The 72,089-nt window shown below is 44.0% G+C and overlaps 1 protein-coding gene and 1 long non-coding RNA gene across 2 annotated transcripts; one reads left to right on the plus strand and one right to left on the minus strand.

Annotated features, from left to right (window-relative positions):
• The first annotated feature begins 10,812 nt into the window (after positions 1 to 10,812).
• On the plus strand, positions 10,813 to 45,215 carry LOC142664259 (uncharacterized). Its single transcript, XR_012851244.1, has 4 exons — positions 10,813 to 10,887; positions 40,411 to 40,549; positions 44,176 to 44,218; positions 44,982 to 45,215. It is a non-coding gene; the product is annotated as an uncharacterized LOC142664259 (long non-coding RNA).
• On the minus strand, positions 41,921 to 46,477 carry GJD2 (gap junction protein delta 2). The gene is made up of 2 exons (XM_075843282.1): positions 46,283 to 46,477; positions 41,921 to 42,848 (listed from the first exon to the last, which is right to left on the minus strand). Exons 1-2 carry the CDS (start codon positions 46,351 to 46,353, stop codon positions 42,005 to 42,007), a joined length of 915 nt encoding a protein of 304 aa, XP_075699397.1. The 5' UTR covers positions 46,354 to 46,477; the 3' UTR covers positions 41,921 to 42,004.
• Between the last annotated feature and the right edge of the window lie 25,612 nt (positions 46,478 to 72,089).

Here is a 72,089-nt window from a genome sequence, read left to right on the forward strand (position 1 = left end):
CTACCTGAGTTTATTCAGGATTTCGCTGATGTTTTTCCTAAAAAAGCTTCCGAAGAGTTACCTCCTCGGAGAGTACGATTGCGCAATCGATTTGGTACCAGGAGCTAAGCTCCCTAAAGGTAGGATATTTAATCTCTCTTGTCCCGAACGTGAAGCCATGAGAGAATATATCCAGGAAAGCCTGGCCAAGGATTACATTCGTCCCTCTACTTCTCCGGTAGGTGCTGGCTTCTTCTTCGTAGGGAAGAAGAGTGGTGGTCTTAGGCCGTGCATCGATTTACCAAAACTTGAATAAGGTCACTGTAAGGAACCAATATCCCCTTCCTCTGATTCCTGATCTCTTCAATCAGGTTCAAGGGGCCCAGTGGTTCTCTAAGTTTGATCTTCGGGTGCTTACAACCTTATCCGAATCAGAGAAGGGGTTGAGTGGAAGACTGCATTTCACAGGCCCGAAGGTCATTTAGAATACCTCGTCATGCCCTTTGGGTTGTGTAATGCTCCCACGGTCTTCCAGAATTTCATAAATGAGATTTTAAGAGACTACCTGGGGGTAATTGGTAATTTCTTGTAGTGTACCTTTATGATATACTTGTATTTTCCAAGGACTGGTCCTCCCACATTGAGCATGTCAGGAAGGTGCTCCAGGCCCTTCGGGAAAACAAACTCTTTGCTAAAACTGAAAAATGTGTGTTTGGGGTGCAGGAGATATCATTTTTGGGTCAAATCCTCACTCCTAACAAATTCCGCATGGACCCTGCCAAGGTTCAGGCTGTGGCTGAATTGGTCCGACCTGCCTCCCTGAAGGCTTTACAGTGCTTCCTGGGGTTTGCTAATTATTCTAGTAGATTTATTGCTAACGTCTCGGTCATCGCGAAGCCTCTTACGGACCTTACTCGCAAAGGTGCCGATCTCCTCCACTGGCCTCCGGAGGCGGTCCAGGCTTTTTGAGGTCCTTAAGAGGTGCTTTATCTCTGTCCCAGTGCTGATTCAGCCTAACCAGATGGAGCCATTCATCGTGGAGGTTGATGCCTCCGGGGACGGAGTGGGTGCTGTCTTGTCCCAGGGTACTAGGTCTTTCACCCATCTCCGTCCCCGTGCCTACTTCTCCAGGAAGTTCTCCCCCACTGAGTGTAACTACGACGTTGGCAACCGTGAACTCTTAGCCATTAAATGGGCATTTGAAGAGTGGCGCCACTTCCTGGAGGGTGCTAGGCACTAGGTACCAGTCCTTACCGACCACAAGAATTTGGTTTTTCTAGAATCTGCCCGGAGGTTAAACCCGAGACAAGCTCGATGGGCATTGTTTTTTACTAGATTCAACTTTGTGGTCACCTATAGGGCTGGGTCTAAAAATATTAAAGCTGATGCGCTGTCGCGTAGCTTCATGGCCAGCCCTCCTCCGGAGGAGGATCCTGCTTGTGTTTTGCCCCCAGGTATAATCATATCCTCTACTGATTCTGACGTAGACTCCGAAATTGCGGCTGATAAAAGGTTCAGCTCCCGAGAATCTTCCTGAGAACAAGCTGTTTGTCCCCTGCAATTCCGGCTAAGGGTACTCAGGGAGAATCATGACTCTGAACTATCTGGCCATCCAGGCATCCTGGGTACCAAGCACCTCATTTCTAGAACCTATTGGTGTTGCTTAAAGATGTTAGGGCCTACGTCGCTGCTTGTGAAATTTGTGCTAGGTCCAAGACTCCCAGGTCCCGACCAGCGGGCTTACTATGTTCTTTGCCCATTCCCCAGAGACCTCGGACCCATATCTCCATGGATTTTAACACCAATCTGCCTCCATCCCAAGGCAAGACGGTGGTGTGGGTTGTAGTAGACCGCTTCAGTAGGATGTGCTACTTTGTGCCCCTCAAGAAACTACCCAATGCCAAGACGTTAGCTACCTTGTTTGTCAAACACATCCTGCGTCTCCAAGGGGTTCCTGTCAATATTGTTTCTGACAGAGGGGTACAGTTTGTTTCATTGTTTTGGAGGGCTTTCTGTAAGAAGTTGGGGATTGATCTGTCCTTCTCCTCGACCTTCCATCCTGAAACTAATGGCCAAACCGAGAGGACTAATTAGTCTCTAGAACAATATTTAAGATGTTTTATCTCTGACTGCCAAGATGATTGGGTTTCCTTCATTCCCCTCGCCGAATTTTCCCTCAATAATCAGGTCAGTAACTCGTCAGGGGTCTCCCCCTTTTTCTGTAATTTTGGATTTAATCCACGGTTCTCCTCCGTTTCACCTGGTGGTTCCAACAATCCCGAGGTAGATGTTGTTCATCGGGAACTGTGCACAGTCTGGGCCCAGGTTCAGAAGAACCTTGAGGCGTCCCAGAGCATACCAAAGACTCAGGCAGATGAAAGACGTTCTGCTAACCCCTTGTTTGTGGTCGGGGATCTGGTGTGGCTGTCTTCCAAAAATTTGCGCCTTAAAGTTCCGTCCCAAAAATTTGCTCCCCGGTATATAGAGCCGTACAAGGTCATTGAGGTCATTAACCCTGTCTCCTTCCGGCTGGAGTTACCCCCGTCTTTTCAAATACACAACGTGTTCCATGCCTCCTTCCTGAAACGCTGCTCCCCGTCCTTTGCTGCCTCGAGGAAACCTCCGGTCCCTGTTCTTACCCCTGAAGGGGTAGAATTCGAGGTGGCCAAGATTGTGGACAGCAGGATGGTCCAAGGCTCCCTCCAGTACCTGGTCCATTGGAGAGGATACGGGCCTGAGGAGAGGACTTGGGTACCCGCCCGGGATGTTCATGCCGGGTTATTGCTCAGGAAGTTCCATCTTCGGTTCCCCAACAAGCCAGGTCCACCTAGGAAGGGTCCAGTGGCCCTCATAAAAGGGGGGGTACTGTGAAGGATTTGCCTGACACAGCTTCTGTGTCGACGCCCGTGGTTAATCAGCCTGCATCTGTGCCTAGGTCTGCTAGAGTGACTCGATCTGCTACCACTCAGGCTGGTAGGCTGAGGAGTGGGAGAGCCTATCGCAGCCTGGCCAGACGGTTCTAGCTCCCGCCTTTGGTCCACTTTGATTGATTACAATGATTACAATGATCCAAAGAGCCCTAAGACACAATACCATCCATGAGTTTAATTGAAAAACTAATAATTAAATGCTTATGACACTTAAATCCAATGTTCATAATAATTTGGAACGCGGTATAGATTATACATATGTTTTTACTTAATACAATGTTAAAATAAAAGTTAAATTAAATTAATTCCTACACTATATTTTCTTATAATAGGAGTTCATAATGGGATCTGACATTGACTATTATGGGGATGAGCTATATACACAAATGATCAACTGGGTCTATGGTCATACGTAAAATTATTTAATTTTGTATGTATTAGACATTGCTAGCACCTTACTAGATACCTATTAGGTTAGTTATAACTATACAATGTTATTCACCAGTCGAGTAATGATAGTGCAGTTTAGATATGAGGTACGAGAAAACAGCGGTGCCCTTTTTCAAGATGGCGATTCACATTATTAGTGAGAATCACGCAAGCGCGAATGGACATTATACGTCGTAACGCACATTAACGTTAAACTGGATATGACGTAGTCTATAGACATGCGCAGTGGACAGTGTGAGACGCCAACAGCCGATCTAGTGAGGTTAGGAAGTTTTTAACGTTTTTTAAATCACCTGTTGTTATATTATACACATGCTGACACGGATATGTTGCCAACCCTATTGATTGGCCTTATAAATATAACATGATGATTACACTATTTACATGTACTATTTGATATATATATATACACAGTGAAGGAAATAAGTATTTGATCCCTTGCTGATTTTGTAAGTTTGCCCACTGTCAAAGACATGAACAGTCTAGAATTTTTAGGCTAGGTTAATTTTACCAGTGAGAGATAGATTATATAAAAAAAAAAAAGAAAATCACATTGTCAAAATTATATATATTTATTTGCATTGTGCACAGAGAAATAAGTATTTGATCCCTTTGGCAAACAAGACTTAATACTTGGTGGCAAAACCCTTGTTGGCAAGCAGACGTTTTTTGTAGTTGATGATGAGGTTTGCACACGTTAGATGGAATTTTGGCCCACTCCTCTTTGCAGATCATCTGTAAATCATTAAGATTTTGAGGCTGTCGCTTGGCAACTCGGATCTTCAGCTCCCTCCATAAATTTTCGATGAGATTAAGGTCTGGAGACTGGCTAGGCCACTCCATGACCTTAATGTGCTTCTTTTTGAGCCACTCCTTTGTTGCCTTGGCTGTATATTTCGGGTCATTGTCGTGCTGGAAGACCCAGCCACGAGCCATTTTTAATGTCCTGGTGGAGGGAAGGAGGTTGTCACTCAGGATTTGACGGTACATGGCTCCATCCATTCTCCCATTGATGCGGTGAAGTAGTCCTGTGCCCTTAGCAGAGAAACACCCCCAAAACATAATGTTTCCACCTCTATGCTTGACAGTGGGGACGGTGTTCTTTGGGTCATAGGCAGCATTTCTCTTCCTCCAAACCCGGCGAGTTGAGTTAATGCCAAAGAGCTCAAGTTTAGTCTCATCTGACCACAGCACCTTCTCCCAATCACTCTCAGAATCATCCAGATGTTCATTTGCAAACTTCAGACGGGCCTGTACATGTGCCTTCTTGAGCAGGGGGACCTTGCGGGCACTGCAGGATTTTAATCCATTACGGCGTAATGTGTTACCAATGGTTTTCTTGGTGACTGTGGACCCAGCTGCCTTGAGATCATTAACAAGTTCCCACCCGTGTAGTTTTCGGCTGAGCTCTGACCTTCCTCAGGATCAAGGATACCCCACGAGGTGAGATTTTGCATGGAGCCCCAGATCGATGTCGATTGACAGTCATTTTGTATGTCTTCCATTTTCTTACTATTGCACCAACAGTTGTCTCCTTCTCACCCAGCGTCTTACTTATGGTTTTGTAGCCCATTCCAGCCTTGTGCAGGTCTATGATCTTGTCCCTGACATCCTTAGAAAGCTCTTTGGTCTTGCCCATGTTGTAGAGGTTAGAGTCAGACTGATTAATTGAGTCTGTGGACAGGAGTCTTTTATACAGGTGACCATGTAAGACAGCTGTCTTTAATGCAGGCACCAAGTTGATTTGGAGCGTGTAACTGGTCTGCAGGAGGCTGAACTCTTAATGGTTGGTAGGGGATCAAATACTTATTTCTCTGTGCACAATGCAAATAAATATATATAATTTTGACTATGTGATTTTCTTTTTTTTTTTTATATATAATCTATCTCTCACTGGTAAAATTAACCTAGCCTAAAAATTCTAGACTGTTCATGACTTTGACAGTGGGCAAACTTACAAAATCAGCAAGGGATCAAATACTTATTTCCTTCACTGTATATATCCCCATGTGTATATGAGTATATCCATAGGGGATCCCATTGACACAAATTTCTGTGAGTTAGTTTTACAGTTTTATCACTATTTTATGAAATGTCTGTAATTGGATTCATAATTGGGATCTGCATATATATGTGCTTTTGGTGTCACACTGTTATGCTTGAGAAAGGCTCACACTGAGCTGAAACGTCGCACGTTAAAAAAAAAGCACGTGGAATAAAAGGATAATTTTTTTTTCACATATTTGGTAGTGCTGCCTCACTTTCTTCTGCCTACATTGAAGGGTCATTTGGACTGTGACCCAAGAGGCGTGCACCCAACCTAGTCTTTGGTCCTGTGCTGCTGATCTATATATATTTGCTGTTCTAGAGATAGGTGTGGGTCCCAGAGGTGGGACATTCATGTATCTGACATTTATGGCATATACTGTGGATATGCCATAACTGTCCATGATGGGCAAACCCCTTTAATACTTACGCCCCAGGCATTATCATAGAGATGCATTCCTCTCTTCTTTGTCCAGTCCAGCCTCCTAAGATGACGTTTGATCCCATGTGACTGCTGCAGTCAATAATAGGCTGCAGAGGTCACGTGTGCTCCAGAGTCTTCCCAAGAGGCCCAGCTGAATGGAGAACAGAGGGACGTATCACTACGACGCATCAAGCTCCTTTTTCTTTTTTAAGCACTTTTTCCGCAGTGGAGAATCCACTCAAAAAACTGCACCACAATTTGGTGTAATTCCCTGCAGCTTCAAGGTCAGATCTGCTGCGTGCTTTTACACATGGAAATCCAGCCTAATACTGCTATCTGCTTGAGTCTTGAACTAAACATTTAAATTAATAAAGATGTATGAGAAATTTTTGGGTGGTTTTCAGAAATGTTCATATTACTCTATGGAGGAAAAAGTAGCTAGTAATTTTTAAAACCGCTCAGAAATCCTAGAAGCAACTTCAAAAGACTCAATGCATTCTTATTGATTTATGAAGTATTAAAAAAGTCTGAGGGTATGTTCACACGGCTTATTTTCAGCCGTTTTTCAGGCCATAAATGCCCCGAATATCGGCTGAAAAAACGGAAGCTGAATAACTCCAAACATCTGCCCTTTGATTTCAATGGCAAAAACTGTGTTTTGTTAAGACGGAGCGTTTTTTTACGCGGCTGTTTGTAAAAACGGCGCGTAAAAAAAGTCCCGTAAAAATAAGTGCCTATCACTTCTTGAACCGTTTTTGGAGCCGTTTTTCATTGGGTCAATAGAAAAACCATACCTCCAAACCGTCCCGATTCCGGCGGGACAGTCCCGGTTTCTCACCGCTGTCCCGCCCGGTCTTCAAAATGTCTTGCTGTGCGCTGCATCAAAACAGCTGATCGCTGCTAACTGCAGCAGCGATCAGAAGAAGGCAGGAGTCTTGCGGCGGTGTTCTCACTGTAGATAGCATCGACACCAGTGAGAACGCTGCTGCAAGACTCCTGCCTTCTGACGGTGAGTGAAAGCAGAGTGCATGTGAGGAGGAGGAGGAGGGTCTTTTTTTGCTCCCTGTAGGAGTTGGAATCCCCAATCCCCGGCCGAGGATTGGGGATTCCGCTACAGGAGAAGTGAGTGACTACACTGTCCATATATGGACACAGCGACGTCACTCACTTCTGAAGCGGAATCCCCGACCCTATAACCGGGGATGCCGCTACAGGAGAAGCGAGTGACTACACTGTCCATATATGGACACAGCGACGTCACTCACTTCTGAAGCGGAATCCCCGAACCCTATGGCCGGGGATTCTGCTACAGGAGAAGTGAGTGACTACACTGTCCATATATGGACACAGCGACGTCACTCACTTCTGAAGCAGAATCCCCGACCCTATGGCCGGGGATTCCGCTACAGGAGAAGTGAGTGACTACACTATCCATATATGGACACAGTGACGTCACTCACTTCTGAAGCGGAATCCCCGACCCTAGTATGGCCGGGGATTCCGCTACAGGAGAAGTGAGTGACTACACTGTCCATATAGGGACACAGCGACGTCACTCACTTCTGAAGCGGAATACCCGAACCCTATGGCCGGGAATTCCTCTCCAGGAGAAGTCAGTGACTACACGGTCTATATATGGACATTGAAGTCAGTGTCTTCTCCTGGAAGGGGGGGGGGGGTGGGTGGGTGCAACTTACAGGGGACTGTGTGGCATTACCTACAGGGGACTTGGTGGCATTACCTACAGGGGGCTGGGTGGCATTACCTGCCGGGGGCTGGCTGGCATTACCTGAAGAGGGCTGGGTGGCATTACCTTCAGGGGACTGGGTGGCATTACCTGTCGGGTGCTGGCTGGCATTACCTGAAGAGGGCTGGGTGGCATTACCATCAGGGGGCTTGGTGGCATTACCTATAGGGGACTGGGTGGCATTACCTACAGGGGACTGGGTGGCATTACCTACAGGGGACTGGGTGGCATTACCTGCAGAGGGCTGGGTGGCATTACCTGCAGAGGGCTGGGTGGCATTACATACAGGCGCTGGGTGGCATTACATACAGGGGGCTGGGTGGCATTACATACAGGGGGCTGGGTGGCATTACCTTCAGGGGGCTGGGAGGCATTGCCTTCAGGGGGCTGGGAGGCATTACCTTCAGGGGGCTGGGTGGCATTACCTTCAGGGGGCTGGGTGGCATTACCTACCAGGGGGGCTAGGTGGCATTACCTACCAGGGGGGCTGGGTGGCATTATCTACAGAGGGAAGTGTGTGGCAACAAATTTAAATGAAATTCATCCGATTTTAAAATGGACAGGGAAAAAAAACGGATGCAAAACGGGTAAAAATTGGCAGTTAAAAACGGCAACACGGCCCGGAACGGAATTGGGACGGATGCAAAACGTCAGTTTTTATCGACGACACTCGGACCCTGTCGTGTGAATAAGGCCTAAGGGGCTATGTGTTGCGCTACCTACAGGGGGGCTCGTCTGGAGCTATCTACAGGGGGCTGTGTGTGGAGCTATCTACAGGGGGGCTGTGTCTGGAGCTATCTACAGGGGGGCTGTGTGTGGAGCCATCTACAGGGGGGCTGTGTGTGGAGCCATCTACAGGGGGGCTGTGTGTGGAGCCATCTACAGGGGGGCTGTGTGTGGAGCCATCTACAGGGGGCTGTGTGTGGAGCTATCTACAGGGGGCTGTGTGTGGAGCTATCTACAGGGGGCTGTGTGTGACACTATGTACAGGGAGGCTGTATCTGGAGCTATCTACAGGGGAGCTGTGTGTGGCACTATGTACAGGGAGGCTGTATCTAGAGCTATCTACAGGGGGCTGTATCTGGAGCTATCTACAGGGAGGCTGTGTCTGGCGCTATGTACAGGGGGGCTGTGTGTAGAGCAATCTACAGGGGGCTGTGTGTGGAGCTATGTACAGGGGGGCTGTATCTGACGCTATCTACAGGGGGCTGTGTGTGGCACTATCTACAGGGGGGCTGTGTGTGGAGCTATATACAGGAGGCTGTATCTGGCACTACCTACAGGGGGGCTGTGTCTGGTGCTATCTACAGGGGGGCTGTGTGTGGAGCTATCTACAGGGGGGCTGTGTGTGGTACTATGTACAGGGGGCCTGTATCTGGAGCTATCTACAGGGGGCCTGTATCTGGAGCTATCTACCGGGGGGCTGTATCTGGAGCTATTTACAGGGGGCTGTATCTGGAACTATTTACAGGGGGGCTGTGTGTGGCACTATGTACAGGGGGGCTGTATCTGGAGCTATCTACAGGAGGGCTGTATCTGGAGCTATCTACAGGGGGGCTGTATCTGGAGCTATCTACAGGGGGGCTGTATCTGGAACTATCTACAGGGGCCTGTGTCTGGCGCTATGTACATGGCGGCTGTGTGTGGAGCAATCTAAAGGGGGCTGTGTGGCGCTATCTACAGGGGGGCTGTGTGTGGCACTATCTACAGGGGGGCTGTGTGTGGCACTATCAACAGGGGGGCTGTGTGTGGCACTATCTACAGGGGGGCTGTGTGTGGCACTATCAACAGGGGGGCTGTGTGTGGAGCTATGTACAGGGGGCTGTGTGTGTAGCAATCTACAGGGGGGCTGTGTGTGTGGAGCTATGTACAGGGGAGCTGTGTCTGGCGCTATGTACAGGGGGGCTGTGTGTGGAGCGATCTATAGGGGGCTCTGGTGGATGATTTTTCCATTGACCGGTAGCAGAGTTACACAACTGGAAAAAAAAATCCCCATCATGAAACTCTGCTACCTGTCAATTGAAAAGTCATCAACCACAGGGTCTCCCTCTTGACTTTCATTGTTCTCAGCCTTTGGGTCTGTCCTGCAGCTGCTGCCGCCGTGATGAGAAAATGTTATACCCAAGATAGGAAAAGTAACACAAAGACGACATAACCGGATGCATAATATCTGTGATATCCAGACAGTCCAGAGATCCGCAGTGAGAAGGTGCGCACGTTATTTGCAGAAGGATCTGGCCGTGATTTGATGTGTTGATGCCGGATATTGGGCGTGGCTAGTGGCGTGGCTTAAAATGTCACTCTTTTCCAAATTCAAAAGTTGGGAGGTATGGAAAAACAGCTCCAAAAAACGTTTGTGGTTTTAAAAATGGCTGAAAATCAGGAGCTGTTTTTTCCTGAAAACAGCTCCGTATTTTACAGACGTTTTTGTTTAGCGTGTGAACATACCCTGAATTAAATGTAGCCCTTTAACCCGAGGCCACATTCACAAGTAGCATGTTTGCAGATTTCCTGTGCGGATTCTGCACTCGGAAAGGTACAGTACAATGGAAATTAATGGACTGGTTTCACACACAGCGCTTTCATGCGTTTTCGGCTGCATTTTTGGTGGGCTTTTTTGTGCATTTTTTCACCCAAAACACCACGACCAAATATTATTTTAAAGTCCATCGTGAAATATGAGAATGCCTACAGACACAGTATTTTGGTCTTTGGGGTCAGTGGCGTTTTTATCAAAATGCAGCATTCTCCAGGTATGGTGTTTTTTTAATGCAAATTTGCAATGCATCGTATTTATTTTGCATGAAAAAAAGTGTGAGAAGGAGGTCTTAGGGTCTATGCACACAGTGCGTTGGTGGTTTATTGACACAGTTATCAGAAAATTGCCACAAAAATGTATTTACTGTAATTCTTAAAAACACAAAAATGCTGAGCCAAAACAGCATATGGCAATACACACATGGCATATATTCACGCATAACATTTTCACAGGGTTTACAAATGCAGAATTGTATCACTTTTTTCTGCATATTTGGGGAAAAATGACAGGAAAATATATTTCTGTCATTTAAAAAACAAACAAACACAAGTAAAGGTTTATAAATGAGCATTGCGGCTGAGAACCAGTGCAGGATAACCATGTTACTACCATGGTTGTCCTTCAATAATACAGCAGCCCCTGGAGTACTACTCTGAGAAACCCAGGGATAGTTCATTTTGTCCTGCCTCTTGAGCCTCCCCTTCCTGAGCTCTTGGTAGTTGAATGGAGGAGGAGACTGCACCTGTGGATCCCAGGATGAGGAGATTATCAGGTAATACTGCCTCATACTAATGGCAGGAGGCAGTACAAAGTGCAACAAATAGTATCAGAACTACAAGTCCCAGCAGATCTTTACACTATCCCACAGCTACTGAGCCTAGGGGGCCAAGCTTTTGTTTTATGACAAGGGATGGGTCTGTATATGCCTATGTTAGGTGGCCGCCTGGCCCCACTATGCTGCTCTACATATTCCACAATATCTGTGATATAAGATGCTGTATATATATATATATATATATGAACAGTGACGTCAGGGGCTACTACTGGAGCGGAATCCCCTGCCATAGCGTCGGCAACGGGGATTCCGGTCCAGGATTAGCCACTGATATATATGGACAGTGACGTCAAGGGCTTCCCCTTTAAAGTAGCACTGTGCCCGGGGAGTCCTCGGCGAGCGGAGGAGCTCCCTTTGCTCCTCCGCTCTGAACTAATGCTGAAGCAGGAAGCTGACTGATCCTTGCTTTAACATTGGGTTCAACTGTATCTGCGTTCTGAGGACATAGCCCCAGCCGCCAGGGACAGCGGGACACAGCCCGGAATCCGGGACAGTTGGGAGGGTGCCGGTTGTAATGCAGCACTATCTACAGTAGGCTGTGTGGCAATTGCTCACCTACCACCAACGGACTGCGCTCCTTCATGACGTCATGAAGGAGCGCCAGCACATTCCTCCTTCAGACTTCTCCCTCCTCCCCCGAGGGAGCTACTGTGTCCTGCGGACTGCGTGTTTGAGACCCCTCACTTAGTCTATAGATGTATATATAATGTAGTTGTACTTATATAATAAAGCCGGCGCTCCATGCCAACACAAGATCGCCAGTGAGTCGCAGTAAAATTATGCCATTACCATGACTTGTACGTAAATGAAAGCAGGTTCCTGGAATACTGAGGAATTTATAGTGAATCATGCGCTGATATCTGGGATACTTTTGTTCCACGGTTTTATGTCTTACGTGGGTAATATTTAGAGTTAAACTATTCATTGTATATGATTTGCACTTAGGATACAGTGTAGATTTTTGCTTATGTTGCTATTATGTAACATGTTCAATGTTAACACCGTGGATACATACAATGTCCATGTTTTTAATCTTTGGGTCAAATTTGTTTTTATAATAAAGAGCTTTTGTACATTTGAACTCAATAGGGGAGATATGTCATGAATTGATGATTCCTAGTTATTTCTATATTATAGGCTGGCATATCGTAAACTGGATTCCTGGTTGTAAACAGTTAGGCTGGGTTCACACACCCTATTTACGGACATAATTCGGGCATTTTAACCTCGAATTACGTCCGAAAATACGGCTCCAATGCGCTGGCAAACATCTGCCCATTCATTTGAATGGGCTTTACGATGTTCTGTGCCGACCGTCATTTTTTTTTAAAAGAACGCCTGCGTCAAGGAAGTGCCTGTCACTTCTTGGGACGTAATTGGAGCCATTTTCCATTGACTCCATAGAAAAACAGCTCCAATTACGTCCGTAAAGGACGCTACGAAAAATGCCTGCACTTGCCTTTACGTCTGAAATTCCGGAGCTGTTTTCTCCTGAAAACAGCTCCGTAATTTCAGGCGTATCGGACGTGTACGTGTGAACATACCCTTATATGGACTTACCCCCTGTGTAGAATCTAGTTATGTATGCATTCTAGGCCTGGCACTGGTACCATATATATATACTGTACCCTAAGCCCAGCTCTGGTACTGCGTGTATACCCTAAGCGCTCTTGCACATGACCATGTGTGCCGCCCAAGTCCCGTCTATAATCCGTGGAAAGATAAGCCATGTTCTATCTTTCCATGGATTGGAGAGTATGGTCCGTTTTCACAGACCCGATTCACCCACTGAAGTGAATGGTTCTGTGAAAACAACATGGTGCCACTCGGATGCCGTGAAAGCAAGTGCAGCAATTACGCAGTATAAATTGACACTTTGCTGTAAATCTATGGCGTATTAAAGTATTAGCAATGAACTCCAATGCGGAAAATTTGCAGATATTCCTCCCAATGTGAACATACCAGAAGGGTCAATGCACACAATGCGTATTACTTGTGTAATACAGTACCGCAGCGTAATACACTACCAACATAGTCGATGAGATTCCAGGAAATCTCATGCACACGCTGCAGTATTTTTCAGGACAGAAATTGACCTGCAGTTCGTTTTTTAGAATCCGCAGCATGTCAACTTATCTTGCGCTTTCGCTTGCGAATTGTATCTGCTTATTGCTGTGGAAAATCAAAGTAAATCCCGCAGCATGAACATGCGTTGAAAAATGCATCAAAACTTAAAAACCGTACCGAAAAACGCATAAAAAAACGCACGATCCGGTGCAGTTTTAGCTGCGAATTTCCTGCGGTATTGGTGGGTATTTTCCGCATCAAAATACGCTACGTGTGCATGTAGCCTAAAGGGTCATGCACACGGCAGAGCATGGAGCCTACAGTATATGGCTCCTATAGTACAGAGCTGAACATAGATATTCTCCCCTAAAAGCAATGCTTCAATAGGGGAACACCTCCATGCATACAGAGTCCATGACATGATTTTTTTAATGTTGGATTAATTGAGAATGTGACAGAAAACCGCTCCTTATGAAATCATAGGCGTACAGAAGAGGACCCATGCACCTCTTTGGAAACTCTATTATGGCTCCTTACAAAATGGAGTTGCAATACGAACATGTGCATGAGCCATACACCTAGCTCTGGTACTACATGTATATACTTAGTCCCTGTTCCATGCATTATTTTAAGGCAAAACCAGAATTAGATCCAGGACAGGCATATATAAAGGCCTTTCTTTATATATTCTGTTTAGGTTCCGTTCCTGGTTTTGGCTTAAAAAATACTTGCAAAATCTGCAGTTAATCTGCATTGTGTGAACAAGGCCTTATGCTGGAATCACACTTAGTTTTTGTGGTAGTTTTTTTTAGCTGAAGCCAAGAGTGGATCCAAAAAGAAAGAAAAATATGAAGGAATATGAAGACAGTTAGGTCCAGAAATATTTGGACAGTGACACAATCTTCATGATTCGGGCTCTGCTGCCACCATATTGGATTTGAAATTAAACAACTGAGATGCAATTCAAGTGTAGACTTTCAGGTTTAATTCAAGGGGTTGAATAAAAAAACGTTTAGGAATTGCAACCATTTTTCTACACAGACTCCTCGTTTCAGGGGCTCAAAAGTAATTGGACATTACCACAAATAAAAAAAGTTTTTTTAATACTTTGTAGAGAATGAATATTTTCTCTGTTGCCCCAACACATGTATGCTTGTAACCCTGTTGCTAAATTAATGCAGGAAAAGAAACAGGCGTGGCTTGCTGAGCATGTAGAGAGCCGCACGTTGGTGAGCTCCTGCAGAGAACTCCTTAAACTATCCGATACTTTGCCTGAGGTGATCTATAATTAGCGAAACATACCTGGATTGCTGTACCTCCGCTAATTTTCACTTGCTGTGGTGAATGAGGGTTGGTGAGCTGAAACATGACCAAAAGTAAGGCACGATGTACTCAGAGACCGGTGGACCAGGATCTGCAAGATGGCGACGGGGAGGAAATGCGGGCTGTGCAATATGTTGTGCCGGTGGTTACGATCGCGGACAGACTGGAGCGGTTTGCCCGTACTGCAAATGAGCCCAGGGAAAGGTGCACTGGGGAGCAGCATATTCCTGATCCTGTTGTTCTCGATGGGACTGCAGCAGTGAGTGCTACGGCCTCCAGGGCAGCTGAGAAGCCAGCTGGTGAATCAAGGAGGGAGTCGATATCTGTGCAGAAGGCAATGGAGGGAGGTGAGCCTACATTAAGAGACGTTTTTTTTTGCTATTAACTACTGCAATTCCACACTGTCTACCTTGAGGCTGAGTTCACACGACCTATTTTCAGACGTAAACGAGGCATATTATGCCTCGTTTTACGTCTGAAAATAGGGCTACAATACGTCGGCAAACATCTGCCCATTCATTTGAATGGGTTTGCCGACGTATTGTGCAGACGACCTGTAATTTACGCGTCGTCGTTTGACAGCTGTCAAACGACGACGCGTAAATTGACTGCCTCGGCAAAGAAGTGCAGGGCACTTCTTTGCAATGTAATTTGAGCCGTTCTTCATTGAACTCAATGAAGAGCAGCTCAAGATATACGAGCGTCACAGACGCCTCGTATATTACGAGGAGGAGCATTTACGGCTGAAACGACGCAGCTGTTTTCTTCTGAAAACAGGCTGTCATTTCAGCCGTAAATGCCTGCTATCGTGTGAACATACCCTGAATGTGAAGGTGGGTGCCATGAAGTAAGATATCGCTTTTATTAGGCACGATATGCAAAAAGTTAATGAGCGATTAGGTGAAGTGGAGGGACGGGTCACAGACCTGGAAGATAATATGTTTAAAACCATGAAAGATTCAAAAAATCGACACAAGAAATTGTTGCCTTATTTAAGAAAACCGACGACCTAGAAAATAGGTTACGTCGTAATAATGTCAGACTGATTGGAATACCGGAAAAATCGGAAGGTCTGAACTGCAGGGAATACCTGGAAAAATGCTATTGAGCGGGCTCACCGTGTGCCGACTCGCCCATTTCCACCTGGGCACCCACCGAGGCCTATACTGGCTAAGTTACTACACTATAAAGACCGGGATATTATTCTACGGAAAGCGAGGGAATACCCGATCTGGTTATAAATGGTGGAAAAATTTCCATATTTCCGGATTATTCAGCAGAAGTACAGCGTAAAAGAGCGAAATTTCTAGATATCAAGAAGAGGCTGAGAAATCTTCAAGTGGCGTATTCTATGCTATACCCAGCGAAGTTGCGTGTCGCAGCTTTGGGAGGAATTCATTTTTTTGAAAATCCGCAAGTGGCCATGCAATGGCTGGATGGACACGAGAGGCAACTATGTGTCAAGACGCCCTGAAATATGTTTCATATATCCTATTTTGCTGGTCATATATCCTGTATTTTGATTAATGAAATGTAAAGGAATGAATATATGATCTAATCTGTTGTTATTTACTGGTCTCTCAGGCAGCACTGATGGGCTTTATGCCCTGCAAGTTTATTGTTATATTTTTAATGCAGGATACGTGTTTAGATAAAATGGTCATACGATCTGTACCATTCTATTGTGGTTTTGTATATTTCATCAGTAGGAATCTCAACACCCACTCTCTCGGTGAGAGAGGTTTACTATGTTTATATGTGGGGTTTTCTTTTGTGGGGATTTTGGGAATAAAGTCGGCACCTAGTTGGATTGTACACCGCTGTTTACAGATGACACATGTACGGCTAAATATTGTGTTTTATTCTAAATATGGCAAATTCAGTCAGATTTATTAGTTGGAATATTAGGGGAATGGCTGATGCCACAAAATGTCAGGCCATTTTTCAACTTATTAGTGAGCACCAGCCAGCGATTGTCTGTCTGCAAGAGACACATATGATAACTGAAAGATTACAACAGCTAAAGAGGAGGTGGGTGGGATTTAGTGGTCACTCTACATACTCAGTATATTCTAGGGGAGTAAGTTTTTTAGTACATAAACAGATTCCATTTAATTGTCTGGATATGGAGGTGGACACAGAAGGTCGATATATTTGTGTACTCTGTACCATATATTCAAAAATGTTTATAATAATATCTATATACATACCTCCTCCTTTTTGTAATAGAGTCTTATTAAAGGCCATGTCTTTTGTGGCGGATAAACCAGGGATACCTTTGCTCCTACTCGGGGATTTCAATAATATTCTTGATTCCAACTGGGACAAATGTAGAGAGGGGGACAGGAATGAAGGGAAGGTTGGGACTCCATTTGGTACATTGGTACAAGAAATAGGATTGTTGGACATATGGAGATTACAACACCCTTGTGAACGGGAGTTTTCCTGCTGTTCATCCACGTATTCTTCTTTATCCCGTATAGATCTGGCCTTGGGGAATGAGGGTATGATGCCCTTAGTTAATCAGGTGGAGTATCTACCTACAACGTTATCAGATCATTCTCCCATTAGGGTCACGGTTGATATTAATAACCAGAGTCCCCAACGCCCGAGAATCTGGAAGCTGAACCCTTTCTGGCTGACTTTGGTTGATGGGCAAGGTTTCATTGCCCAAAGGCTAGAGGACTATTTTCAAATTAATTGTGGCTCTTCTTCTGTTCCCTATGTATGGGATGCAATGAAGGCGTATTTGAGAGGCCTGTTTATGCAGGCAATTAGCAGGCACAAAACAGCTACTAGGGTGGAGGATGCGAGACTACATGAAGAAATGAGTAAGGCAGAAGCGGCATTTATTTTAAATCCTACTGTGGTGCAGCAAATGAGTTTGCGAAGAGCACAAGAGGCACTTAATTTACACCTGTTCGCTGTAGCGAGCAGAAAACGGCAGTTTTTTGCACAGAATACCTTTGAAGAAGGAGAAAAGGCTGGTCATATGCTAGCAGTGGTAGCAAAGGCACAACAGGGGGTAACACATATCACTGCTTTAAAAACGGCGGAGGGCCATTTAGTTACAGAGAACTTGGAAGTTGTAAAAGTTTTGAGAGACTTTTATTCAGACCTATATACCTCCAAGGTGCATCCATCTACATCTGATATTTATACATTCTTAAATAAAGCAGAGCTCCCTAAGCTGTCAGGAAGCGCCAAGGCACTTCTGGATTCTCCACTCACGTTGGAGGAACTGGAAGAAGCGGTCAAACAGATGGCTAATGATAAGGCACCTGGGGCGGACGGGCTACCAGTTGAAATTTATAAAAAATACTCTAAGGTGCTCTTGCCCAAATTATTAGAAGTATTTCATTATTCATTGGATTGTGGTTCTTTGCCGGCTTCTATGCAAGAAGCCATTATTGTGGTCTTGCCAAAACCCGGGAAAGATCCTCAATTAGCTGATTCTTATCGACCGATTTCATTATTAACATCTGACGTTAAGATTCTGGCAAAGGCATTAGCTCTGCGGTTGAATGGTGTTATCTCTACCATTATACACCCGGATCAGACCGGTTTTATGCCTGCTACGTCGACAGCCATGAATTTGAGACGTTTATTTTTAAATCTTCAGCTGAGGGCAGACGATGTAGGTGAAAGAGCCATTTTTTCACTGGACGCTGCCAAAGCGTTTGACAGTGTGGAATGGCAATATCTTTGGTGCACCTTGGAGGCTATGGGTTTTGGACCATCTTTTATAGCATGGATTAAGGTCCTGTATTCTTGCCCTACAGCCAGAATACAGGCAAATGAAGGATTGTCTCCCCGGTTTGCTCTTGAAAGAGGGACAAGACAGGGATGCCCCTCCTGTTTGCCGTGGCAGTAGAGCCCTTGGCAGCGCGCATACGTCTGTCTGATGATATTAAGGGCTTCTTGTATGGCTCGGTGCAAGAAAAGGTAGCGCTTTATGCAGATGATATGCTTCTATACTTGGGGGATGTGGGTAGCTCTCTGGCAGAAACAATATCCCTAATTGAGAAATTTGGGGCATTGTCTGGGTTTAAAATAAATTGGGATAAATCCCATCTGCTCCCTGTGGATTCAATGTGCTCTATACCAGGGGTGCATGGGGTACCTGTAGGACGCGTTAAACATCTTAAATATTTAGGGATCAAGATCTCGACCTCCCCTTCTGAATATGTTGCTCTCAATTTGCAACCCCTTCTGGTCAAATTTAAAATGAAAATAATGGCTTGGTGTAAATTACATCTGACAGTTGTGGGTAGGGTCAATCTTATCAAGATGATCTTAATGCCACAATTATTGTATATTTTACATAACTCCCCTGTATGGATCTCATTACGCAACTTTTATTATATTAATGCACTTTTTAGGGACCTAATATGGCGGAAGGGTCGCTCAAGAATTAGATTAGAAATTCTACAGCGCGCAAAGCATGACGGCGGTCTGTCCCTACCCAACCCTTGGATATATTTTCTTGCCTCCCAATGTCAGCACTTTAAGGGGTGGGGGGAAATTATATCAAAGGGATCCAATGGATCGATTCTACAGGCACAGTTTGGACCATCTGTTTTATTCTCAGTATTGGAGGCAGGTCACTCTATGTTGGCGGGCAGGAATACGCCCACATATACACTAATGCGTAAAGTATGGGATAAAGTCCGAGCTATTAGAGATATGGGGGTTTGCACAATTTTTACACCTTTATGGGGGAATAAGGCACTTCCGGAATTCTTCTCTCTTGAAGGATTTGAAGGTTGGAAAGCAAGAGGCATCCTTTATATCTCACAGTTGCTCCAGGAGGATGTATTTAAAACTTATCAACAGATCCAAGAGGAGTTTGAATTACCTCGAAATTCCCTCTATCAATACTTACAGATAAGACATGCTTTTGATGCCCAGAAGAAGGCGGTGGATTTGGCAATACACGCAGATGGGGTGTTGTCTGTTTTACATACCGGGAGTGTTACATCGGGGGTTATTTCACATATCTATCAGTTGTTGATCAGTAAATTTTTTGATACCCCCTGATGGCTTCTAAAAAATGGGAAAGAGATATGGGTCCCATCTCTGAAGAACAATGGATAGATATTATGAAAGCAGTTCCGAATATTTCTCTTAGTGAGGCTGGGCGCCTTTCTCAATTATATATTATCCATAGAGTATATAGGACTCCTAAATTTATTTTTCATATTGGGGTAAGGAGTGACTCGAAATGCCCCAGATGCGCGGAAGAGGAGGCTGACCATATGCATATGTTGTGGTCCTGCCCACAGTTAACCACGTACTGGATGGATGTACTGAAGGTGATTCAGGAGGCCTATGGACCTGTGTTGCAAGGGACTCCTATGGAATGTATTATGGACACCCCACCCTCTACTTTGGAGCGGTTTGCTATTGTAAGGTTGCTATATATAGCTAGAAAACGAATTGTCCTACATTGGATACAAGGCGCCCCGCCGACTAGGAGCGAATTCATTGCAAAAGTGAATAAAATTATTGTATTGGAAAAGGTTGTCTATGTAAAGTGCAAAACGCTTAAAAAATTTGAATCCATATGGGGACCATGGGTAGGGATAATGGAATCTGTATTATAAAATTTATTCAGGGACTCTGTATGCCTGCCAGCCTTTACACGGTATTGGGGTTATGTATATAGATGTGGGATAAGGAGAAGGGGGGAAATAGAGGATTAAATATCTGCCATATATTATATCTGTTTTGTATTATACATGCTTGTAGACGATTAAGCTACTTGACATTTGGAAAATGATCTGTCCCATGTACCTTATATTTTGTGAATAATGTATTCGATATTTGGTACAATTTCTATTTCATATACTATCTAATTTGGAATTTTGTGACGGTGCCTGGGGGGAGGGTTTGGGATAGGGTTTGTTTAATATGTTTTGTACTATATAATTTTGAAACTTCAATAAAAAAATAAAAAAAATTATCTGATTTAAAAAAAATAATTAATGCATACTGCGGTATTTTCATAGTGACATAGGTTGAAAAAAGTCTAGTTCAACCTATTTTTTTTTTGCCTGTGGCATTGATCCAGAGGAGGCAATAACCCCTATAAGGCGGAAACAAAATTTCTTCACCTTCGGAGGAAAATTCATCCACCACTTAAATGAACAGTTCTCTAAATAACTTCCTTGATAAAACTCTTTCAATTAATTAACCATGACAATTTATTAGGTAATCCACTCAGCTGTTTTTTTTTTCTAAACTAAAAACCCCAGTTTTGATAATTCTTCAGGGTACTGCAGTCACCTATTCCATTTATCACTTTGGTTGCCCACCTTTAAGCACAAGTTCTATTATGTCCTTCTACTGAACTGGTGCCCAAAAGGGTACACAATATTCTATATGTGGTCTGGCTAGTTATTTGTAAAGAGGCACAACTACAGTACGTTCTCATCATGTGCATCTATGCCCCTTTTGATGCATTCTATGATGACGTTATTTGTCCTGGCAGCAGCTGCCTGACACTAATTGCTACAGTTCAGTTTACTGTCGACATAAAGGGGTATTTCTTAAAGGGGTATTCCCATCTTAGACATTTATGGCATATCAACAGGATATGCCATAAATGTCTGATAGATGCGGGTGCCTCTACCTATATTAAGAACAGAATTCCCCCCCGACCCCATCTCTGCCTGGTGAGTTTGCCCTTTGCGGTGACCAGGGAGTATGCAAATAGCCAAACTCGCTGCACTAGGCTGTTTCTGTAACTCCCATAGAAGTGAAAAGAAGTTATGGAAACAGCTTAGCACAGAGAGCTATGCTCTTTACGGAACTTGGGAGAGATGGTGCCAAGTGGTGGTCATACGCTCGAAGGACAGGTTCCCATGGGTCGGATAAGCTGCGTAAAAATCACACAGCGTATCTGACCTGGAACACGCAGCACCTTCCGTCTGAAAAATTGTGCCACATTGTGCAATCTAACAGAGTAAAGACATTTATACCGCACAAGCTTAACCCCTTAATGATCACCAATACGCCTTTGCACGGCGGCCCAGTGCAGGCGGGTGCTCGGCTGTCTAATGACAGCCAGGCCCCTGCTCCAATGGTAGCGATCGAAGTTTACTTCGATCGCGGCCGTTTAACCCATTAAATGCTGTAGTCAATAGCAAGCGCAGCATTTAACCTGTTTACAGAGGGAGGGTGCTCCCTCTCTCACCTATCGGCGGCCCGCAAATGCAATCGTGGGCTTCCGATGGGGTGCCATGAGTTAATCAATAAGTCCCATGTACCCCAAAACGGTACCAATCAAAACTACGTCTCGTTCCGCAAAAAACAAGCTCGCATATCACTACATTGACGGAAAAAAAAAAAAATGATGGCTCTTGGAAAGCGATGATGCAAAAACAAATAATTTTAGTTCAAATTTTGTGCAAAAGTCGTAAAACATAAAAAATCTCTACATATGTGGTAGCATCATAATTGTACCGACCCATAGCATAAAGGTAACGTGTTATTTATGCCACACAAGGAACTACGTGAATTTTCAGGGTTTTTTTTCTATTCCCCCCCCCCCCCCAAAAAGTTGTTTTTTTATAAAAGTTAATAAAAAAATTATATGTACACCAAAATAGTGCCATTAAAAAGTACAACCAGTCCCGCAAAAAAACAAGTCCTCATACAGCTATGTCGACGGAAAAATAAAAAAAGTTATAGCTCTTTGAAATCGGCTATAGAAAAACGCAAATAATAGCTTGGTCATTAGGGCCTAAAATAGGCCGGTCATCCACATACGCGACAGATTTGTAGCAGACAGGGCCAGACACAGATATTTGGGGGTCCTTCTTGTGCAACAACAGTGTATGGGCCTTTGGGTGTTTTCTATGCTGTGCTATTAACCCCTTCCCCCTGCTTGCATTCTGGGCCCTAATGACCAAGCAATATTTATACTTTTTCCATCGTCACATTCGAAGAGCTATAACTTTTTTATTTTTGCGTCAACATAGCTGTATATGGTCTTGTTTTTTGCGGGACATGTATTTTTTAATAGCACCATTTTGGGGTACATATTATGTATTGATTAACTTTTATTAACTTTTTTTGGGGGGAAATTTTGCCACTCTTTTTGCGTCCTAAATCTACGCCATTTACTGTGTGGTATAGATAACACAAACTTTATTCAACGGGTTGTTACGATTGCAACGATACCAAATTGTATAGATTTTTTTTTTTACGTTTTACTACTTTTACACAGTTTTAAAAAAAATTATTTGTTTTTGTGTCTCCATATTTGAAGAGACATAACAGCCATGCAGTTGTATGAGGGCTTGTTTTTGCGGGACGACTTGTAGGTTTTATTGGTACCATTATGGAGTAGATGCGATTTTTTTTGATCACTTTTTATCACATTTGTTTTAAGTCAGGATTCACAGAAAACAGCAATTTTTCCATTGTTTTTTTATTTTATTTTTTACAGCGTTCACAGTGAGGGTTAAATAATGTAATGGCTTTATAGTCGCGGTCGTTACGGATGCAGCGATACCGAATATGCGTAACTTTTTTTGCTTTATTTTGTTTTTTCTTAATAGTAAAGCATTTTGTAAGGGGAAAAAGTGGGTTTTTCATTTTTATTAAACTTTTTTAATAGTCCTACTAGGGGTCGTCCGATCGCTTTTATAATACACTGCAATACTTCTGTATTGCTGTGTATTACTGCCTGTCCGTTTAAAACGGACAGACGTTTGCTAGGCCATGCCTCCGGCATGACCTAGCAGGCATTCATTACAGGCAGACCTGGGGGCCTTTATTAGGCCATCAGAGACACAGACACTCGGCGATCTTATTGCCGGGTGCCGGTGGGATGAGAGGGAGTTCCCTCCCTCTCTCCAAAACCACTCAGATGCGGAGCTCGCTATTGTGCGCTGCATCTGAGGAGTTAAACGGGTGAGATCGATACTGATATTGATCTCACCCGTTCGAGCAGGGATGCTGAGAGCAGGGACATTTAACGGCTCCCTGCTCTGTTTATTTATTCTGATGCAGCGCCGTGAAAAGTCTATTGCATCAGAATAAAGCTCACTAGTGACCACCGTGAAAAGGCGTATCGGCGGTCATTAAGACGTTAAAAACCAAACAATCCACCAGTAATTGTGAGCTATAAAATTCACTATCTGTAATCTGACAGTAGAGAGCAGCTTTTAAGCTGACAATGGGCCTCTTTACATACTGGGACCCTGTGCAACTGCACAGGTTGCACATATGATATCTCCGTCCATAGCAAAATCTGTGGATTTTGCTGCAGATTTTTCTATGGGTTCACCGCAGATTTCACCTCTTCTACATTGAAAAGTGTGACCATTCAGAACAGAATGGTCATGCTGTGAATTTGAAAATCTGCAGCATGCTCTGATTTCTGTGTGGAAAATGTTCTGCAGCATGTGAATGAGATTTGTTATATTTATATTTCTGCTGCAAACTTTCCGCCCGCAAATCAAGAAGGTAGATTTGCAACAAATCTGATATGTGTGGAGGTGCCCTAAATGGGTTTTCCAGGATATGTATACAAGACTGGTTGTATGCAGTGGTGTGATAAAATAACAGAATAAATATTACTCACCTGGTAAATTCCACGCCGCTCCAGTATTACTGTTACTTGACTGTCTCCACTGGCGTAGCTATAGGGGTCGCAGCGGTCGCAATTGCGACCGGGCCCCGAAGCCAGGGGGGCCCACGGCCCCCCCGCACCACATCAATAAAAAGTTACTATAGTAACTCGGGCCGCGGGCCCCTGTTACTATAGTAACATACTTTACTTACCTTCCTGGTTCCGGATCGCAGCGGAGGCCCTGACGTCAAGCGCTGTGCGCAGCGCATGACGTCACAGCGCTATGCCGCCGCGCACAGCATCAAGACTACAGAACTCCCGCCGCGGTCGAAGAGGAAGGTAAGGTTAGCCCTGACTGGCGGGGTCTGACTCCCGGGACACGCCAATCAGCTGTTTTGAAGGGGCCGCAGCACTCGTACGAGAGCTGCTCCCCTTCATTCCTGTCACTTCATTCCAAAACAGCTGATTTGCGGGTCCCGGGCGACACATCAGCTATTGATGGCCTATCCTGTGGATAGGCCATTAATGTTTAGGGACTGCACAACCCCTAAGCCTACGATGTATCAGGCTTAGGGGGCCCATGAGACAGGATCACAGATTGTGTGATCCTGTCTGCTGGGCCCTGTATCTAAGCCAGTCACATGGTAGGCTTAGATACATGGCCCATGCGTGATCCTGTCTGCTGGGCCCTGTATCTAAGCCTACCACACTGTAGGTTTAGATACAGGGCCCCAGCACACAGTAATCTTATACTGTATAAGATTACTGTCTGCTGGACCCTGTATCTAAGCCTACCTTGTGGTAGGCTTAGATACAGGGTCCCACAGACAGTATCACACATGGGCCCTGTATCTAAGCCTTAGGGTATGTGCACGGACACTAATTACGTCCGTAATTGACGGACGTATTTCGGCCGCAAGTACCGGACCGAACACAGTGCAGGGAGCCGGGCTCCTAGCATTATAGTTATGTACGATGCTAGGAGTCCCTGGCTCGCTGCAGGACAACTGTCCCATACTGTAAACATGTTTTCAGTACGGGACAGTTGTCCGGCAGCGAGGCAGGGACTCCTAGCGTCGTACATAAGTACGACGCTAGGAGCCCGGCTCCCTGCACTGTGTTCGGTCCGGGACTTGCGGCCGAAATACGTCCGTCAATTACGGACGTAATTAGTGTGTGTGCACATACCCTAACACATGTGTTACTAATCATTTTTTGTGTGTTTTCTTACAAGTTCTCGGTCGTTAGACTACGGCAGATTCCAGGACTACTTCGATGACAGCTTTTTTTTTTATTAATAAAATGGTTAATGAGGGCTGTGTGTTTTTTTTTTTATTTCAATAAAATATTTTTTCTATGTCTTTGTGGTTTTTTTTTAAACTATATTACTACCGCCTTAGTAATGGCCGCCGGCTGATTGACAGCATCCATTGCTAAGGCGGGGCTTAGTGTTAGCGGATGCAGAGGCTAACACTAACCCCCTTTATTACCCCGGTACCCACCGCCTCCAGGGGTGCTGGTAAGAGCCAGGTACGATCCAGTACCTGACCATCTGTAGTGATGGTCGGCCACTGGGGTGGCCGCAGGCTCGTATTATCAGGAGGGGAAAGGCCAAAAACAGTGGCCCTTCCCATCCTGGTAATGCTGCCTGCTGCTGCTTTATTGTATCTGGCTGGTTATGAAAATGGGGGGGACCCCACGTCATTTAAAAAAAAATAAAAAATAATTGGAAAGAACGATGTCGGGTCCCCCCCCCAATTTTCATAACCAGCCAGATACAACACAGCAGCAGCAGGCAGCATTACAAGGGTGGGAAGGGCCACTGTTTTTGGCCTTCCCCAGCCTAATACTACCAACCTGCGGCCACCCCGGTGCCTGCCCGTCACTACAGATGGTCGGGTACTGGTTTGTACCCGGCTCTTCCCAGTACCCCTGGTGGCGGTGGGTACCGGGGTAATAATGGGGGTTAGTGTAGCCTCTGCACCGGCTAACATTAAGCCTCGCCTTAGTAATGGAGGTTGTCAATCAGCCAGTGGCCATTACTAAGGCGGTGATAATAAAGTTTAAAAAGATACAAGCACATAGAAAAAATATTTTATTGAAATAAAAAAACACAACCCTCATTAACCATTTTATTGAGAATAAAAAAAACGCCGTCATTGAAGTCCTCGTATCCGAAGTCCAACAACCGAACCTGTAAAAAAAACACAAACACAAAAATAATCAGTAACACATAAAGAAGCAAAATTATTATTCTTACCTATCCTGGGTCCAGCGCTGGAGCCGCAATGTCAGCGAGCTGGGCCCTGTATCTAATCCTATCATGTGTGATACAGTCTGCTGAGCTGTGTATCTAATCCAATCATGTATGATACTGTCTGCTGGGCCCTATATCTAATCCGATCATGTGTGATACTGTCTTCTGAGCCACTGTATCTAATCCTATCATGTGTGGTACTGTCTGCTGTGCCACTGTATCTAATCCTATCATGTGTGATACTGTCTGCTGAGCCACTGTATCTAATCCTATCATGTGTGGTACTGTCTGCTGAGCCACTGTATCTAATCCTATCATGTGTGGTACTGTCTGCTGAGCCACTGTATCTAATCCTATCATGTGTGATACTGTCTGCTGGGCCACTGTATCTAATCCTATCATGTGTGATACTGTCTGCTGAGCTGTGTATCTAATCCTATCATGTGTGATACTGCCTTCTGAGCCACTGTATCTAATCCTATCATGTGTGATACTGTCTGCTCAGCCACTGTATCTAATCCTATCCATAGTTTATAGGGTCGTAGTGCTATAGATATGCTATGCTGTCTCATATACACACTTTTTTTTGGGGCGGACACATATGTATTGGGGCTATTTCCCGGACATTTTAAGCCCTGAGGGTATGTTCACACGGCAGCGTCCGTTACGGCTGAAATTACTGTGCTGTTTTCAGGAGAAAACAGCACCGTAATTTCAGCTGTAATGGCATGTGCAGGCGTCTTTTGCTGCGTCCATTACGGAAGTAACTGAAGCTGGTTTTCCATGGAGTCCATGGAAAACGGCTCCATTTACGTCTGAAGAAGTGACAGGCACTTTTTTACGTGCCGCCTTTTGACAGCGACGCGTAAAAAAAAATGACCGTCGGCACAGAACATCGTAAGACCCATTCAAATGAATGGGCAGATGTTTGCCGACGCTTTTGAGCCGCATTTTCGGACGTAATTCAATGCTAAAACGCCCGAATTACGTCCGTAAATAGTGTGTCTGAACCCAGCCTTAGTGACGCCCCCGGCTGCTAGTGCTGCATTGTTGGGTCACTTAGGAGACCCAGCGATGCAGCTGAAAGCGGACCGTCGGCCATGAGAAGTTTGCGGGGGGCCCAGTAAGAATTTTTTCATCGGGGCCCATGAGCCTCTAGCTACGCCCCTGACTGTCTCTGAAACTGGCCAACAGTGATGACGTTACAACTACCCACATTTGACTGCTGCTACTGTCCACAGCAGTGATGGTAACAGGCAGTGGCGGATTAAGTGTACCATGGGCCCTGGGCTGTTGACACAACTTGGGTCCCCTCACACGCAATTCAACCCACCCAATCCGCTCACACAGTACCCGTCAGTGCCACTGACCTGACGGATCCAGGTTTTAGCACTAGATACAGCTGCTCTGTATACATGATACAAAGCATCTGTATCTCAAAAAGTAAAAATAATTTTTAAGAAAAAGTATTTCGAAAGTTGCACCAAATACACTGATACACTTTTTTTATAGAAGAAAAAAAAAATAACAATAATAATTGTAACACCTCTCTTTAAAGTGTAACTAAACTTTTAAAAAACTTTTGACATGTCAACGTGATATGTCGGAACTTTTAATCGGTGGGGGGTCTGAGCAGTGAGACCCCCACTGATCGCTAAAATGAAGAAGCAGAAACGCTCGGTTGAATGCTGCGCCGCTTCGTTTCTGACCGGCATTCCTTGGAGTGGTGTACGTCCGTACACCGCTTGCTCGGCTTTCCGAGAAAAGCAGATCAGAAACAAAGTGGCATAGCGGTCACCTGAGCGCTTCTGACACTTTGTTTTAGCGATCGGTGGGGGTCTCAGTGCTCGGGCCCCCACCGATCAAAACTTCTGACATGTCAGAAGTTTTTTAGAAGTTTAGTTACACTTTAAAGGGGTTTTCCCATCAGGGACATCTATGACATATCCACAGGATATGTCATAAATGTCAGATAGATGCGGGTCCCACCTCTGGGACCTGCACCTATCCCCATTCTACCTCTTTCTGCTCTCACTGCCTCCCAGCCGCTTCCTGACTTCATTGTCGGGAGTTATGAAAACAGAGTAGCTCGCTGGGCTATGATGTTTCCGTAACTCTCATAGTAGCGAATGGCAGTTACGGAAGCAGCGTAGCATGCAAGCTACGCGGTTTCCGTAACTACCATTCAGTTCTATGGGACTTATGTAATCAGCCTAGCTCAGCGAGCCACACGGTTTTCGTAACTCCCAACCATGAAGTCAGGAAGTGGTCAGGAGGCAGCGAGAGCAGAAAGAGGTTTAGGGTTCCCCGGGTCTAGAGATAGGTGTGGGTCCAAGACGTGCCTATCATGTCGCACGTCTGCTAGCCCTGCAAATACTGTCCCCGCCTCAGCCGATTTTAGCTTCTTTGCTGCCTGAGACGAAAATTGAAATGGCGCCCCCCAGCGACCCTATTCCGTCCCAGCCCGCCCCTGCTATTGCTCTCCTTGCCCCTCCTCCCCATCAGTAGTAGTGTGCAGCCATTAGCGGCGCTAGCGCACTGCAATAGTGGTTTTTAAAATTATGTGCGGTTCGGGTGGCCATGGGCCCCTTAGGAGCCCTGGGCTCCGGGCGGCCGCCCGAATCGCCCATATGATGATCTGCCACTGGTATCCGGGTGGGCACGTGATGACTGAGGACAGTGATTGCCTTTAGTGGTCACGTGCGGGTAGTCGCAGCCAGTCATTTAAATGTCCCGGAAAACCCCTATAATGGGTTCATGACAATTTTCCTGTCCTTTAGCCAGTTATTTACCAAATTACACACATGGAGAGTATGCTTAATCAGAAGCCATACTTCCAGAGGGAATATGATGTAATATGGGGCAGCTTGTACAGAACCAAGTTCATTAACCCTTTCACGACCAAGGGTCATTGATGCCCCTGTGTCCAGGCCAAATTTTCCATTTTTGATATGCACTGTAAAGGATCTGCCAGACACAGCTTCTGTGTCGACGCCCGTGGTTAGTCAGTCTGCACCTGCTCCTAAGTCTGATAGAGTGACTCCTTCTTCTACCACTCAGGCTGGGAGGCTGAGGAGTAGGAGAGCCTATCACAGCCTGGCCAGATGGAGCTAGCTCCCGCCCTCTGTCTATTTATACCTTCATTTCCTGCTTCTCCTTTGCCTGTGATTCTGCTTGTTTCGTGGCTCTGCTGCTGCTGCTGCTTGTACTATTTGTCCTCTGCTTCATATTGACCCTGGCTTTACCGACTACTCTCTTGCTCTGCGTTTGGTACCTCGTACACTCCTGGTTTGACTCGGCTCGTTCACTACTCTTGTAGCTCACGGTGTTGCCGTGGGCATCTGCCCCTTTTCCCTTAGCTTCTTTGTACCCTTGTCTGTCTGTCTGTCGTGCACATAGTGAGAGTAGGGACCGTCGCCTAGGACGGGCCGTTGCAAGTAGGCAGGGACTGAGTGGCGGGTAGATTAGGGCTCACCTGTCTGTCTCCCTACCCCGGCATTACATGCACTTCTTCAAACGATAATATCTTTGCAACCGCTTTGAATATCACTTGAATATTTACTTTGTTTTTTTTTAAAAGACTTATAAGGCTTTAATTTTCTAGATTAGTTTAATTAATTCAGTGTTTTTAATTTTTATTATGAGCAGACAAATCACTAAAAATGTGAATAAAACACTTTTTTTTGTAATTTTTTTATATATAAATATATACACATATACATACGCTGTAGAGCTCTGTAACAATTAGTCCTCTTCTCCCTCCATCACCCTGGATCGCTGTGAGGGGAGATTGAAGAAGGCTATATATACACGATCGTAAAAAAATGGCAGTCGACAACAAATCAACTGTCAGTTTTTCATGGCTGTTTTGTATCAATGTGTCTCAAAATTTGAATCCATTTCCCGGCCGTCTGACTGTTTTTAACCAGAATTTGCCATCCGTTTTTCATAGACGTTAAAAAAAAATGGATGCATTTTATTTGTTAGGGCTTTTTGTCCCAACCCCCTGAAAACACCACAGTGCCCATGTAGATAGTGCCACATTGCCCACATAAATAGTGCCAGTGCCCACTGTAAATATTGCCACAGTTCCCACAAAGTGCCCATTTAGATAGCGCCACAGTGTTCCCTGTAGATAGTGCCAATGTAATGCCACAGTACCCATGTAGATAGTGCCGCGTTAATGGGGAAACGTATTGAAATTATAAATTGCGGGAATGAGGCAATACATTTGATTTGTACTATTGTATAATGATATAGTCCTTCTTAATAACAGTCTAAGCCAGGGGTGGGCAAACTTTTTGACTCGCGGGCCACAATGGGTTCTAAAATTTGACAGAGGGGCCGGGCCAGGAGCATTTGGAGGGAGTGTTTGGGCCGGATATACTAAAGCATTAAATGTAGTGTGTGCAAACCTCATAGCACAGTAAGAACACTACAACCCAATTTATTAACTGTCTTTCAAATGTGAAAAATAGCCCTTATCAGTTAATAAATTTGTCTCAAGGAATATGCAAGATCTGGCATTTACATACTATTTCGCAGATACTGGGAGAAGGAAATGTAAATAGATTAAAATAACATACGCACTGTGATTTATAAAGAAAAAAGTTCTGTTGACTCTGTAAATTAGCTGCCAACCTCTGAGCAGTAGCCGCCCGTTCTTGTGTTGACTGCTTGCTAGCATAGTTTGCATGCTTCGTGGCAAAGTGACGGCTGATATTGTACTCTTTGAAAACCGAAGGGCTTAATGGTGACGTGAAACGAAGTGAAAATTAAAGTGAAATAAAGAGAAATACGCGCCACATTAACCCCTTAATGACCGGGCCATTTTGCACGTTAATGACCAAGGATTATTTTTTGTTTTTCCACGGTCGCATTCCAAGAGTCGTAACTCTTTTTTTATTCCGTCGACATAGCCGTATAAGGGCTTGTTTTTTCCGGGACGAGTTGTATTTTGTAATTGTACCATTTTTAGATGCTTATAATATATTGATTAACTTTTATTAACTTTATTTTAGGAGAGAATTGAAAATAAGCAGCTATTCCAGCATTAATTTTCACGTTATAAATTTACGCCGTTTACTATGCAGCGTAAATAACATGTTAACTTTATTCTATGGGTCGGCACGATTACAGGGATACCAAATGTGTAAAGGTTTTATATGTTTTTTCTACGTTTGCACAATAAAAACCCTTTTAGAAAAAAATTACTTGTTTTTGCATCGCCGCGTTCCAAGAGGCGTAATTTTTTTATTTTTCCGTCGATGTGGCCGTACGTGGGATTGATTTTTGCGGGACAATGTGTAGTTTTCATTAGTACTATTTTGGGGTACATAGGACTTATAGATGAACTTTTATTTTATTTTTTATGGGGGGAATGGGAGAAAAGAGAGAATTTTGCCGTTGTTTTTTGCGTTTTCTTTGGACGCCGTTCATCCGGCGGTTTAATTAATGTGTTCATTTTATTGGTCAAGTTGTTACGATCGCGGGGATACCATATATGTGTATGTGTGATTTGTTTTGACCGTTTTATTAAATAAAACCACTTTTTGGGGCAAAAAAGTAGTTTTATTTGACTTTGACTGTAATTTTTTTTATTTTTTTTTTCACAAACTTTATTTAACGGTTTTACTTTTTTTTTTTTAGTCCCACCAGGGGACTTCACTATGCGATATGCCGATCGCATATATAATGCTTTGGTATACTTCGTATACCAAAGCATTATTGCCTGTCAGTGTAAAACTGACAGGCAACCTGTTAGGTCATGCCTCTGGCATCGCCTAACAGGCAGATGCTGAAGACAGACCTGGGGGTCTTTGTTAGACCCCCGGCTGTCATGGAAACCCGACGGCGACCCGCGATTTGTTTGCGGGGGCGCCGATCGGGAGACAGAGGGAGCTCCCCCCTCTGTCAAACACATTAAATGCCGCTGTCACTGTTGACAGCGACATTTAATGGGTTAAACTGCCGGAATCGGCGCGTGTTTCGATTCCGGCAGTTGCAGCAGGAGCCAGGCTGTGTATAACAGCCGTGCTCCTGCCGCTGATCGCGTGGGTAAACTGTCAGTACCCGCGCGATCACAGGACGGATATATCCGTCCTCCTGCGCGAACTAGCAGCTGCTGAGGACGGATATATCCGTCCTTCGGCGTTAAGGGGTTAACAACGGTCAATGTGTTTTGAGTGCGCCATCTATTGGGAAAACGTGGGCATTGCAGGGAAAGGGGAAAAAAAAGGAGGTTTTTACTATTATTTGGACAAGTTCGGCGGGCCGGATTAAAAAGCCTAACGGGCCGTATGTGGCCCGCGGGCCGTAGTTTGCCCATGTCTGGTCTAAGCACAAATCCCAATGTTTAACATGCTTTGCTTCTGTGTTCATGTTAGAGTTCCTTTACATAGAATTGCACAACAAGGAGGATAGAAACCAAATGCCTTGAATTAAATTTCTTATGAAAACAATAATAAAATGAAACCTTTTATGCCGTGTTGCTCGATAAACAGATGGTATGGCTGATGTGACTATGTACAATGTTGACTGGTTATAGCACACCCCTGTAGATAGCACCACACCCCCTGTAAGTAGTGCCACCGACCTGTAGATATCAACATCCCCCCCTGTATTTAGCAATATCCCTGCTGCAGATAGCAACACCCCCCCCCCAGTAAATGGCACCCCCTTCCTTTTAAATAGCACCCCCTTCCTTTAAATAGCACCACTGTAGCTCCCTGTAGGAGCGGAATTCTCTGTTTGAAGATTCCGCTCCTACAGGAAGCCCCTGATGTCTCTGTCTATATATGGACAGTGACATCAGGGGTTAACTCTAATAGCGGAATCCCCTGCTAGAGCGGGGATTCCGCTCCAGGAGTAGCCCCTGACCTCACTGTCCTTATATGGATAGTGACACCTGGGGCTTCTCCAGTAGCGGAATCCCCGTCACCGCAATCTGAGACTGGGGATTCCGCTCCTAGAGAGAGCCGCTGATGTCATTGTCCATATATGGATAGTGACACCAGGGACTTCTCCAGTAGAGGAATCCCCGGCCAGAGTGTCGGCCGGGGATTCCGCTCCTAGAGAGAGCCACTAATGTCACTGTGCAAATGGACAGTGGCATCAGGGGCTTTGTCTGGAAGCAGAATCCCCGGCAAGTGTGATCTGACACAGGGGATTACGCTCCTAGAGTCAGTTCAGGTGGCACTATTTACAGTGGGGGTGCGATGCTAGATAGCAACCCTCCGCTGTAGATAGCATCACACCCCCTACTGTAAATAATAGGATTTCCGCTGCAGAAAAACCGCACCATTTCCTGCATTTTTTACTGCAGAATATGGTGCTGAATTTGCTGCGTTTTTCCACAATGCTGAGAGAGGGTGACATCTCCTCTGAAAAACGCAGCAATTCAGTCCGCTCCCCGCAGCAGGAATTGACATGCTGTGATACAAAAAATACGCACCACAGGTTAATTTCTGCATGGAAATTTTACGCAGCGTGTGGATGAGAATTGTTAAATCTCACCCACTTTGCTGCTACTGTATTCTTCTGCGTATTTTGCGTCCGCAATTCCGGACGGAAAATACGCAGCAATTCCACTACGTGTGGACAAGCCCTAAGTCTCAAATGATTGGCAAATACTGTGTGTGCTATAACTTGCGACTTTATAACATCACTAGTAGTGTAAACCTTTTAATAAATTCTCCCCATTCTTGTTGAAGGACTGAAAGTTATAGACTGGCTATACGTGCATAAACCTGTTTAATGGAGCTTTGCTGATGCATTTGGCACGTTTGTTAACTCTTTAACGACTGGTGTATAGCCTTTTTATGTCAGTCGTTTGGGGTAGTTCTTCTGAAGCGCCGCCTTTTCACGTCATGACTTCAGAATCGTGCGGGGTGCTCATGAAGCCTGGGCTGTTGCGAACAGCCTCTGGCTTCATGGCAACAATCGTAGAGCACTAGCAGTGGTCTCCGATCATATTTAACCCCTCAGATGCACCTGATGTATCTGAGTGGTTTTAGAGGGAGGGAGCTCCCTCTCTCATCCCACTGGCATCGGGTGCCATTGGTTTCTATGGCAGCCTGCAGGCCTAACATAGGCACCCAGGTCTGTCTTTAGTGGCCTAACAAGATGCCTGTCAGTTTTACACTGACAGACAATAATACACTGATTATGAAAAAAAGTTACTCGTATTTGGTATCGCCGCATCCGTAACGAACCCAACTATAAAGCTATTACATTATTTAACCCACACGGTGAACACCGTAAAAAATAAAATAGAAAACAATGCTAGAATTGCTCTTTTCTGTTCATCCTACCTTCAAAAAAAATTTGATAAAAAGTGATCAAAAAGTCGCATGTACTCCAAAATGGTACCAAAAAAAATTACAAGTCGTCCCGCAAAAAAAACAAAACAGCCCTCATGCAGCTGCATTGTTTGAAAAATGAACATTTTATGCCTCTTAAAGCATGTCGACACAAAAACAAATAATTTTGCAGAAAAAGTGTTTTTACTGTGTAAAAGTAGGAAAACTTAAAAACCTATATAAATTTGGTATCGACGCAATGGTAACGACATGCTGAATAAAGTTATGTTATTTATACCACACGGTAAACGGCGTAAAATTAAGATGCAAAAAATAATGGCAAAATTTCAGGTTTTTTTTCCAGTATCCCACTAAAAAAGTACCCCAAAATGGTGCTATTAAAAAATACAACTTGTCCCGCAAAAAAAGTCCTTATATAGCTATGTGGATGGAAAAATAAAAAAGGTTCTAGCTCTTTGAATGCGACGATGGAATAAAGAAAAAAATTGCTTGTTCATTAAGTTTTAAACTACCTTCGGTATTAAGGTTTTAAAGTAACATTCTAGGAAAAATTGATACACTAGTTTAGATTTATCAATAGTATTATAAAAAAAATTACGTGATGAAGCAAATTTATTAATAAATGGCACAATGTGGCAAAATAAATTAGGCGCAACTTGCTAAACATGTTAGAAACTTTTATTTTCCTTACACCATCCCTTAGTATATTTCCCCCACTGTGTTATACCTAGTGCAGGGCTTTAAGGGGCGGAGCATGACACATGGATTCTCTCTTCCAAGCTCTTTGAATCCATGTTACATACACAGCCTCCCTCTGTCCAGTTTATTTTTTTTGCTTTATAACTTAATTGACTGTTTAGTAAACAAGCACTTACCTACGGTATATTGTGATTGTATTCTGAAAATATATGAAATCCAGATGAGTAAAATTGCACTAACTTAAACAATCCTTTATTGTATATTCACACAGTGTAAAGATTGCAGGAAAAAACCATGAGTTAACCCTTAGGGTCAAAAACGTCTGAAAATACAGAGCTGTTTTCAAGGGAAAACAGCTCCTGATTTTCAGACGTTTTTTAAGCCACTCTCGATTTTCGCTGCGTTTTTGTGATGGTTTTTACGGCCGTTTTTGGGGGTGTTTTCAATAGTCAATGAAAAAAACGGCTCCAAAACGTCCCAAGAAGTGTCCTGCACTTCTTTTTTGTGGCTGTGGTCCATCTGAACAGAACGCAGTTTTTCCCATTGCAAGCAATGGGCAGATGTTTGTAGGCGCTCTGCTTCCGATTTTTTTTTGGCCGTTTTTCGGGCGTTTTAGGCCCGAAAAACTGCCGAAAATAGGCCATGTGAGCATACCCAAACACCATCAAGAGTCATCACTAGGCTTTGCGAGACTTAGGCAAAGATTCAGTTTGCTGCCCTAGCCCTGTATCTAAATATTCTGGCCACGGGTTTGTGGGTACCCTAGTCCCACCAGAACCCCTCCCCCCTTGCCCAGCTGTACTGCTTAATTTATTAACAGTTCCTCAAGTGTAGATAATCTGAATACAATTTGAAATAGTTTGTCTGGCTTTCTTTTTATTTCCAGTATACTTACCGTTCCTATACATATGAAGAGCTCCCATTGAGTAGAAGAAGGTCATTTGCTCCAGAGATTAACATCTCTGTTGATAAGTATCTTATGGGACATGTATTAATACCTGCCTGCAGGGACATTAGAAATACATTCTGCAGATCTCAGTCTGAGCTCAATTTTTGCTTCACACACAAATATACATGGTGCAGAGCAGAATATTATTTGCTGGCAAGTATTGTAAGCAATGTGCATGCAAAATCCGCATGTAATTAAAAAAAATGGTGTAAGTTAATTAAAATGATGCCCGCAGCTCTGCACCTTGACGAAAAACTGCAGAGCAATCTGCACAGGACAAGACACTCAGGAAAATGATGTGAACACACAAATCATTTTACAAAAAAGGCAAGTACTTTATTATCTGCTGAATATTACATTGTTGCTTTATTGTATGAAACAATTCCATAAACAATATACAAAGGTGAGTATAAAATGTCCTGTGACACTGAGACTGAATGGAGCTTGATGTGAAATCTATGGCACTTAACCCATTGCCTGCTGAAGGGTGAGCACTGCTGTCTATAACAGGGTGCCTTTTTCCTGTGTAGCAGCCAAGGGATTAAATAAAGAGGGCAGAGCTGCAGCAGAAATGCTGGTGATTTTTGTACCCTGGAGAAAAAGGTCGGGTTTTGAGTGTTATACAAATAGATGCTGTTCTAGAAAGATTCTTGCCCATTGATTCCAAGCGGCACTACCACTTGTGGGTGGAAGCTTGTGACATAGCACCATTTAACAGAGATGGACTGATGGATACTTTTCAGTGCATTGAACCAAAAGGTGGAGGGCTATGAAGTCTTGTGGAGTCTCCTAACGCTTTCACAGATCTCCATACATAGAATTATACATAGACATATTCAGTTTAATAGATTTCCTCCTGTTAGCTGTATGTATAGGAGAGCAGTGTATAGTAAGGTGAGTCACAGTTCACAGCAGCTCATTGTTATGTCTTTGGGGTTACTTGGGGTGCATTTACATAAGCATTTTTGCTACGATTTTTTGATTCACGGCAAATTACTGCAACAAAAATGTGTAGTAAATACACACTTGGGGTATGTGCACACGACCAATTTTCAGGCGTAATGGAGGCGTATTACGCCTCGAATTACGCCTGAAAAGACAGCTCCAATACGTCGGCAAACATCTGTCCATTGCTTGCAATGGGTCTTACGATGTTCTGTGCAGACGAGCTGTCATTTTACGCGTCGCTGACAAAAGACAATGCGTAAAATTACGGCCGCATCAAAGAAGTGCAGGACACTTCTTGGGACGTAATTGGAGCTGTTTTTCATTGACTCCAATGAAAACCAGCTCCAATTACATCCGTAAAAGATGCCGCGAAAAACGCATGCACTTGTGAAAACGTCTAAAATTCAGAAGCTGTTTTCTCCTGAAAGCAGCTCCGTAATTTCAGACGTATTTGGCGTTGTTGTGTGCACATACCCTTAAAGTGCTATTAATCCCATTGTTATTACTTGCTATAGGTGTGGTTTCATTTCACCTCATCTCTTGACACTGTGCACACGGCTGTATTAGCCATATATTTAGTGTCAAGGAAAGAATTGCATCCGGCTCTTGGCGCCAAATATACTGGTCGTGTATGGAGCCGTAATATGACTGTGTGAGTGAGCCCTAAGACTTGGGTTATACACAGATTTTTTGTAGCACAATAGATGAAGTCCATATAAATACAAAGAGCTGTTGCAAGTACATGTAGCATTCATGAGATTTTCATATAACAGTCACGCAACAAAATATCAGGAAAAGGAACCTGGGGTAAACAAGTTACAATGAAATTGGGGGACAGTTATTATTCAAGCTGTTATGTAACAAAAGTCTGTGTAGCTCCAGCCTAAGGGCCCATTCTACTTAGCTTGTGTCCATTTCTAGATATTAGTACAAAAAAATGGAACATATTCCAGAAGAGCAAACAAAAAAAAAACTTTCCCAAAATAATGTTTTCTTTTTTCTTACTCTGTGACCTTATCCCGTTTTTTTTTTTTTTTGTAAAAGACTAAATAAGTCTCGAGGATCAAAGACCTAACATACTTATAGTGCTACTATTATTAATTGGTCTTTTCATTCAGAGGTGCACGTATGATCCCCATAAGCCCAGTTTCTACAATATAATTATATGTCACAGTTCAAATCAATTAGAATATCTTGTAAATGAGAGTCAATTTGAAACCTGTGCTTTTTGCAAGCAGAACATTTTTATTTCTAGATATCAACCCTTCTTTTCTTGCCCTGAGATGACTACAAGAATTGATTGTCTGATACGTTGTTGTTAAAATGCTGGCCTTCTCTGAACTTGATCGGTGTGGGCACGCAATTCCTATACTAGCATCCTGATCTCAGTAGGACATTAATCTTTTTAGAACATCCAGGAAGTGTGGACTATTTGGCAATCAATAGCTAGCTGTACACAGGACTGACCTTGTAAAAAGAACCATCTGTACAATTATAGTACATGTAAAAAAAAATGAACAGATATGGATACGTGAGCACTGTGCTAGATGAACATTGGGAATAAGCAGCAACACTATCATGTTTACAACCTGAGATTATCTCCTATGTTTGTAGTTATTATCTTCCCTAGACTTGTGATCCAGTTTACTTAAGGAACAAATATATATTTCTACAGCTTGTGCTTGTATCAATGTAACTGCTGTTCAAGACACATTGGGCCTCATGTAAAAACTGGTGCTGGCAATAGAAATGGAGCAATTACACATAGCAGCCCCGATACCAGGTCGGAAAATGAGGAAATCTGGTTACCAAGGGCATTCTCATACATGAGCCCTATTGTTGATTTTCAACCACCAAAAGTATGCAGTGATTATAAGTACAAGGGCACATTGGTCTGTACCCTGAAATCAGGCACAGGGCTAACTAGAGACTATAGCTTAATGTATCCTTATAATGGTCTTTTATGCTCCAGATAGACTTACATTTCATACTACAAAGATTTGTTTTATACTGCTCCTATGCAAGATGCCAAAGCCAGATGTAACAGTTCTCATTTAACATTTTCAGTGCATCACAGAACAATGAACAATGTCCTTCCGGCACTGCAGGTGCCGTAAAGGGGTGACTTGATCTCTACTGAAGGTGCATTCAACAGTTAAGGTTTACGGTAGAAACAAACAGGCATATTTTTAGTGGCAAATGTGGAAAATCCACAGTGCATCCTTAAAAAAAGTCGCTCAGTCCATGCAGCCCCTTTTAATGCCAGAAGTACTAGGGTACTTTGAACCTACTAATATACATACAGTACATCTATATCATGGTCTTGGTATAAAGTTCATTCATAGAGCGTCATTTATGTAATACGTGGACATTGTCTATAGAGCTTCTGTAGAAAATACACATAATGTACATTTGAACAAATTTGGCAAGCTGTGGCCCTGTAGGTACAATTGGTTTTCCAGTAGAGTCATAGCTTTTCTACCTTTGCACATTTTAATTTCTGTTTCACTTAACAAATCTTTATTTTAGCTTAAATCGCAGCACCCAATAAAGCTAAGCTTTACGGTGGGAATATTAGTCTATCTCAAAAATTAATTGTTCAGTAAATGAAATCCATATCTGGATGACGATTGTTGTATATTCAGTAGATGACAAATGGCATTCTATAGTTGCACCATGAGGCACCAGACCTAGACATAGTAAATGGAGTACATAAAAACATGAACACTGTTTGGTGTTAGGTTTCAATCTAGAGGTTTTACTTGTAGCAATGTAGCCATGTAAATAAAAAAACATAGACTTTGGTATCCATTTCAAGCCTTAGATTTTTAGAAATTTGAATTCGACTTAGAATAAGTTAAGATGATTTGGGCCAAAACTTTGCCATCTACATGAGGAAATTGGCTTTTTTTCCTAGAAACTAATCAACCATCATGTATGTATATATATTTTTTTTATCTCTGGGCTGTTATAGACTCAAACAATTACAACTGATATGTCATATTAGGCAACCAGGGACTAAGTGGCCTTTGCAAACTAGATATAGGACCTGAATCTTGTAATAGTGTAACCCTTTATACACCTTGTGGTAGTGTCTGCAAAAGCTGAATTCATTCATAACACACCCCAACCAATTCAGACTCTGGGGACCAGAATCTCTATGTTTGCCATCTTTTTTTTTTATAAATGCATTAATTTGTAACCAGAATCAAAAGCATTTAGGAGTAAGATTTTAAAAATTGCTGATTATGTAGGTCAATACCCTGCAGTTTCTGGAAACAATGTGGACATATTAATTTCTTTTTTTTCCAAGAGTGTGACCGCTCAAGAAGAATGCTTCAAGGAATCTTTAAGCCTCAGCATAACATGAACGAGGAAAACAGGACAGCACACTAAGCAATCTGCGTGTCAAGGTCAATGAGGATTGCACCATTACAGTGATGCTACCAGAGGTATTTAGAGAAGACTTCTCCCAGTATTAATGAATTACAAAAGTCTGCACTGCATTAATGACCAAGCAGCAAGGCTGCACAGTAGGTATATTTAAGGAGTGGGATGAGAGGTGTATAACTTCTATGATAGCAAACAGCTCTCTGGATATGATATCTCTTACTGCAGATAGAAATAAATGCTCATATGCCCATGTTCAATGTGTTTCTGTAGGGTTTTATGGTTTTCCTTAATAAGACATATACCTTTATTTAGAAAATCAATATTGAAGTGCCCTGCACCCATTTTCTGAGCTTAATTTATATGTTGTGATTAGTGGAGATCTAGAGTAATAAATTGAGCACTTTTTTTTTTTTTGTGAAGTATCAGAATCCTATTTTGGTGTAAATACAAGCAGGCTAAAAATTCAACATGCAATAGGGCACATGCATAAGGAGCCACTTTACATACAGTATTATGCTTTCGTATTTTCTGCTGCCCTTACATTATATGTGTTTGGCTTAGACTGGGAGCTTCTTTATGTCATGCAGGGAATCAGTCGATTATTTGAGGCTTGTAAAATCAGTAATATACCATTTATTTATTTTTACAGTATTTCTATATGTTTTATTGCAGGGTCAAAGAAAGAAATTAACTGAATACTATAGAAGTTTTAAAAATATGTGCTTTTTAATTGCTATAATGAGAGGGCATAGTAAGGGTAGATTCATTCAGGGTATGTTAGTGGAAATAAGTCACGGATTGTTTTCCTATTGAGCTGATTATCACCAAAATGTCTTTGGTTAATCTGTTCCATAGAATAAGAAATTATGTTTTGTTTGCTGTAGGATTACCATAACTGACCTCTGTTGAACCTACCTGAAAGTAGATTCAGTGCATGAGAGTGGGCGAGTTGGCAGTATTAGGTTGTTTAAGACACCTTTTTAGAAACCACTCCAGCTAGGGATAGTATTGTGTATAGGGATTTTAGGGGTATTTCAGGGATTGCTGCTTTCAACATTTTCTGATATGGATTGATAATGACCTTAAAAGCTTGAGAGCCACAATGTGCCAATCACTTGGTTTTACCTTTTTTCTGTCTGTATCAACAGGGATTTAAAAGTTTTTCTCTGCATGTTGTAAGTAGCAATTAGTCTGTATACAGGAACATAACCATACCGTGAGTAACTCTGAAACATACAGGAGGCTATTGTACTTAGTATTGTGTATTGCTGTACGGAAGGGTGTGCTATCAAATGTAGTATTGAAACATCATAAGTATCAACTAACCAGCCAGAGACTTCCGCCAATTAAATCACTGGCAACTGCTACTGATTGAGAATAACTTTTCCAGCCAGCACATTTCTGCATTGCAATGGCAATCAAGTCCAAGGGCATTCCATTAATCAGACACCCCCCGCCCTCCCTCTCCTCATGCTGCATGGGTCCAGTTATTAGCTGTTGCTTTTGAAACATCCTCACACATAGGCTGAGTCACTCGACTGTGTCCTGCCAAAATTGGGCACACCCATCCTGGGCAAGTCCTTATTCCTAATTTCATAAATTGATTTTCTCTTGGCCTGTACACCTCGGACTGCCGTCTTGATCTTTCTCCAACCCAAGTGGTTCAATTCAGCTAAATTAAGAACAACACAGAGGCCACTGACTGCAAACATAAAAACCAGAAATACTGTCTTCTCTGTCGGCCTGGATACATAGCACTCCACCTCTTTTATGCAGGGATACCGATCACACTCATACTGGGAGGGCACATTAAACCCATACAGGAAATATTGTCCAACAAGAAATCCAATTTCCAGAGCGTTTCTAAAAACCACTTGAATGATATAAAATCTTGAGATCCCTTCCTGGCGCCTCATCTTGGATTTTGTGGTTCTTATAGAGGGGTTTGGGATTTCCTTAATCTCTAAGCAATCCGGTTCAGCCTCCTTGGTTGAGTTTTCTGTGTTTTGTAAGACACCATTGACCAAGGTGTTCTTGATCTTTTTACTATCCTCCCTTTTCACAGTGTCCTGGTCTCTATCCAGGGTGAGAAAAACTGTGGAGTATCTTCTTTCCTTCTGTTTAGCAGACTGATGAACAGAATATGTGATGAAGCATAAGCTTGGCGTGCAGACCAAGATGATCTGAAACACCCAGTATCTGATGTGAGAGATTGGGAAAGCCCTGTCATAGCACGCCTGGTTGCACCCTGGCTGAAGAGTGTTGCAGACAAACATGGTCTGCTCATCATCATAAACAGTCTCTCCTACAATGGCAACAATGAGTATCCTAAAGATGACAACCACAGTCAACAGGATCCTGAAAGACAATACAATAGGTTAAGCAGGTTCTGCTAATGGAGAAATATAGACTTGTAAAGAAAGATCCGGATAATTACAAGGCTAACAGTTTGTTGTACCAATATGTCAATATTTCCATACTGTCTTAGGAACAGGTTTTGACACTATGTAAAATTGTAAATAGTTTTGAGTGATAGAAATGCTGCAAAGCCCTTTTACTAATGCCTGTCCTGAAACAGACACAGACTGACATGTGCTTCTCTTTTATAAGACACTATACTAAATATGATGAACAATACTTATTACTAACAAGCCGTGTCTCTTCCTCTACATCTTTATCTTTATCAGTCTCAGATATTGAACACCTGAAAAATATGGCTCATAACCCCTGCCACAATTTACAGGATATATATATATATTTTTTTACGGCACATTGGTGATTCTTTCCCTGGAATTAATGTTTGCAGACCTCTGTGCTTAATGTTGTTGATGTTTTACACTAATGTTAATGCATTTAATGTATTAATTTAGATAAAGTTCCATGTACTTTGTGAGATGTGGTGGTCAGCAGAATGCTAGTTGACTAAATAAATCACAGCTCATTGTATCTAACAATAAGACAAGGGTGATGAGGTAGAAACCATTTAACAAAGTCACTACTTCCTTTCTGTTGGTATTTACAGCTTATCCTGTTTTGAGACAATACATGCATTTTTGCTTATATTGCATAAGGGCCGAGATGTCTCTGTTTAAGGTTCAGTGAATATACAGTATTGTAATTAAGGAATACTTGCTATATTACAAGAGAATATCAATCATACGTAAGGCAGTTCATCCATAAATCTAGGTAATTGTTGTCATGTATAACCTATTTGATATTATGTACTTTGCCTTTACATCATACCACATAATGAACAATGTTCATCTTCCACATGACATGTTTTCAAGTTATCATCAGTATACTTCAAGAAAAATAAGGGTTCATACCCTGTGCGGAGGAGAATCTGCCTACCTGCTACAGTATTTGAGGTTTGAATCGGCTGGAAATAATGAGTTGTTATGGTACAGTATGTATATATATATATATATATCTATATATAGATATATATACACTTATATCCAGTTAATGTATCTAAGACAATTGGGTTCATCTCATTGATTTGCAGTACAACAAAATAGTTTACTATCAATTAATGATGTTCGTTTAAAGATTTAGACAGCTGTCACCAAAATCAAGATATTTTTAATGCTTTTAATTGCTAAAGAGATAAGCAAGCAATAGTAGTAAGAGGAGATGGTGGCGTTACAAGCTCATGGCACTAATATATGTTTTTCATGCATTACAGGGTTTACAAGCTGAAAGGATGAACTCTGTCCTAGCAGTTGGAGGTATGATTCCTAAGTTCTGTGATACAGCTGCTTCCTTAACACTTTCACTGCCAGAAGGTCCAGCAGTACAGTGAGTACACATGACAGGGCCCTCTGGTAATTAAAGGGTCAGGATGATATGACAGCAACAACATGACAATGAAGCACCTTAGGCAGAGTTCAGATATTTTTGGTTAGAATAATTGGCCATAGGATATTTTCCTTTCCCAAGTAGCTTTGCGTAAAAGGTTGTTCTTTCACATCGATGTGTATGAGGAGCTGTCCAGTGCTGAAGTTGTTCCTGAAGGGAAACACTCGTTCGCTGCACATAGTGCACCCAGTCATTTCAATAAAAAGATCCACTGTACTATTCGTATAATTAGGATTGTTCCATGTTTTACAATACTTTTGTGTATGTTAATATTTTGTGATACATTTACTGTTTAAGGGTTTTAGTTTATTTAGTGTGAATTTCACTTAAGTGGATAATACTAGAAAATGCCAATATTTATTAGATAAATTAATAAATGGATCAATACACTAAAATCTACTCATTTGATTTGAACACTAGGATCTTTAGTCTATACTACATTTTACTTTTGTTTTATGTTACACTTAAAACCATCCCATATACAGTACTCTCTTCGCAGATAAAAAAATGTTTATCTGATGGTATAATAATCATCTTATACCCTCTGAATATATATTTTTGTTTTTCATATATTGATATCACACGCCTAAATTTACCTGATTCTGTAATATTACTTATTGTTTTCTCTGACAGGACATACAGTTCTACAAATATTAGCCTATATTTTTTTCCGGTCAGTTCCTATGGCATGGAGATGACTCAACATCACTTTAGGTGAAAGAACATGGCTCTTATTAAAATAAGTTGCTCTTAACCATAAGGTTTCTATGTATTATACACATGTACTAACTTAGAGGGCTTTTGTTTGTACATTTAAGTTGATGCATATGTTCCACAGCTTCATGGCTTGTGATGGAATTAGAATGTTATGCAGTGTTTTGACTTACCATACAATAATATATATAATTTTATTACTAAAGATTAAAAAATGTTAATAGTATAGTGGATTATAGTTATACAAATATTTTTTCTGCCTGGTAGTTATATATCTGTCTATACAAATGGAGGCGCTGTAGCTTTAACTAAGGCTACATTTTAATTATGCATATCTGTTAATGACTGATGACCTACTGCTTAAGGGCTCTCAAGACCATACGATAGATTGTATGAATAATTGTTATAACAACCTAGCCAGTCAAGTTCTAAGACAGTACAGGTGCATATAGTATCATTTAAATAGCACAACTGATAAGTTCAATAGTAACCCGTTGTGTAGTTCATGGTGTTTTGTGAAAAGGTATATAGTAATGAAGTGTGACTGGGGAAAAAGAGGATTGAACTAAACCCTTTCATTTGAAGGTCATTGCAGGTTTCTCAGAGATAATATTTAAGCATTGAAAAAACCTTCATATGAACTTAGGCACAGAACTGGCTTAGGTTACTTCATTTTCCAAGTATTTATCTGCAGTGTATTTAACATCTAATTTTAGAACAATATTTACATGATGATCTCTTTTACAAATGTTCCATTCTACAATGCCTTTAGTCAATAAACTTTCCATACCAAGGTTTCCTTCCAACAGCCCCAGCTGATGCACACCAGCCCCCAATGCTTATATGCAGCATGCACCTGATACTAATGAGAGACATCAATCACAGTTCAGGCAGAGGTGTCACTATTGGTTGGGGGTCTGGTGCTGATCTTAGTCAGCAAACAAGATGCTATCTATGATAGAGGCAAGCCTAATATACTGAAATTCAAAAATACTCCATGCTTGTGTTAAAAATAAACTAATGCTAACAATAAGCATTATGTCGTTTATATTCAAATGTACAATACATCACTAGTAGTCAGAATTTTACATCATTATACATTAAAATCCTATTGCCTTTTAGTATTCTGTTTTCTATCCAGGCAGATAAAGGTAAGTAGCCAATAATAAAGACTCCACTTTGCAAAGTCTTTTCATTTGTAGTTTTGAAAGAATTCTTACCTTCCTATCATAGTACTGTGCTGTTGCACAGCAGCCTCTAGAAGTCTTTCTAGTATAGTCCATTCTCCCATCGCTGTACATCGGAGACCTGGTGCAACGGGAGGCTTTTCACCTTCTCTGGGGAAAGCCACCGGGTGTAGGTGACCTGTACTCTGTGTAATCTCAGCGTGATGATCAGAGGTGTCCCTGCTCGGGAAGGCTGCACGCACTGTCTTACTGCCTGTAATCTCCCTTTAAGTAGACTCTGCTTGCGTCACACAGACAGGTCCCTGGACAGAAGCCAGAGACAGCCAGTGGGATTCTGCTAAATGTTATTATAGCAGAGAAAAAGAGATGTGAGAGGAGGAGGAAAGGGTGTAATGCAGAGATAACAGATTAATTTGCGATCAAGTGATTCTATTTAATCTTTTCCACAGACTGCAAATCCTAAAACATGAGGGGCAGACAGGGAGCTGATGTAAAGTGTGAGCATGGATTATACTGGGAGTGGAAGTATGTGTGGGGAAGAGTAGAAGGTGACCAATTACTGTTAACCCCTTTTTATTCTTGTTTTTAATTATTGGGCTTACCTCAGTCAGCATCTTTTTTTTTTTTTGTCATTGTCTAAACTGTACTATAAAAGTAGTCACAATTCTTCATCACTGTACTAAATGAAAGGTAAAATTTCCTATTTTTTTTTCCTTATTATTACTGAAACAGTTTAAAAATAATGTAACTAAAAATAAGGAAAGCACTAAACCTAATGGGATAACCAAAAATAATTCTATACAAATTTGAAATAAGTTTTTGTTTTGAGCTGAGCCCTAAAATGTAAGTCTGTACGTTTACCAAAGGGATTATTTGCCAAGCATGAATTAATGTCTTTACCAATTCATCTCCATGACAGCACCTGAGATTGTCTTCAAACTTATTTGGGACAGGAAAAACAAAGAGCGTTTCATCAGGTTTGATACAAGTACGTCTACAACACAGGGCATCCACCTATGGCTGGGCTCACATGGTGCATTCACGTTGCGCTTTTAGCATAAAAGATGTATCATAGAGGACTTAGCACCTCCCAACTCTAAATCTTTAGCGCTTTATGTGAAACCCAGTTCCCAATATGTGGGATTTACCTTGTATTACCTTGTGTAGAGTCTAATGGTTTTGGATCAATTCTCTCTCACACTCTCACAATCTCACTCCGAACTCCTTAGGTAAAGTACAGATAAAAAGCTAAATTATTGAGGACTTGGAATCTGAACTTAAAGCCCTATTAGACGGAGCAATTATCGTATGAATTTTCGTATAGTTTGAATGTAAGATATAATCACCATGTGCAATAGCATGCAATGATCGAACGATAAGCTATAAAATGCTTGGTTTACGTGTATCGACTGCATCTACCTATCGTTTGTTGCCGCCACATCCCCTCGACTAAACAGAAACTTTCGAGTTGTTAGAAGATCAGAGATGAGATGTGTTTTTGTTGGAGATTGGTTTTGTTGTGAGCAATGATCACGGTAACGTCTAAAAAGCGAAATTGTTAGCGAGTATTGTTATATGAAATAGACCGCCATTCAAACGCAAACAACTCCCTGAATCGTCACTCGTTCATGAAAGAGAATTTGCCCATTCAATAGGACCCTTAGCCTTGATCTGTCTAAATATTTAGACGGAGAAGATGATCCAGATTCTTCTTAGGCGGAAAGACATACATTTTTGTTTTCTAGTGAAGTCATTGACAAATGCCTTAAAATAGTCATTCTTTTTTGATGAAATGTTTGGCATACTAGGCGAGTCTTGACATAGAAGAGTATATGCTATACATGACCACTTTCAAAAATTAAATAAAACTGAATAAAAGAAACCAGAGATTTTTTGGGTTCTTTCAATTGTTAAAATGAGATACTTATTTGATGAGAATGACACAAGATTGGGATACTATTCCTAAGGTGGTTGTTTCGGTGGCAAAAGTAGCCAAACGAATTTTGACGTTTGAAGACCATATCTGATTATATTATATCACATGATGTGGCTTGATCGAGTAAGTTACAATGGAGATATATTTGAGAGATCAAAAAGCAAGAGATCGTATACTCTGATCTCTGTTGATGTTAATGAGGGCAACGGGTCCTTCACAGATACAGCAACAGAAATCATGAAGATGGCCATTCGTAGAGAAGAACTTTCTAACTCAACAAGAGTATTGGTTGAAATCCTGGTCTGGGAATTTAGATTAAAAAATAAATTTCGCTCCATCTAATGCCAAGGTTAGTATGTATTTTAACCTAAGCTAGACAAAATGTCGTTGTGTAAAAAATAAAATAAATCATATTGTGATATTCCTGATGTATCTAGGATACTTGGCAAGTCTGCGGTGGCTAGTGAGTCTCCAGAACTGATACCTAATCCCAAGGTCCAAGAAAGTTTTCCTAGGCATTGAGCTTGTCCAAGTAAGTCAGTAATTTCTACCAAAAGACAAAATCGCTGAACAAGCAAAGCAGGATAATCTGTTTGTGGTGCTCTCGCAATTATGATCTAGACCAAAATCATGATTAATTTGAACATGTAACATCGATTTCGATTAATGAACAATCATTTAGGCCACATCCCTTTTTGCATACTGCACGCCCTATTTTCATGCTATGCCATTGAATTAATATTTATCCTCTGAGCCTACTATATACTACTGTATATAATATACCCCCTGACACTGCCCCCACACACAGTATATTGCCCCCAAAGTGCTCCTCATAAAGTATGATTCCCCATAGCTGCCCCCACACATTTTAATGCCCCCATATCTTTCCACACATAGTTTAATGCCCCATAACTACCCTCCACACAGTTTAATGCCCCCATAACTGCCCTTCTCACAGTGTAATGCCTCCAATAGCTGCCCTCACACAATATAATGCCTCTATAGCTGCACACACACACACAGTATAATACCCCCATAATAGCCCTCAAGGCTGCCATCCACACAGTATAATGCCCCATTGCTGCCCCCACACTATAATGCCCCCATACAGCCCGAATAGTACCTAATAAAATACATACCCAACCCCGATGAGTGGAGGTCTGTGTGGCTCAGCGCAGACAGGCGCAAATACATCACTGCCTCACGACTATCTGCGCTGAGCCGGGAGCGTCCGGTGAGCTGTGAGCGTTCGGCTCAATGCTATGCCATTGTATTCAACTGTATCTGCGTCCTGAAGATGCAGATACAGTTGAAACTGGGGGGAAAAAAATGGAAAAAACCGAAATGTGCATTCAGTTAATTGCATTGAATTTTGTTTTTTTTTCTTCGATTGTTTGCCAAGCCCTATCGATGACTATGTGTCACGATCCTGGGGTATGTGAAACCACTAGGCCGCCCCGCCGTAGCGGAGTGGCAGCTGGCAAAACAACAGTCTATACAAAGTCTATGCCTAGTCTTTAGCACAAGAGTATCCGTAAGAGTCCAGACAGACACGAGGCGCAGCAGAGGCTTTGGCACAGATGGAGCTAGATGTGGCAGATAACACCAGATGTGGCAGTGGACACCAGACGTGGCAGATGACACACTCCGCTCCAACTAAAGGCTTAGGCTCAGAAAGAAACACAACAGGATACAGGATACTTGAACGCTGGTAGTAGGAAACAACTAAGGGACCATTTGAAATACGAACATGGGTAGACAACAAAAATGCTCAGGCAAGAAGTAGAAGGGCAGAGCTCTTCTTATAGTCCAGAGTGATCTGGAGATTGGTCATGGAAGATTTCACATGTGCACACACTGGCCCTTTAATGCCGAGAACGAGCGCACATGCACCCTAGGGTTCAGAGCAGAGCAGGACGGCCGCGTGTGCTGGCGTCTCCGAGAAAGGAGATGCTGGTGAGGAACGGCGGCTGTCCAGGGCCGTTACATTATGCTACACCATCTTACCATCTCATATACCAGAAGTGACTTGGGCTCAGATCGACTCAAGTATTCTTAAAAAAAATCTAGCTTGACCAACTGGAAAAGAGTTCAACTTCGTTGGGCAGAAATGTTTTCATCTCACTTCAGATCCAAAAAGACTTGTGATGGTAGATAACAAAGAACAACCTAGGTTACAGGTCCTTGATTTCAGGCTGGCTATCGATGCCTTTGCACTGAATTTTTATTGTCCATTTGCTTACTAAATGCAAAGTTAGGCAAATTTCTAAATAGCCTTCATTAAAAATGTCCTATAATTTTGCTTCTGTAGAGTCTGTGCAGCTCCTGTAGATAATTAGCTGTGCTCCAGCTTCTAACTCAAATCTGTCAAATTCTCCTAACAGGTTGGCGTTATCTGCTATCCCTCTTCCTTCTCTCAGTGCTAGACGTAGCAGCAGGAAGTGGGAGGAGGTTGTACATGGCAGATCAAAGTGGAGGGGTGGGAAAGCTTTAAGTATTCAGGCAGGGCAGATCACACAGCCTGTCAGTATCAAAGTGTAGCTGATAAAGTATGCGGACACAACTTGGAGAGATATTCTTAATTTTTATTTTATGCCAGTGGCTAGGTGCGACGTTTCGGTCACATTGACCTCCATCAAGCACTAAACCGTGCTGGGGACTGTTGTAGAATTGGATTTGGCTCTTACATTCAAATGGCGGCTGGCCGCAAACTAGAGTGCCGAATACTTTTTCTTCTATTCTATATCGAGTTGGGCTCCTATTCAAGCACTTACCTGATCTAGTGCTATCTCAACCTCTACAGTATCAAATTGTAGTAAGGTAGAAGAGCAGAGGGGTATCACACAGGCTAGTGTAGAGAGAAAGCTAGGCTGATACATGAGGGCTAGCGAAGGAATTAGCAGCCTGGAGTCTCTGAACTCCCATCCAGCATGTATTGCTGGGAGGGACACACCAACAGGAGAAAAGTCTGAAACTGGAGCAGCTTGAAAAGTGAATATCAGGGGATCTGAAAATGAATGAATATTGCAGCCTGGAACTTAATGGAACTTTTTAACTCCAGGTATCCACTAATATATACAAATATAGTTTTTTTCCATGTCAAAACTTTCAATATCCTTTTAATATCATTTTAAAGGGGTCCTCTGGGACTTTTATAGTGATGGCCTATCCTTCGGCCATCTTTATCTCCAAAAATAAGTTCTTTAGGGATCACAATGTCAACTTTTATATATTCGTTTATAGGTCATCCATATCAGATTGGTGGGGGTCTGGCTCCCTGTGCCCCCCCACCGATTAGCTGACTAAAGCGGCAACGAACGCTGCCTCTTGACAGTTTACCAGGCACAGTACACATCTGCCATCATGCCAGACATAGGTAATTGACTATCTTGATTCAATAGCCTTACTTTTTTGGGTCTTTAGGTTTTTGTTCTAGACACTAACCTAGCTGACTGGGTTTTGTGATGTTTTCACTTGATGCTGTTTTGAATTATGTTTTAACTTTTTTGTATTTATTTATGGGGGGAATTTGTCCATCTGTATGGACTAATAAAGATTAACTTTTGGACTAATGAGTCTGAAAGTGTATGGAATTTTTTGTGCTGAGACATTATTTGGTCTTAGAGCACCGTACACTTCCATAGCGGGAGTGCCTGATATTTCCGCTCAGTCACGTTCTTTTGAATGGGACTGGAACTGAAATCCCAGGCACAACCGCTAGGGAAGTGTACGTCGCTGTGCCTGGTTTAACAAGAGGCCCTGGCGGTCGTCGTCTCGACCCTTTTAGTCATTTGTGTAAATGTCGGTAGTCAGACACCCACCAATCTGATATTGATGACCTATCTTAAAGATAGGCCATTAATATAAAAGTATCGGAGGATGCCTTTGCTTCACAATCTATTCTGAATACAAAACAAGGGTAGCCTTTGTCCAGTATTTGGGGGATGAGGGAAAAAAACTATTTTATTTAGTTTCGGTCTTCCAAAATCTTCAGGTATATACAATGGCTAGTTGAGAGCAAAGAAATCAAATAGGCGCTACATAGTGTGAGTATGTCAGGTTAAGAATGGCTCTCTGTTGAGCGTAGTAAATGGAGGCTCAAGTTTAATGGTTGTGCATGAATAGCCACAACACTATTGTGGATCTAGATGGTTAGGGAGGATGCTGCCGATGCCGTAATCCCTAGAGCGTCAGGTGCCAACTTGATAAAGGGGTTGGGTTTCCCCGAAACGCGTTGTAATTCAAGAGACTCTTCTTTTTATGTACATTTTATTATGCTCCGTTGTTTATATACAATAAATTAGCTTTTACCAAAAACTTTACTGACTCCTGGAAGTATTGCACCTGGATGGTGTGGATCCCAGCTGGTTCCCATTGTTTTTATCTACCAAAATCTTCAGGTAGGCAGAGAAGAGTGTTCTTTCTCTTACAGTGGTTCACCTCTGTAATCTGATGCTAGCCGCCATGACCAACTTCTCTCTCTGCTACGCTCACACTACGCATGAGCGCTATAGGGATCTTTAAGAGTGCAGATACTGTGAGGGGGAATAAGTTTCTTTATGTCAATAGCTGAGCATGTCTGTCTATTAAATCTCACTTTTCCTCCTACAACCTTGTGCAACAAAGTTCCCTGATTCCTGTAAGTGTGAAGGTGTGTATAACGGTTCTCACCGGTTTGTTCGTGGATCCTCGGTGTCGTCTGGGAGATGGTGCTTGGAACCCAGGCAACGCTTGGCACAGGGGGTAGAGGCGGTCGGATGGAAAGGCAGAAGTCAGGACAGGCAGCAGGCGTCGTAACGGGTATGGATAGCAATAGGTCAAGGCAGGTGGCAGGCAAGGATAGTCAAGTTCAGGCAGAGGTCAGCAACGGGAAATCCAGACAAAGGTAGAAGGGAAGGAAACAGAGAACCAGAGCACAGGGAAACTCACGGGGAACTTGGTTGAACAAGCATGGGTGAATGGAAGGAGGAACCTTAAATAGGAAGTCTTTAGAATTAAAGCGCGCGTTGGCCCTTTAAGACAGAACGAGTCAGCGTGCGCGCCCTCTAGTGACTGCAGCCGCACATCGAGGATGATGGCCGCGGAGGGAGGTAAGGGATGCACTTACCTGACACCGCCCAGGGTCAGCAGAGCGTCCGGATCGGGTAAGTGGAGCTTGGGATAAGCACGTGGTAATGGAGGGCGCAGGAACCGGAGCAGAGGCCGTGGGGAAGGCGGGGAATGGCGCGGCATCCGTCACAGTGTGATTATTATTTCCTATATTTGTATTTACCTGGACTGTTTATTGACTTTGTTTTCTGAACACTGCCTATCCTGACCCATACCTGTGTACCCATACTGTTTTAAACTCTCTGCCTGCCCTGACCTCTTATTGGAATGACCACGCTTCTCGCCAATCTGTAACTTGCATCTGTATTCTATCTGCAAACCTTGCTATTAAAAGATTACTCTGGGGATGCAACTTAAAGATTACCTCTGCAAAGCTCAAACCCCTTTGAGGGGCGATTTAGGGTGAAAAGCGAAAAATCTTGGGCATCATTCACACCACAGTAGGGCTTTTGCAGTCTGCAAAACAAAGGATCCGTGGTATGCAAAAAACATCCGTAGTGCGTTCGTATGTCATCCGCATTTGCGGATCCACAAAAAAAGGGCAAGACTAAAAATGTCACAAGCTTGTCCCAACACCTTTAAGTAGGTCACATGATCGGTCAGGTTTTTGGCAAATCCTTACTGTAAAGAGGTCTTCTCTTTATGTGAATGATTTTCTCCTGGACTGGCTCCTCTCCCGGCGATTTGGACAGCAACCAGCAATGCTGGACAAAAAAACGAAGAGGAGGAGGTATTGGATTCACCCCATTGTCTCCAGCCTAGGAAGGGGCACTTCTACACCCTGTTCTCCGACCTGCGGCAGCACCCGGACAAGTTCCACCGTATGTCCATAACAACTTTTGACCGTCTCCTTTCGAACCTCCGTCCTGGACTCACCTTTCAGGACACCACCATGAGACAGTGCATCTCTCCTGAGGAACGGCTCATCGTCACCCTGAGGTAAGAACACATTAGTCCCCTTTTCCGCCATGTCACCCTTCTACAGATAATATAAGCGTTCTTGTCCCCTGTACCTCCTGCCTCCATGTCACCCTGCTACAGATCGTATAAGCGTACTTGTCCCCTGTCCTTATTGCCGACGTCACCCTGCTACAGATAATATAATCGTACTTGTCCCCTGTGCCTATTTACACCATGTCACCCTGCTACAGATGATATAAGCGTACTTCTACCCTGTGCCTATTGGCTCCATGTCACCCTGCTGCAGATAATATAACCATATTTTTTTTCTTTGACTGCTTGTGCTGCTATAATAAAAAAAAAAAAAAGATTCCTGGCAACCAGCAACTTATTTGCATCACTGCATTTTGTGTTTCTGCTGGGATGCTTCACAATTTCGCAGATCGTCAGATTTACCTGTGAAGTCATCTGTTAGAAATTTACTTCAGCGGTGATGCCACAGCCCGAGGCAGAAGACTGGATTCGGATTGCCGAGTGCTTCTACCAATCTGCGCAGTTCCCTAACTGTGTCGGTACGCTGGATGGGAAACACATCCACGTTAAAAAGTTGCCTCACTCAGGGTCACAATATTTTAATTACAAACAGTATTTCTCAGTGGTGCTGTTGGCCTTGGCTGACAGTGACTATCGGTTTGTAATTGCCAATATTGGGGCCTATGGGAGCTCTGAGGATGCTGGCGTCTTCAGGGCTTCCAGAATGGGTGACCGGCTTTAGTCAAACCAGCTCGCCCTTCCAGAACCTAGACAGCTTCCAGGATCTACCGGACCTCCAGCACCCTTTGTCATTGTGGGTGGACTTTCCCATAACCTGCATCCATTCACTAAGTGTGGCTTGGATGACCGGGGGGGTGCATTTTTAACTACCGCCTTACCCGTGCGAGACAATATGTGGAGTGCGCTTTTGGGATTCTGAGCTGCAAGTGTTGTGTGTTCCAGAACTCCATTCGGATGGATCCAGCAAATGTGACACAGGTTATACAAGCCTGTGTTGTCCTCCACAATTTCCTGAGGATTTATGAGCCTGCGTTGGATGCAGAACTGAACCAGTATTTGTCAACCGCTACAATCTCTTTGGACCACACACAGTATGGAAAACCTTGAGTGTCAGGATTGGCCATCCGGGAATTCTATGCTGACTATTTTCTGTCACTAGTGTTAGCGGTTCCGTGGCAGATGGATGCAATTCAAGGGGCCACCTAATTTGGATCAGGACTGTTGTATTTCCTGTTTTGGTTCTGGACTGTTGTCAGTTTCGTTTACTGTTCCAGTAGCAAGTAGGGACTCACAAGAGAATGAGGACCCTTGACGCGGGTTGCAAATTTATATATTGCTTGTATGGCTTAGCAATGGGGTGACGCATAAGTACAGGACAAACACCGCTGGATTCTTAGACACAGCGGCTATTAGGAGAGTCTAATAACTCATTTTGTAGGACCTGGTGATCCACTTTAACCACTGGTGCACTTCACTTGAAGACTATAAGGAACCAAGACAGAATCCCTTCGTAGGCCAGTGCAAATCAGTTCCGTATATCTAGGCTGCACGTGTAATGTGTCATGTAGTCTACTGGGTAGCAGCGCATGGAGCAGCCTCCCTGATCCGCAATAGTATTCAATTGTATCTGTATCCTGAGGACTCAGATACCATTGAATGTGGCATTCGCCCAGGACACTGTGAAGATGCACAGTCATAGTTAAGCCAATAGAACCCACTGTCATGACTGTGGGGTATGTGGACCCACTGGGCCTCTCCGCCATAGCGGAGTAGCAGCTGGTAAAGCAGAAACTCTATGACAGACACTAGGGTGAGAGTACCTGGGTAGCAGGCTTGTGCCAGACTATCGGAAGCTGGCTTGTACCAGACTATCAGAAGCAGGCTTGTGCTGGATAACCGGACTTGAACACTGAAGTCGTCTCGGACACTTGACTTGACAGGGACACTGGACACGGATAGTGCAGTCGTCTCGAACACTGGGCTTTGCTCGGATACAGATACACTATACGGGAATATAGGATACAGCTAGGAAACATTTGCAGACAAACACTGGGAAAGACACAGCATTGCTCAGGCACTGGGAAACGGGCAGGGTTCCTTATAAGGGCCAGGCATAGGTGGGAACAATTTTACTGGTGCGCGCCCTGGTCCTTTTAAGGCTTCGTATGAGCATGCGCACCCTTCGGGACAAACAAGGAGAGGAAGTAGAGAGCACAGCATGCCAGCATACCTGGGAAGGGAGACGCCGGCGAAGAGGTAGAGTCCTGCGGTCAAATGGAAAGTCTATGACTAGGGCGAGAGTACCTGGGTAGCAGGCTTGTGCCGGACTATCGGAAGCAGTCTTATGCCGGACTATCGGAAGCAGACTTATGCCGGACTATCGGAAGCAGGCTTATGCCGGACTATCGAAAGCAACTTGTGCCGGGCTATCGGAAACAGCTTATGCCGGACTATCAGAAGGAGACTTGTGCTGGACTGTCGGAAGCTGGGTTGTACAGGACTGTCGGAAGCAGGCTTATGCTGGATAACCGGACTTGAACACTGAAGTGTTCTCGGACACTTGACTTGACATAGATACCAGACACGGATAGTGCAGTCGTCTCGAACACTGGACTTGGCTCGGACACCAGACATGGATAGTGCAGTCGTCTCGGACTCTTGACTTGGCTCGAACACAGATACAGGATACGGGAATACAGGATACAACTAGGGAACATTTGCAGACAAACCCTGGGAAAGACACAACATCGCTCAGGCACTGTGGAAAGGGGGTTCCTTATAAGGTCCAGGGTGCGCAGGGATAGGTGGGAACAATTTTACTACGATACAGACTAGGGGGAAGCTACGTTCAGCTGTTTCCATAACTCCCATAGTAGCAAATGGCAGTTACGGAAGCAGCGTAGCATGCGAGCTACGCTGTTTTCGTAACTACTATTCAGTTCTATGGTACTTACGGAAACAACGTAGCTGGGGGAGCAACTCTGTTTTCGTAACTCACGACCATATAACTTTTTTCATCGTGTGAATTCACCTCATTCAGCCGCAACACAGAGTGGCTGAACGGGGTTTAGGGGGCCGATGTGGAGATCGGTGTGGGTCCCAGAGGTGGGACCCGCATCTATCTGATATTTGACGTATCCTGTGGATATGTCATAAATGTTTCTCATGGGAAATCCCCCTTTAAAGCATCGGAAGGATTGCAGCCTACACTCAAAAATTTGGTCCCTCGATGAAACCTTAAGTTGATGTGTTTGTCAGGTCCTCTTAAAAATTGGCTTCCTGTGGAGCGTGACCGGATGTGCTTGGAGTAAGACACAAGTTTTCTCTGCTTCGTAGCTCCCGGGTTACATTGCATCTGACACCGGCTCTTTTTCAGGCATTCAGCTAGCAAATCTCCTCTCCATGCCTGCAGGCACTGAGGATGATATGGGCAAGAACAAAAAGAAGCCTGACTCCGTTAAACTCACTAAATTATTTTCCGCCAGCGACTAAATGGATGGAGCGAGCCATGGGGAGGAGTCGACCACCGTCATCCAAGCGTAGCTTGTCTCCTGCATCTGCAGCTTCCTCCCCAGTCGGCTTGACAGCTCCACTTTGCAGTTCTACCGAACCCCCAGCACCTGCCAGCGAATCAACTTCACTGTCCTCTATGAGTAATGGCAGGTCCCTCAAAGCACACCATTTTAGGCAACAAGCTGCTCCACACTACGCAGAACGGCTGCTCCACTGAGGCCTTTGGTACTCCACTGTGCCTAGCTTGGATAGGCCTGTTATGGAAAATGCACTGAGGCCTATGCTTTTTTACTTCATAATAATCAATGTGCTTTTTTGAATTTACAAAAATAACTTAATGCTTGTGGGAAAGAACCTCGCACATTGAAACTAAGATTGCTGAATTTTTGGCAGCATGCAACAGTTTGACAGATTTAAGCAGTTCTTTTGACGAACAAATTAAATCCAAAGTGGCAGATCTTGAAGACCGATCCCACCACAATAATTATTCTCTTTATTGTTATTGCCACACATTTAGGTGTTATGTGATCTTGGTTCGTTGGTCTTATCCCTGCTCTGGGTAGGATCATCCAACTTCTGCATTTTGACACCTGTATGCCTTGTACTGTTTCTTTATGTTTTGTACATTTTAAGTGTAACTCGATTGAGTTCATACACTATACTGTCCCTATATGCTCCTAACAAGTCAAATTCTTTAGGGCTCTTTAGTTAAAAAATACCTGTATTTATTTTTCCACATTTTTTTTAGCAAACCATCAATAAATCAACACCGATATGTAAGTTTATGTAAATACATAAGTTTGATGTAAGGGTTGCAAGTCCCCAGCTCCAATCCACCAGCCAAAAAAAGAGTAGACCAAGCACGATGTGGGCAAAAATTAAAGTGGCTGTAGACCTGGACTTGTAAGATAAAATAAATGGAAACATGTCATATCAAGGTCTTGAAACCGAAAGATGGTGGCATGGGTAACTAAAGGTCCAGACTGCATCCAGGAACAATAATCCAACACGCCAGGCAACACTGTCCCATTGCATTACAGGAATTATTTTGACACACCACGTTATAAACACAGAAAACAGGGAAAGAATTGGGAGGGGGATAGCCCATGAGTCCAAGGTTGGTTCTAGAAAATTGGCACTATATTGCATACAAAATAGTTTAGATGGAGGGGGGGGGGGGTCACCCAGTTCCACATTCTGGGTACCACGTGGTATATTTAAAATGGTCATTGACTTTATTCTGGATGTGGGCAGGCAGAATTTTTAAGAAACACTCTCATATCTGAAAATTTTTCTTTACCCTAAGTTCTTTTTAATGGTTGCATTGACCCAGTCTATCTTGAACAAAAATATGAGCTTGTCAAGAATCGCTGTGGTAGGGCCTGCGGGTTTGTCCATGTTTGCAGAATAGCCTTTTGTGCTGCTGCAGAAATCATATGAAGCAACATTTTGGTTCCCAAATCACAACGGAATTGTTTAGTATCTACCCAGCTTAACAAACCCCAAAGTGTTTTAAGAGGTACAAAGTTGGTTAGGTGCGTTTGGGTAAAGTAAAAAAACCTTGGACCAGAAACGTTGAATGCCCTCGCAAAAGCATAGACAATGAGTAATATCTGCTCATGGGGATCCGCAGGGGAGATAGGAGTCTGAGGGGTATGTACCCAATCGGAAATCTAACAGGTGAGATGAAGAATCTGTGAAAATTTTGTAGGAACATTTTTATGTATCTGGCGGATGGAAGTGTTTTTAGGGAATATCCCATTATGTTTATGATATCTGGAATGTCTAATCCAGGAGGGTCAAGTGAAGATTATGACCCCCTAGGACATAAACTTCACTTGACGCAAATTAGATTGATCGGTCAAATGAAGATTATGTCCCCCTGCATTTGGCTATTCCAGTCAGTTGTGCAGATTATGTGCCCCGGCGTTCGGATATTCCAGTCAATTGTGCAGCTTTTTTCCAGGTTTCCAGGCACCAGAAGTAAGTAATGTGTAGCCACTTTTTCAAAGAGATGTGCGATTTTCTTATGGATACCTATGATGATGCACCGTTTTTGTAAATACACTTCCAAGAATATCCATCAGAACATTGGTGACCAACTATCCAACACAGCGGTTGATGGCAGTTTTCGCAGTCCAAATGGTTTGCAAGTACGGATGTAGCCATCTTTATCTTGACTCTGATAACTTGATGCTGCGTGATATCACACAGTAAAAGCCATTGAAAAGTTATTGAAAAAGTAAAGATAAAATCTTGCCACTGTATTTAATGCTTCAAAAGTCAAGATAAAGACGGCTACATCTGTAAATAGTGCTGTTTCATGAATTCGATGATATTGGTTTTATTCGTACCAGCTATAATAGGCTGGAGTGTCTTCTCAAAGTAATGTTGATCCATTTTAATTTAAGGGCAACGAAAAATTGCAATTAATGGGAGATATTTATCAAGCTGTCTTATAGTAAGAATGTCCTTTGTATCCAATATCAACCAATCAGAGCTCGGCTTTCATTTTACCGGAGCTCATTAATATATGAAAGCTGTGAGGTTGCTATGGGCAACAAAGGACATTCTTACTATAAGACAGCTTGATAAGTCTCCCCGAATGTCACTGAGGAGGCAGGGGGACATAATCTTCACTTGTTCAATCAGGGAGGCAGATATAAACTTCACTTGTTCAATCAGGGGGACATAAACCTCACTTGATCCACCCAGGAAATGTAGTGTCAAAATCTAGGGGTATGTGGACCCACTAGGCCGCTCCGCCGTAGCGGAGTGGAAGCTAGCCAAACAACATATACAAAGTCTATGCAAAGTCTTTAGCACAAGAGTATCTGTAAGAGTCCAGACAGACATTAGGTGTAGCAGAGACTTAGGCACGGATGGGGCTTGGCGTGGCAGATGACACCAGACATGGCAGATGATACCAGACATGGCAGATGACAAACTCGACTACAGCTAAAGGCTTAAGCTCCGTAAACAAACACAGCAACAGGATACAGGAAGCAGGATACGGGAACACTGGGTGCCGGAAACAACTAAGGGAGCTTTTGCAATACGAACATGGGTAGACAACAACAACACTCGGGCAAGGAGTGGAAGGGTACTATAGTCCAGGATGATCTGGGGATTGGTCAGGGTAGATTTCACCTGTGCGTACACTATCCCTTTAAGGCCGGGGCCGAGAGCGCGCACCCTCGGGTTTTAAATCAGAATAGTGTGGCCTGCCCACACTGCTCTGCTTTAAAACCTGACCACTGGCTACCCGCCAGTATCTCGCTGGCAGGAAGCCAGTGCTCTGTGGTCACGGCCCTCGTGAGATGGGGAACGGCGGTGCTCCGCGGCAGTTACAGTACCCCCCCTTACGCCCCCTCTTCTTGGCTCCAGAGCGCAAGAGGATATGGGAACCAGGATACAGGAACACTGGGAGCAGGAATTTTCTAATGAGGGTAGGGGCATTGAGGTTCTCTTCTGGCTTCCAAGACCTCCCTTCAGGAATGAACCCTTACCAGTCCACTAAATATAAAGTCCTTCCTCCTACACTCTTGTAATCCAGAACCTCCTTCACCTCGAAGACATCAGAAGAACTTCTGGGAGCAACTGCAGAACTATGAGATTTACTGTAGCAGTTCAGACCCACAAGCTTACGGAGGGACACGTGGAATGAGTTTGGAATTCTGAGAGTAGGAGGCAGCCGAAGTTTGCAAAACTTCAAAAGGGACGAGGAATCTGGGTGCAAATTTTTGAGAGGGCATTTTGAGACTAATGTTTCTCGATGCTAGCCAGACCTTGACTCCGGGAGAGAATTGATGCGGAACCTTTTTTTTTTTTTTCTATCGGCATGCTTTTTCATGTGGTCCACTGTCCGAAGGATCGCCGACTTAGTTTGCTGCCAGATATGAATGAAATTCCCAAATAAAGAATTAGCAGCCGGTAGTTGACTCATGGCTGGCATAGGAAGAGGAACTCATGTGTAACGTCTATGGCCACGGTCTGTCGGTCTAACTTACCCCTCGACGACCGTGGCCATGGACGTCCTGCTGCTGTGCTACGTCCCCCCCCCTGTGAGGCGCCGGCACTCACGTCCGGGTATCGAGTTTGTCTCCCGGAGGGTGCGTGCGTGCTTGTGCCCACTCTTAAAGGGGAAATCATCATCATCAACTCCTGAATTCCTGGACTGTAAGAGGGTCACCGCCCTTATCCTCGCCTGAGCATTGTTGTTTTTTCCCTTAGTCTGTCTTGCAAATGGTCTCCTAAGTGTCTTCCAGCTTCCCAGTGTTCCCCGTACCTGTATCCTGTTTTCCGTGCTATCAGTACCATCCTGGTCTACTGCCGTGCTGAACTGTTGTCGTGTTGTGCTGCATGTCACGCCTGTTCTACTACTCCACGCCTGATGTCTACCTGCCTTACTACTGTCTACATTGCCTCGGGTACCCTTTTCTGGACTATAGACACTATACCTTACCTGTTTGGCCAGCTGCCATCCCGCTATGCGGGACGTCCCAGTGGGTCCTCACCCTGCTGGTCAATTTAAGGGCGTGTCACCCTTCCAAGCCATGCTGGCGGACCTGAAGGATCTCCGAACAAGACAGGATCAACTTTTTGTGGCAGTGGACTCCATGGCGCAGCAGCTAGGGGTGCTAGCTACTTCCATTCCTGCCTCTATACAAGCTCCTCCGACCGACCCTTCTGCTACATCTCCTGGTGGTTCCGGTTCGGATCCCCGATACTCGCTGCCATTACCTTCTCGGTTCCATGGAGACGCAAGTACGTGCAGGGGATTTCTGAACCAATGCTATATCCATTTTTCCCTGCACACCCGAGCATTTCCGTCGGACGGAACCAAGATCGCCTTCATCATGTCTCTACTTGCTGGAAAGGCCCTGGCATGGGTGAACCAAATCTGGGAACGACAGGGACCCGACACTCGGGACTTCCAGGGGTTTGTGCGGTTGTTCCTTACTGTTGAGGAGCCAGGACGTGTCTCGTCGGCAGCCACGACTATCTTCAACCTTCACCAAGAGGACACCTCCATGGGCGAATACACCATCCAGTTCCGGACCCTGGCAGGAGAGCTGTCCTGGAACAATGAGGCCTTGGTGGCATCCTTCTGGTATGGCCTGTCGCCCAGGATCAAGGACAAACTTGCTGCCCGAGACCTACCACCGGCCTTGGACGACCTGATTCTGCTGGCTACTCGAGGTAGATTTAAGGCTCAGGGAGATATCTCATGAGGTGCAACAGGAGAGATGACTTCCTAGATTGGCGCCCAACTTCCAACAACCCCTCTTGCCTTTATCTACTGCTACGCCCGAGGTGCCGATGCAGGTGGATCACCTAAAATTGTCTGTACAAGAGAAACAGCGCAGACGTACGTTAGGACTCTGTCGGTATTGCGGCCTCACTGGCCATGTCGTGCGTCTGTGTCCACAGAAACAAAAAAACCCCAATGCTTAGGTTGGGGTGGAGAGGCAACCCTAGGCGCTACTGCATTTAATCGTGAACTCTCTTCCAAACTGTTTATTGCCGTGACCATCGTCGCTGGCGAGAGGCTCCATCCAGTTTCTGCCTACCTGGACACTGGCTCTGCAGCTAATTTCATTTGTCAAGACATTGTGGATCTTCTCCAGTTGCCCACTGTCCGCCTGGAAAGGCCGTTGATCGTAGACTTGGTAGATGGACTGCCTTTGCCTGACCCAGTTGTTTCCGTGACCAAGCGATTGAGACTTCAAGAGGGAGCTCTACACACTGAGCTCATCTCCCTGTTTGTTCTGCCTAAGGCCGTCAACCCCGTGCTGCTGGGTTTGCCTTGGCTCCATTTGCACGCCTCAGTCCTGGATTGGAACTCCGGAGAGGTTCTCCAGTGGGGTCCCAAGTGTCTCGACCGCTGTCTGGGTCATATCCATCCACTGCAGCCTTCTCTGCATCAGTCATTGGCAGGGTTGTCTCCTTGTTTCTCTCAGTTCGCTGATGTCTTCCAGAAGAAGGAGGCTGAGACCTTGCCGCCTCATCGTGCATATGATTGTCCGATCGACTTGGTTCCTGATTCATCCCCTCCTCGTGGTAGAGTATACCCTCTCTAACTGCAAGAGACTAAGTCTATGTCGACCTACATTAAGGAGAATCTGGAGAGGGGCTTCATTCGTAAATCCTCATCCCCGGCCGGAGCCGGGTTCTTCTTTGTCAAGAAGAAAGATGGATCCCTGCGTTCCTGCATTGACTACCGAGGTCACAATCGGATCACGGTAAAGAACAGGTACCCTTTGACTTTAATTTCAGAACTGTTCGATCGCATATGGTCGGCAACATTTTTTTCTAAACTGGACTTGCGGGAGGCCTACAATCTGATTAAGATTTGTCAGGGTGACGAGTGGAAGACCGCATTTAATACTCGGGATGGGCACTATGAATACCTAGTGATGCCCTTCGGCCTGTGTAACACCCCTGCGGTGTTTCAAGAATTTGTCAATGACATTTTTCGTGATCTCCTCTATATCTGTGTTGGGGTGTATCTCCATGACATTTTGATTTTTTTCCCCAGATCCAGTAACCCATCAGAATCATGTCCGACAGGTGTTGCTTCGTCTAAGGAAGAATCATCTTTACGCCAAGCTGGAGAAGTGCATGTTTGAAAAAAGATCTCTTCCCTTCCTGGGCTACATCATCTCCGATCAGGGCCTCAAGATGGACCCTGAGAAGGTAAAGGCTGTCCTGGAGTGGCCAAGCCCCCAAGGCTTAAGGGCCATACAACGCTTCCTGGGATTCGCCAACTTCTACCGGTTGTTCATCCCCAACTTCTCGTCATTGACAGCCCCCATCTCTTCCCTCACAAAAAAGGGTATAAATGCCAAAATTTGAAAAAAGCTTTCACGTCAGCCTCCATTCTTCACCACCCTGATGTGTCCCTACAGTTTTCTTTAGAGGTGGACGCTTCCTCTGTTGGTGCTGGTGCACTTTTGTTCCAGAGAGGTTCTAAAGGCAAGACTGTGGTTTGTGGCTACTATTCCAAACTGTTTTCTTCCACAGAGCGCAACTACTCGATTGGGGATCGGGAGTTACTGGCCATCAAGCTGGCCCTGCAGGAGTGGTGACATCTTCATGGATCACAAGGATTTGACCTATTTACAGACGGCTCAACGGTTGAATCCTCGTCAAGCCAGGTGGTCATTATTCTTTGCTCGATTCCGGTTCGAACTCCACTACCGACCTGCTAACAAGAATGTGAGGGCCGATGCCTTGTCTAGGTCATTTGAGACAGAGGACACTGTGGAGTCCCCACAGAATATTATTGATCCTTCTTGCATCCTCCCTGTGAACCCTCTGCAGGTTAGAGACATCCCTTCAGGAAGAACTTTTGTACGTTTGGCAGACAGAGGAAGAATCCTTCGCTGGCGTCACAGCTCCAAGCTGGCAGGTTACGTGGGTACTCGTAAGACCCAAGACCTAATCGCCTGTCAGTTCTGGTGGCCCACGCTGCCCAAAGACGTCATGGACTTAGTCTCCTCATGTACGGTATGCGCAGCAAATAAAGTTACCCACTCCAGACCAGCTGGTCTACTCCAGCCACTGCCTGTGCCCGATGTCCCCTGGCAGCATGTTGCAATGGACTTTGTCACGGACCTCCCTCTCTCTGCAGGTTACAGTGTGATCTGGGTGGTGGTGGATCGATTCTTTAAAATGGCTCATTTTGTTCCCCTGACTGGCCTGCCTTCTGCTGCTCGACTGGCTGACCTCGTCATACAACACATCTTCCATCTGCACGGCTTGCCCCTGCATATTGTTTCGGATCGAGGGGTCCAGTTCACTTCAAAGTTTTAGAGAGCACTCTACGGTCTACTTGGTGTAAAGTTGGACTTCTCTTCGGCCTATCATCCCCAGTCCAATGGACAAGTCGAGAGGATTAACCAAATCATGGAGAACTATCTGCAGCATTTTGTTTCCAAACGACATAATGACTGGGTGCAGCTGCTCCTGTGGACAGAGTTCTCTTATAATAACCATACTAGTGAGTCCACCACCTCCAGCCCGTTCTTCATAGTCTATGGTCAACATTCTTTTAATACCTCTTCCTGTCTCTACTATGTCCCAGGTGCCTGCAGTTGACTCAACCTTCAGGGACTTTTTGCAAATATGGCAACAGACCCAATCTTCTATTCTGCTAGCGGTGGATCGAGAAAAGCAGATACTAGAAGACGGGATCCTCCTCAGTTTCTTCCAGGTACTAGGGTCTGGTTATCCTCTAAGAATATCCGGCTGAGGGTTCCTCCTACAAATTTGCTCCCAGGTTCCTCAGACCCTTCGAGATCCTGCTGCAAATTAACCCTGTGTCTTACAAACTGCGTCTGCCTGCTACAGTCAAGATCCCTAACTCCTTCCATGTCTCCTTGCCCGTGGTTCTAAACCGCTACTCCAGAACTCCTAGTTCCGCAGTGGCTCCTGGCGGTTCATCAGGGACTTTCGAGGTAAGGGAGATTCTAGCCACCAAGAAGGTGGGAGGAAGGACATTTTATTTGGTGGATTGGAGGGGATTCGGCTCAGAAGAGAGGTCTTGGGAGCCAGAGGAGAAAATTGATGCCCCTGTCCTCATAAGGAAGTTTCCCTCCTGTTCTGGTCCCAAGAAGAGGGGGCGCTAGAGGGGGATACTGTAACGTCTATTGGTCTAACTTACCCCTCGACGACCGCGGCCATGGACGTCCTGCTGCTGTGCTGCGTCGTCCCCCTGTGAGGCGCCGGCACTCACGGGTATCGAGCCTGTCTCCCGGAGGGTGCGCACGCGCTCATGCCTGCTCTCAAAGTGCCAGCGCCTGGAAATCATCATCATTATCATCATCATCAACTCCTGAATTCCTGCACTATAAGAGGGTCACCGCCCCTTCTTATCCTCGCCTGAGCATTGTTGTTGTTTCCCTTAGTCTGTCTGGAAAATGGTCTCCTAAGTGTCTTCCAGCTTCCCAGTGTTCCCCGTACCTGTATCCTGTTTCCCGTGCTATCAGTACCATCCTGGTCTACTGTCGTGCTGAACTGTTGTCGTGTTGTGCTGCACTCCAGGCCTGTTCTACTACTCCACGCCTGACGTCTACCTGCTGCCTGGTCTCGGGACAGGAGAAGAGGCTGTGGACTCACTTGTATGATTGTTGTAAGAGAATTTCGCACAAGGCAGAAGTTGTACCCAATTGTCATATTGGGCAGAAATGAAATGACGAAGGTAATTCTCCAAAATTTGATTGGTCTCTCCACTTGACCATTGGACTCTGGGTGATAGGCAGAGGAGAAATCCAGCTACACATCTAGCAGGTTGCACAGGGCTCTCAAGAATTTGGACGTAAGATGTGCAGAATTAATACATTTCCCGGCCGAGGAGCAGGCGGAAGACCAGTCAATGGCATAAAATCTGCCATTTTAGAGAAACTGTCCACCACTACCCAGACAGTAGTACATGACGGAGGAAGGTCTGTAACAAAGTCCTTAGTGATATGTTGCCAAGGGGCATCAGGGACTGGCAGGGGTAGGAGCAGACCAGCGGGTTTGGAATGGGTAGACTTGTTCGAGGCACAGTTCGCACATGAGGAAACATAGTCCACTACATCTCTCAACGGTATGGGCCACCAGTAATGATGAGCTATCAAGTCCTGTGTCTTATGGACACCAGAGTGCCCAGCCAGTTTGGAGCTGTGTCCCCAGCGGAGAAATCTCTTCCTGTCTGCAAGATGAACATAAGTATTTCCGGGAGGAATGTCTTTAATTTACAGAGGGTTAGCGGCAATAATCCTAGAAGGATCTATGATATATTGAGGAATTTCCTCAGAGTCATTAGTTTCAAATGATCGTGACAGGGCATCAGCCTTCACATTCTTGTCTGCAGGATGGATGGGAAGCAAGAATTGGAATCGGGCAAAAAACAGAGTACCATCTGGCTTGGTAAGGATTTAGTCGTTGTTTAGACTGTAGGTACGTGAGGTTCTTGTGATCCGTATAAATGATGATAGGATGAATAGCGCCCTCCAGCAAATGACTCCACTCCTCTAAGGCCAACTTGACGGCCATCAACTCCTGATCCCCGATGGAATAGTTGCGCTCTGCAGAGGAGAATAATTTAGAAAAGAAGCCACAATCTACCGTTTTGCCTTTGGAGTTTCTTTGACACAGCAGTGCTCCAGCACCAACGGAAGACACATCCACCTCCAGAAAGAACTGCCGAGATGTGTCAGGATGATTAAGAACTGAGGCTGAGGTGAAAGCACTCTTGAGGTTGGTAAATGCTGACTCTGCCTCCGGAGGCCAAACCTTGGCATTCACCCCCTTCTTGGTGAGAGCAGGGATTGGGGCAGTCAGAGACGAGAAGTTTGGGATAAATTGCCAGTAGAAGTTTGCGAATCCCAAAAATCGTTATATAGACCAAAGATGCTGTGGACGTGGCCATTCTAAGACTGGCTTCACCTTTTCTGCATCCATCTTGAGTCAACTATTGGAGACCATGTAGCCCAGGAAAGGCAGAGAGTTCCTTTCGAACACACATCTTCTGAGATTAGAATATAGGTGATTCCCCCTTAACCGCAACAGAACTTGGTGAACATGCCTCCCGTGCATTGTCAAATCGGGTGAGTAGATCAGGATGTCGTCCAGATAGACCACCACACAGACATTCAGCAGATCCCAGAAGATGCGATTTACAAACTCCTGGAACACAGCTGGAGCATTACACAGTCCAAAGGGCATCACAAGATATTCGTAGTGACCGTCTAGGGTGCTGAATTTGGTTTTTCACTCGTCACCTTTGCGAATATGTATCAAGTTATAAGCCACGTGTTGATCCAGCTTTGTGAACACCTTGGCCCCACAAATTCTGTCTAAGAGCTGTGAGTTGAGCGGCAAGGGTTGCTTATTTTTGACCGTGATTTGGTTCAAACCTTGGTAGTCTATAGAAGGACGAAGAGATCCATCTTTCTTCTTTACGAAGAAGAATCTCGTGCCGGCAGGGGAAAAACACTTCTGGATAAACCCTCTCTCAAGGTTCTACTTAACATAAGCAGACATGGCCAGGGTCTCCGGCACAGAAAGATGATAGTCTCGTTCACGAGGGGGTGAGACGTCAGGGAGCAGTTCGACTGGGCTTCGTAGATGCAAAGGGGAGGAAGAGTCTCTGCCTCCTTCTTGCTAAAGACGTCCGCAAAGCTGGCATAATGTGTGGGTAAATTGGAGGGTGAATGAGACCGTGGAGGCAAAACAGGGTAAACCTGTTGCAGACAACAGTGAAGACACTTGGATCCACATTGGAGGACTTCTCCGGAACTCCAGTCGAGAACTGGAGCATCTAAACGAAGCCAAGGCAGGCTCAGCAGAATAGGGTTAATAGCTTTAGGCAAGACGAGAAAGGCAATCTATTCTGAGTGGAGAACCCCGACTTGTAGTGTCAGCGGTTCAGTGATGGACACAATAGGACCGGGCAAAGGTAGTCCATTCACAGGGGCAACAGCCAGGGGTCTCTCCAGTGGAACCGTGGGCAGATGGAGGCGATCCACTAGATCCTGCTGAATAAAATTTGCAGCTGCTTCTGAATACAGATAAAGAATTTGTACTCGGCACACCTTGCTTGTGTTACAAAAATATATATTTTTATTATGGATGCCAGAGGCTGCATGTGCGACGTCGACGTTTCGGCCGCTCATCTAGAGCGGTAAGCCGCCCAGTACTCACTATAGCAGCGCTACATACGCATTATATTTTGCACCGATCCAGTCCCCAGCACGGCTCAGTGCCCGACGAAGGTCTTATCGACCGAAACGTCGACGTCGCACATGCATCCTCTGGCATCCATAATAAAAATATATCTTTTTGTAACACAAGCAAGGTGTGCCGAGTACAAATTCTTAAACACAAACAGAAAAAATGGGACATAAATATCAAAACCACAAAAAAGGCCATACTCACTAGGTAGGTGGGTGGGTGAAAACCCGTTCCCATCAGGACACAGACGGGTCAAAGAATGCTGCAGAAGGAGTGTGCATTAAATAGTGATAGCCCCTCCCACTAGTCTTGAGGGGAGTGGCAGACTAAGTGCTCAAAGGTGTGTGATAAATGTGTGTCAGTGTAGTGCTAGGGTGTGAATGGATGGTAAAAAATAAATATGTATGTATGAAAGTGTCAGAACTGTGTAATAATGTAATAAAAATAAATAAATAAAATAAATGTGATGAATAGGGGTCAGTGCTGTGAATAGTACATGGGGTGTCAGTACTATGTGTAATACGTGGAGGGATAATGTGCTGGTCGTCAGGCATGGCGTATCTTGCCGAATAACAGCCTATTTGTAACGCCGCTAGTGTTAGCTAAAGCGGGCTGCTCTGCATTCCAAACCAAACGCCAGCACATCATGCCCTCCCAGCATATAAGACCCGGCTGCGTCCTGAAAAAAAGTGTAGTATACGTAGTAAGAAATATCCATGAAACATGGGGTATTAGTTGTTATTTTGGCCAAAATACGCAAAGCTCGCAACCCAACGTCAAGGGTCCCCAGTGCCTTGCGAGTCCCTAACCAGAACTTTTCGTTCCTAATTTAAAAACACAAACAGAAAAAATGGGACATAAATATCAAAACCACAAAAAAGGCCATACTCACTAGGTAGGTGGGTGGGTGAAAACCCGTTCCCATCAGGACGCAGACGGGTCAAAGAATGCTGCAGAAGGAGTGTGCATTAAATAGTGATAGCCCCTCCCACTAGTCTTGAGGGGAGTGGCAGACTAAGTGCTCAAAGGTGTGTGATAAATGTGTGTCAGTGTAGTGCTAGGGTGTGAATGGATGGTAAAAAATAAATATGTATGTATGAAAGTGTCAGAACTGTGTAATAATGTAATAAAAATAAATAAATAAAATAAATGTGATGAATAGGGGTCAGTGCTGTGAATAGTACATGGGGTGTCAGTACTATGTGTAATACGTGGAGGGATAATGTGCTGGTCGTCAGGCATGGCGTATCTTGCCGAATAACAGCCTATTTGTAACGCCGCTAGTGTTAGCTAAAGCGGGCTGCTCTGCATTCCAAACCAAACGCCTGCACATCATGCCCTCCCAGCATATAAGACCCGGCTGCGTCCTGAAAAAAAGTGTAGTATACGTAGTAAGAAATATCCATGAAACATGGGGTATTAGTTGTTATTTTGGCCAAAATACGCAAAGCTCGCAACCCAACGTCAAGGGTCCCCAGTGCCTTGCGAGTCCCTAACCAGAACTTTTCGTTCCTAATTTAAAAACACAAACAGAAAAAATGGGACATAAATATCAAAACCACAAAAAAGGCCATACTCACTAGGTAGGTGGGTGGGTGAAAACCCGTTCCCATCAGGACGCAGACGGGTCAAAGAATGCTGCAGAAGGAGTGACGTTGGGTTGCGAGCTTTGCGTATTTTGGCCAAAATAACAACTAATACCCCATGTTTCATGGATATTTCTTACTACGTATACTACACTTTTTTTCAGGACGCAGCCGGGTCTTATATGCTGGGAGGGCATGATGTGCTGGCGTTTGGTTTGGAATGCAGAGCAGCCCGCTTTAGCTAACACTAGCGGCGTTACAAATAGGCTGTTATTCGGCAAGATACGCCATGCCTGACGACCAGCACATTATCCCTCCACGTATTACACATAGTACTGACACCCCATGTACTATTCACAGCACTGACCCCTATTCATCACATTTATTTTATTTATTTATTTTTATTACATTATTACACAGTTCTGACACTTTCATACATACATATTTATTTTTTACCATCCATTCACACCCTAGCACTACACTGACACACATTTATCACACACCTTTGAGCACTTAGTCTGCCACTCCCCTCAAGACTAGTGGGAGGGGCTATCACTATTTAATGCACACTCCTTCTGCAGCATTCTTTGACCCGTCTGCGTCCTGATGGGAACGGGTTTTCACCCACCCACCTACCTAGTGAGTATGGCCTTTTTTGTGGTTTTGATATTTATGTCCCATTTTTTCTGTTTGTGTTTTTAAATTAGGAACGAAAAGTTCTGGTTAGGGACTCGCAAGGCACTGGGGACCCTTGACGTTGGGTTGCGAGCTTTGCGTATTTTGGCCAAAATAACAACTAATACCCCATGTTTCATGGATATTTCTTACTACGTATACTACACTTTTTTTCAGGACGCAGCCGGGTCTTATATGCTGGGAGGGCATGATGTGCTGGCGTTTGGTTTGGAATGCAGAGCAGCCCGCTTTAGCTAACACTAGCGGCGTTACAAATAGGCTGTTATTCGGCAAGATACGCCATGCCTGACGACCAGCACATTATCCCTCCACGTATTACACA

The sequence above is a fragment of the Rhinoderma darwinii genome, chromosome 12 (genome assembly GCF_050947455.1).
Source record: "Rhinoderma darwinii isolate aRhiDar2 chromosome 12, aRhiDar2.hap1, whole genome shotgun sequence".
NCBI lineage: Eukaryota > Metazoa > Chordata > Amphibia > Anura > Rhinodermatidae > Rhinoderma > Rhinoderma darwinii.

Bases quoted from the DNA above. Each gene is read 5' to 3' on its own strand.
- GJD2 (XM_075843282.1), bottom strand. From the start codon at position 46,353: ATGGGAGAATGGACTATACTAGAAAGACTTCTAGAGGCTGCTGTGCAA. The intron at 42,849-46,282 runs GTAAGAATTCTT...ATTGTCTTTCAG, and splicing joins CACAGTACTATGATAGGAAG to GATCCTGTTGACTGTGGTTG.